The sequence below is a fragment of the Bufo bufo genome, chromosome 5 (genome assembly GCF_905171765.1).
Source record: "Bufo bufo chromosome 5, aBufBuf1.1, whole genome shotgun sequence".
Classification (NCBI taxonomy): Eukaryota; Metazoa; Chordata; class Amphibia; order Anura; family Bufonidae; genus Bufo; species Bufo bufo.
The window spans coordinates 421,141,037-421,213,125 of NC_053393.1; positions in this window are offsets into that span (position 1 = coordinate 421,141,037).

Genomic DNA, 72,089 nt, shown 5'->3' on the forward strand with positions numbered 1-72,089 from the left:
ATATGACTTTGATTACTGTGATGTTGCTGATTGCAGATGTTATGATTTGATGACCATACAGGAGTATAAACTGTTCCAATACTATATCTGTGCTACTGAAGCAGGTAACTCTTACTGTTCCTCCTGGTCTAATGTCATCACTAACACAGGGGAAGATTGGGGATATAGGCCCCAAAAGGCTTTAAAAAGTAAGGATAAACAGGGAAAGAACCTGATACATAGAATGCGTTTATTTGACAGAAATGTGGGGAAAACTCGGCCCAGTGGTTGTCAGCTATATCCAAATACTATAACTTGCAAGGGTCCCTAAAAATGTTACCCCCTGACCCTAACATTGCAGAACCCACAAAGGACAGATCTGGGCATGTACGTACTCAGAAGATACCCGTCAAATTATAGAAACTATGCACCTTGGGGGCAGTTCTACCTAAAGGATTTGGCAAGTAGGTTCATTGGCCCCACTCCAACCCCTGGAAACCCCTTACTGCCCCTTGCTTGCAGTCAGGAGGAAAGGAAACCCTACACAGTGAAAGAAACCTTAGTCACAGAAACTGGCTTTGCAGATCGTAATGTGTGGCTTGATTGGGTGAGATATACTACAGCCCAGGCCAATAGGAGTGCGTGTATAACTTGTGCTGCAGCCCGGCCCCACCTAGGTACCGTTCCTCTGCATCTCCCTCGAGTTCATTTCACCTGTTTCCTTGGCCTATACACCAACTCCACATCTAAAGAGATAGCCTGTGAACGATGGAAAAACCAGTACCCTCTTCTTAATGAAGGCCCCAAGATAGTTGGTATTACTATATACAAGGGCAACTACACTTGTTTTGAGATAGAGGGCAAGGAAGGAAAGGAGATGGGAAAATTCCCAGAAGGATATAGTGGTGAGATCGTAAATACCACTGGACAGGAGTATAAAATCCATTTGGTGAATCAAACCCAGGCTCTAGGAGATATAGTATGGATATGTGCAGACATGAAATTGAGAACAAAAATCGAAGTACAATGGCATGGTCAGTGTGCATTAGTCATGGTATTGATGCCCTTCCATATTTTCGATATCCCTGATTGGAAGAAGGTTGTAAGTCAGATACAGCAGTCTCCAAGATCCCAGGGGCACATAGGGACAAGGGAAAAACGGGAGACTATTCCAGGTGGTAGTTTGGATGCCCATGTATATATAGATGCTATTGGAGTCCCAAGGGGGGTCCCTGATGAATTTAAGGCACAGAATCAAGTTGCAGCAGGATTTGAATCTATATTCCCAATAATTGTGGTAAACAAAAATGTGGATTGGATAAATTATATCTACTATAACCAGCAACGCTTTGTGAATTATACTCGGGATGCCCTAAAAGGTATAATAGAACAATTGGGTCCCACCAGTACTATGTCATTCCAGAACAGAATGGCTTTGGACATGTTGCTGGCAGAGAAAGGAGGAGTTTGCAAAATGATAGGAGAAACCTGCTGTACTGTCATACCCGATAATCTAGGGCCCAATGGACAGGTCATGAGTGCTTTAAAAGGATTGACCTCACTATCAGAAGAATTAAAAAGGAATTCAGGAATAGACAATTCATGGGCAGAAGGGCTAGAGAATTGGTTCAAAAATTGGAAGCAGATGTTGTTGCAAATTGGTATCATCATCATCGTTGTTTTGATTTTGCTTGTTCTAATTATCTGCTGTATTATTCCCTGTGTAAAGAAATTGCTCAACAAGGCAGTTGATGAGGCCGCACCAGAGATGATGATGGGAGAATTGTATGAAGACTTCGATCCAAAAAATCAAGAGCACTGAGGACCTCCAGTCCCCCCATATAATGTCAACGCCTGTTAGGGAAAGATCATCTGACTTCCCCGTGCTCAAATCCAGTGTCACGGGAGGTTGTTCGCTAGGAATGACTTGTCGTGGAAGCTGGTGAAGAGGAGGCGGAGCATTGGGACAGATTGTTAGGTTTAGGGAGAGAATGAAATTCAAGGGGGGACTGTTAAAGATGTGTGAATTTTATTCTATATTTTTTGTATATCTAGGACTGTAATGAGTTAAACTTTTTCTACTCCAAGTGCCTCCCCCCATCCCTCTCTTTGTTTCAAGGCTAGAGAGGAGAGAGAGGGGGGCAAAGTGCTGGGCTGTAAGAAGTGTCTGATTTCTCATCTTCTTGCAGGTGTCCCATAGAGTGTGGTAGAGATGCGTAAGCCAATCATATGGCTTGATGATATATATATTATTCACTGCCTATAGAGAAGCACCTCTTTGAAGTGTCACATATGACGTATGCAGTATTATTGTTACATTGTCCGCCATTACAAAATGGCGGACACCTAGTTGTTTACATTAGTTCACATTCCAAAAAAGGTACTTACTGCGCAGATGTTGAGTGTTATCTATGTTTCTCTTATCACTTTTTCCTTTTTGACCAATGAAACAATGTTTAAGCCTCAGAGAGGACTGCCCTCTTCTGAAGATGTATAATACGCTTACCCCATGTATTAAAAATTAGAGATTGCTTTGACCAACTTCTGTGTCAGTGTCCAGTCTCTCAACCACGCGTGGATATTAACCCCCTGAGGGTACATTGATTAGGAACACCAGAGTGTATCTTAAATGCCCTAATTTAGGGCGTCTTTATCAAAAGTACATCTTCTATGTACTTTATCATTTGGCAATAATAACCTGCCTACATTTAGTGCGCTGCTTGTGCTGTACACAGTGCGCCCTGCGCTGATGAATGGCGGGTAAAGTCTAAGGCATATTGGTTTGCCTTAGACTTTTTCCAGGGTGCGGGTGCTCACAGACAGGGCTCTGAGTGACGCCTCTGGCACCAGTGCCATAGGTTCGCCACCACTGATCTAAGGTGATCATTAAAGCCTACTAGGCCAACAATGGGCCCACACTGCAGAATTATTGTTTTCTGGGTCACTTAACTGTCACTGAACTACCTCAGCACGACCATAGGCTTTGAAAATCCGCCATCGCCTGCAATCTCCCGAACGTGCGCACGAGCACAGTCATCACTACAACAAGATTGACGCATAGAGGAATAAAATTTATGTCATGAGTGTGTCAACTATTGACGACAACTCTTTGCGGTTGTTTGCGGTGCATTAAACGGGGAGATTGGTCTGTCAGAGTTTGGTCTGTCACTGTGAAGCGGGCGTAACCCTTACACTACCTGATCGATACAACATCATACCTGATCGTATACACACACTGGATGTTTTAAAGCACGTTATTCCAAACAATTTAGTAATTTTAGGTGATTTATGCCCTTTATGGATTAAAATACGACTCTGCGTCAACTACGTAATTTTCCATGGGAGTTTTGCCATGGATCCCCCTCCGGCATGCCACAGTCCAGGTGTTAGTCCCCTTGAAACAACTTTTCCATCACTATTATGGCCAGATAGAGTCCCTGTGGGTTTTCAAACGCGCTTACCTATTACCAGGGTAAGAGGGAGCCCAGTTGGGATCACCCCCTCTTCTTCTGAGGTTGAAAACTTGGTCAGGACTCTACCTTTTAAATTAGCAAATGAGGCAGTGGAAAAAATGGCCCAAAAGTCATTGAAAGGGGTTTATGCAGAAACCCTTCTGTTCTGTGGGAGGGTGGGGGGCTGGTTTGATCCTTGCTATAGGGCCCATTACTTCTCTATGTATGCCACTGCCACCGACGTGAACTGAGAATATATTCTTTTTGTACTAAAATAGGCCAGTAAATGCTTTCAGCAGAAAAAAATGCACCAGTGACGTGCGTATATATTTTTCTTTCTGTACTGAAATAGGCAACTAAACCCTTTTGCCACAAATAACTGCACCAGTGAAGTGCGTATATATTTTTATTTCTATAATGAAATATGCCACTGAACACTTTTACCACAAATAAGTGCACTAGTGAAGTGCGTATATTTTTTTCTTTCTTTAATGAAAAAGGCCACTGAACGCTTTTGCCACAAATAAGTGCACCAGTGACGTGCGTATATATTTTTATTATAGTACTGAAATACGCCCCTATACACTTTCACCAGAAATAACTGCAACAGTGCAGTGCCTATATATATATATTTTTTTTACTGTAATACGCCCCTATATGCTTTCAACAGAAATAACTGCAGAAGTGAACTGGGAATATATTTTTCTTGTTGGACTGAAATAGGCCACTATACGCTTTCAACAGAATTAACTGCAGAAATGCACCGAGAATACATTTTTCTTGTTGTACTGGAATACAAACCTATATGCTTTGACCAGAAAAAACTTAGAGTGAAGTGCGTATATATTTTTCTTGTAGTACTGAAATACTCCCCTATACGCTTTCACCAGAAATAACTGCAACACTGCAGTGCGTATGTTTTTTTTTTTTTTTATGAAATATGTCCCTATATGTATTCACTAGAAATAACTGCAGAAGTGAAATGCGTATATATTTTACTTATAGTACTGATATAAGATATTAAAGATACTAAGATATAAGCCACTAAAGGCTTTTTAACATAGCACTTGCAGCCCAATAATAAATAGCTGGAATGACAGAGCTGTCTAATGGCTATTTGGATTCCCAAACAATCTTTCCCTGCTATTGTAACTAGCTTTCCTATCAATGCCCCTAGCGCCTTCTGACGTCTCTCCCTGCACTAAGATGCTGTGAAATGATTCCTCCCTATCGCTGCACTTATAAATAGTTTTTTCTGACTTTTTTTTCCCACAATGAGGTTTTTCCAATTTCTGTCCATAGCGCCTTCACATGTCTGTCCCTGCACTCTGAACGCTGGAAAATAGCAGAATCTAAAATGGCTGCCGTATTTATAGGGCTGTGACATCACAGGGCTGGCTGTCTGCTGATTGGCTGCATGCAGGCATGTCAATCTAGTTGATTCCGCCTTCCCAGAGTTCCTTGCCCCATGTCCTCACTCCTAACACGTGTAGCCGCCATTTTAGAAAAAATGTGATTCGTTACCATGAAGCACGAGGAAATTCACATTTGTTGCAAATCAAATTTTTCCTGAAATTCTAAACGAACTCCACTTCGTCAGCTTCAATTCGCTCATCTCTAGTGGTAATAAATCAAATTTTTTCCTAAAATAGCTGCTGCACGTGTTAGGACATGGAGCAAGGAACTCTTGGAATGAGAGATCATCCACAATGCCATGCATGCAGCCAATCAGCAGCCAGCCCTGTGATGTCACAACCCTATAAATAGCCTCAGCCATCTTGGATCCAGCCATTTTCCAGTGTACTTACTGCAGGGAGAGACGTTAGCAGGCGCTAGGGACAGTGGTAGAAAATAATTTCAAACTTTTATTTTGCTGTATAGAAGTTCAGGGAAAGTATAGGGAGGAATCATTCCACAGTATTGAAGTAGAACAGGGTTCAGTAGGGGAGTTTACAGCCTGGGTAATAGGAACAATCTTATTACACCTTGCTGCACTGACTGAGGATCCAAATTGCCATTCTACAGCTCTGTAATTCCAGCAAACCGTTCTTGTTATTGGGGTGCAAGTGCTGTTTGATACAGCCTTTAACAGGGTTTATTACAAGGAAATATTCCAATGCTTTATTTGCCCTTGTGCTGTGCAGTTATATGTTCTAAAGAATTTTTTGGCTTGTATTAGTGGGAAAAAAGGGTTTATTAGCCGTTGTGTGGTGACGTGAGAAAATTACAGCCATTTTTGTCATGTATTAGTGGCAACAAAATATATATTTGCCGTTCAGTGGTGCAAATTATATGTTCTTAAGTAGAGTTGAGAGGACACCTGGATGTCCGGGTTCGACAGGTTTGACCAAACTTCGGAAAAATTTTTGAGTTCGGGACCCGAACTTCACCCGAACTTGACCCCGAACCCGAACCCCATTAAAGTCAAAGGGGACCCAAACCTTTGAGAACTAAAATGGCTGTAAAAATGTCATGGAAAGGGCTAGAGGGCTGCAAATGTTGTCAAAATGTGGTTAAGAGCATGGCAAGTGCTCTGAAAATAAATGTGGATAGGGAAATGACTTAAAATAACATAAAATACGTAAAAATAAAAAATAATAATCTTGATCTAGGAGGACCAGGTCCATATGGAGTAGGAGGTTGAGGAGGCGGTGTAGGTGGAAGTGGCGGTGGAAGATGAGGTAGCCTACACTGCTTTTTGGTTTAAAAATTATTTTTATTTTTTAAAATTAGGGTATACCCTAAACCATTGGGAAATATAACCCTCCAGTCATGCTAAACACACATTCAGACAATACACTGGCTGCATTGAATCAATACATAGTTTAAGCATTGAATCAAAGGAGGTGGCACGCATCAATTAACCTCTTCAGGACACAGGGCGTACAGATACGCCCATATGTCCTGGTACTTAAGGACACAGGGTGTACCTGTACGCCCTGTGTATTTCCGATCACCGCCGCACGGTGGGCGGTGACAGGGAAGCCGGTGACAGGGAAGCCGGTGCCTGCTCAAATAATTGAGCAGGCACCTCGGCTAAATGCGCGGGTGGGTCCCGTGACACCCCCATGTCGGCGATCGCCGCAAACCGCAGGTCAATTCAGACCTGCGTTTTGTGGCTTTTACCTTATGCGGCGGTGGTGATCGGTGGTGCCATCGGGATCCCGTGGGGCTGTGGGGGGACCCGATGGCATGGAAGGCAGCGCAATGACTTCCTGAGGCATCGGCGCTGCCTTCCTGTGACGAGCCTGTGAGATCCAGCCCCCTGGATCTCACAGGCCGGAAGCTGTATGAGTAATACACACAGTATTACTTATACAGCCAATGCATTCCAATACAGAAGTATTGGAATGCATTGTAAAGGATCGGACCCCCAAAAGTTCAAGTCCAAAAGTGGGACAAAAAATAAAGTGAAAAAAAAAAGTTGAAAAAATTAAGTTTCCCCCCCAAAAAATTTAAAGTTTCAAGTAAAAATAAACAAAAACGTCATTTTCCCCAAATAAAGTAAGAAAAAATTGGTAAAAAATAGGTTAAAAAAATAAATAGACAAATTAGGTATCGCCGCGTGCGTATCGACCGGCTCTATAAATATATCACATGACCTAACCCCTCAGATGAACACTGTAAAAAATAAAAACTGTGCTAAATAAACCATTTTTTTGTCACCTGACATCACAAAAAGTACAACAGCAAGCGATAAAAAAGGCGTATGCCCACCAAAATAGTACCAATCTAACCGTCACCTCATCTGACAAAAAATGAGCCCCTACCTGAGACAATCGCCCAAAAACTGAAAAAACTATGGCTCTCAGAATATGGAGACACTAAAACATGATTTTTTTTGTTTCAAAAAAGATATTATTGTGTAAAACTTGCATAAATAAAAAGTATACATATTAGGTATCGCCGCGTCCGTATCGACTGGCTCTAAAAAATATCACATGACCTAACCCTTCAGATGAACACCGTAAAAAATTAAAATTGTGATAAATAAACCATTTTTTGTCACCTTACATCACAAAAAGTGTAATAACAAGTAATCAAAAAGTCATATGCACCCCAAAATAGTGCCATTCAAACCGCCATCTCATCCCGCAAAAATCAGACCCTACCCAAGATAATCGCCCAAAAACTGACAAAACGATGGATCTCAGACTACAGGGAGTGCAGAATTATTAGGCAAGTTGTATTTTTGAGGATTAATTTTATTATTGAACAACAACCATGTTCTCAATGAACCCAAAAAATATCATTAATATCAAAGCTGAATATTTTTGGAAGTAGTTTTTAGTTTGTTTTTAGTTTTAGCTATTTTAGGGGGATATCTGTGTGTGCAGGTGACTATTACTGTGCATAATTATTAGGCAAATTAACAAAAAACAAATATATACCTATTTCAATTATTTATTTTTACCAGTGAAACCAATATAACATCTCAACATTCACAAATATACATTTCTGACATTCAAAAACAAAACAAAAACAAATTAGTGACCAATATAGCCACCTTTCTTTGCAAGGACACTCAAAAGCCTGCCATCCATGGATTCTGTCAGTGTTTTGATCTGTTCACCATCAACATTGCGTGCAGCAGCAACCACAGCCTCCCAGACACTGTTCAGAGAGGTGTACTGTTTTCCCTCCTTGTAAATCTCACATTTGATGATGGACCACAGGTTCTCAATGGGGTTCAGATCAGGTGAACAAGGAGGCCATGTCATTAGATTTTCTTCTTTTATACCCTTTCTTGCCAGCCACGCTGTGGAGTACTTGGACGTGTGTGATGGAGCATTGTCCTGCATGAAAATCATGTTTTTCTTGAAGGATGCAGACTTCTTCCTGTACCACTGCTTGAAGAAGGTGTCTTCCAGAAACTGGCAGTAGGACTGGGAGTTGAGCTTGACTCCATCCTCAACCCGAAAAGGCCCCACAAGCTCATCTTTGATGATACCAGCCCAAACCAGTACTCCACCTCCACCTTGCTGGCGTCTGAGTCGGACTGGAGCTCTCTGCCCTTTACCAATCCAGCCACGGGCCCATCCATCTGGCCCATCAAGACTCACTCTCATTTCATCAGTCCATAAAACCTTAGAAAAATCAGTCTTGAGATATTTCTTGGCCCAGTCTTGACGTTTCAGCTTGTGTGTCTTGTTCAGTGGTGGTCGTCTTTCAGCCTTTCTTACCTTGGCCATGTCTCTGAGTATTGCACACCTTGTGCTTTTGGGCACTCCAGTGATGTTGCAGCCCTGAAATATGGCCAAACTGGTGGCAAGTGGCATCTTGGCAGCTGCACGCTTGACTTTTCTCAGTTCATGGGCAGTTATTTTGCGTCTTGGTTTTTCCACACGCTTCTTGCGACCCTGTTGACTATTTTGAATGAAATGCTTGATTGTTCGATGATCACGCTTCAGAAGCTTTGCAATTTTAAGAGTGCTGCATCCCTCTGCAAGATATCTCACTATTTTTGACTTTTCTGAGCCTGTCAAGTCCTTCTTTTGACCCATTTTGCCAAAGGAAAGGAAGTTGCCTAATAATTATGCACACCTAATATAGGGTGTTGATGTCATTAGACCACACCCCTTCTCATTACAGAGATGCACATCACCTAATATGCTTAATTGGTAGTAGGCTTTCGAGCCTATACAGCTTGGAGTAAGACAACATGCATAAAGAGGATGATGTGGTCAAAATACTCATTTGCCTAATAATTCTGCACTCCCTGTATGGAAACACTAAAACATGATTTTTTTTTGTTTCAAAAATGAAATCATCGTGTAAAACTTACATAAATAAAAAAGTATACATATTAGGTATCCCTGCATCTGTAATAAGTTACTCTATAAAAATATCACATGACATAACCCCTCAGGTGAACACCGTGAAAAAATAAAAATAAAAACGATGTAAAAAAAGCCATTTTTGTCATCTTACATCAGAAAAAGTGTAATAGCAAGCGATCAAAAAGTCATATGCACCCCAAAATAGTGCCAATCAAACCGTCATCTCATCCCACAAAAAATGAGACCCTACCTAAGATAATCGCCCTAAAACTGAAAAAACGATGGCTCTCAGAATATGGAGACACTAAAACATGTTTTTTTTTATTAAAAAATAAAATCATTGTGTAAAACTTACTTAAATAAAAAAAATGGTATACATATTAGGTATCGCTGCGTCCGTGACAACCTGCTCTATAAAAATACCACATCATCTAACCTGTCAGATAAATGTTGTAAATAACAAAAAAAAAAACGGTGCCAAAACAGCTATTTCTTGTCACCTTGCCTCACAAAAAGTGTAATATAGAGCAACCAAAAATCATATGTACCCTAAACTAGTACCAACAAAACTTCCACCCTATCCCGTAGTTTCTAAAATGGGGTCACTTTTTTGGAGTTTCTACTCTAGGGGTGCATCAGGGGGCTTCAAATGGAACATGGTATCAAAAAAACCAGTCCAGCAAAATCTGCCTTCCAAAAACCGTATGGCATTCCTTTCCTTCTGTGCCCTGCCGAGTGCCCGTACAGCAGTTTACGACCACATATGGGGTGTTTCTGTAAACTACAGAATCAGGGCCATAAATAATAAGTTTTGATTGGCTGTTAACCCTTGCTTTGTAACTGGAAAAAAAAATTTAAATGGAAAATCTGCCAAAAAAGTGACATTTTTAAATTGTATCTCTATTTTCCATTAATTCTTGTGGAACACCTAAAGGGTTAACGACGTTTGTAAAATCAGTTTTGAATACCTTGAGGGTGTCGTTTCTTAGATGGGGTCACTTTTATGGAGTTTTTACTCTAGGGGTGCATCAGGGGGGCTTCAAATGGGACATGGTGTCAAAAGAACCAGTCTAGCAAAATCTGCCTTCCAAAAACCGTATGGTATTCCTTTCCTTCTGCGCCCTGCCGTTTGCCCATACAGCAGTTTATGACCACATATCGGGTGTTTCTGTAAACTACAGAATCAGGGCCATAAATATTGAGTTTTGTTTGGCTGCATAAACCAACTGCTCTGTTATTCACATCACCCTAACAGCTTGTAATTACAGCGTGGGGTAACTAAATTGGTCAAGATAGGGGGCTCAAAGGCTGGAGAAGTTGCCGGACAACAGAAAGCACCCACAAGTGATGGCGAAATGGACAAATTTATCAAGAAAGCAGCCGCTGCGGCTGTTGCCAGAGAAAACAAGATGGCGCCGGACACTCCTAGCGCCCCGCACCGCAGACAGGCGGAACACCTAACACAAGACCGGGATGCCGGAGACAACATGGACGGCATGCCCATCTCCCGCTCCTACCTGAGAGAAGCCCTAGTCTCTTCATTAGCCTCGGCACTTGAACCGATCAGTACGGACCTATCGTCCATCAAACAGGACGTGAGGCAAATAGGCAGAAGGGTTGAATCCCTGGAAGAAGCCCAGACAAATGTTATTCAGCATCAACAGGCGGCGTCGCAAAGCATCTATGCGATTCAAAAGAACTTGAACGCCATGTATTCAGCCATAGAGGACCAGGAAAATAGAGGTAGGCGCAATAACTTACGTTTTTGCGGCATACCCGAGTCTGTAGCTGCAGGAGATCTCTCCAACACTGTAGTACAGATCTGCCTGTCTCTCCTAGGCCCTGATACGGCACACAAAGTTATCTTAGAGCGGGCCCACAGAGCCTTAAACCAAAACCTGCTCCCTCTTAGCCACCTAGAGACGTGATTTGCAAATTCTTGGCATTCCCTGTTAAGGAAGCGATTATGTTCAAAGCACGGTCTAGCAGCTCCATTCAATGGGATGGCAATAACATATTAGTCTTTCAAGATCTGGCTCAATCCACTCTGAAAAAACAAAGAGCTATCAAGCCACTAACCGACTGGCTCAGAGCCAATAAAATAATCTATAGATGGTCTTTCCCTTTTGGCATTTCCTTTATGTTTGAAGGCCGCAGACTGTCTATAACATCTTTCTAAGACCTTGAAACAGCATATAACCTCCTGGGATGCGGCCCTTGGACATCCAAAATTAGGACCCTATCCAGGATTTATCGGACTTACCGATCCTTCCACAAGAGGAGCCATGGGAAAGACAACGCACCCCAAAATCCCAAAGAAGCAGAAGGAACCCTCGGGGTCCGACTCCAAGGCGCCTGCCTATAGTGAAATTAAGATTCTCATGCCAATTTTCATCACATATTAATAGAAGTATTTAAGTGTCATATCTCTCTCTATATCTAAACACTTTAAATCTTTCCCCTGTCACTTACCTCCATCTACACCTTACTAATAGTATGCCTCCCTCCGATCCCTGACATCTGTATACTCAATGGTTACCAAACTTAACCTAGGGTGATACAACAAAGAACCAAGTTCTCTCTCCCCCTCTACTCACTTTTTTTACAGTTCCTTAGAAACTTAAGCCTTTCTATAAGTCTTACTTTTACAAAGTTTTAAAAGTTCACTACTTCACAATGTCCAAGATAATATTCTGGGCTATATGTTCCCTTCCTATAATGTTGTTAAGGGTACAGTTAGGTACTATGGAAAGAGTCAGATATGTGAATTCAGTGTATGGTTTCTCTTTGGGTGTCATGGACGCTCCTGGGGGCTGGGCACTTGGAACCCACATCCATATCATACTTCCTCAGCACATTTGGATCCCACAATGTATGAGTAATGACTGACCTCCGTATTTCCTTATATAATGTTAAGGGATTTAAGTCACCTTCCAAAAGTTGAGAAATTTTCTCCCAATTAAAGAAAATTGGTAGCTCAGTAACTTTTCTTCAAGAAACACATTTCAAATTTGATCATTACCCCAACCTCTCATACTCTAACTTCCCTATATGGTAACACTGTGGTTCCGACTGCTCAGCCTCCAGGGGCGTTAGTATTGGTTTCAAGAAAGGGAGCTCTTTCCAGTATTGCTCACAGTTACACTACCCGGAAGGTCGTTATTTACTGTTGAAGGGGTCCTTTGCAAATCAGATGTATACGTTCATCAACATATATGCTCCCAATTCCCGCCAGTGCCAGTAGTTTAAAACACTCCTTCCACTAATAGAAGAATTCAAAGAAGGCATAGTAGTTATGGGTGGCGACTTTAATATCTCACTTGAACCCCTATTAGACTCCTCCTCACAAAAATTCCCCCTCTCCCAAAAAACCTCAGGGCTATTCAAAAACTATTTCACAACTCCCAATTAGTTGATGCATGGAGAATCCTAAATCCATCTGGTAGGGATTACACTTTTTACTCTAACCCACACCAATCCTACCATAGAATTGATTATTTATTTATATCCAGAGAACACCTTCAGCTCTGCACTAAAGCTGAAATAGGGTCCATTCACCTTTCAGACCACGCCCCAATTCACCTATCCCTTAACTCCCCCATCCATGCCCCCAAAACATTCAAATGGAGATTGAATGAACAATTAATCACCATTCCAGATCTTAAAGCCCAAGTGCAAAACCTTCTGGATTAATATTTCCTTCTGAATGCCATTCCCGAAACATCTCCCCATGTGGTGTGGGATGCCAACAAAGCATTTATCAGAGGCCAGTTTATTAAACTAGGTACACACTTAAAAAAGAAAAGAATGGCTAAGATGGAAATGCTCCTTTCAGAAATTCAAAGGGTTGAGGGCCTTCACAAAAAAATCCTTATTAGAATAAGAGCTTTCCCAACTTAATGATCTCAGATCTGAACTAAAAAATCTTCTCAACCTCAAAACGGCCAAATACTTTCTACACTCCCAATTCAAATACTTCGCTCATGGCAATAAAGCCTCCAAACTGATGATGAGTTTTATAAAAAAGAGGAAGGCCCAAAAATACATTACTAGAATACATAAACAAGAAGGTGGTTCCGCCATAACATCCACGGAGATTGCTACCCAATTTCAAAAATATTACCAGACACTATACAACATCCGTATCAAGGTTTGGTGGCTCACTCACTGATTACAAATGGAATAGGTGCACTGCCACACAGCACTCCCTGTTGCTGATAGAATGCAAAATTTGAAATAAAGTTGGGCGTCACTTAATATCGGGCATCAAACAGACAGAGATAGAAAATGGTGTCTGAAAATATTATTTATATCACACTTACAACATGTATAAAATTTGCAAATAAAATAGCATAAAATACTCTAAAAACACACATATAACCTCCTAGAAATCACTATACTGAACCCTTATATTAAGTCTCCAGAGTCCATATTATTTCAATGTCCTTAGTAGTTCATATAGTGATCACCAAGGTGGAGCCAAAGAGTTCGTATTAGTTTTATGGTTCACAAAAGTACTTTAGCGTTAGTTATAAGGTACTTTACCACTCCTATAGGCCGCTTGTCCTTCGAAAATGTGACTGCTCTACTGTGAGCTGCAAGGACCTGTGGATCCGGTCTTTTCTATCGGAAGTTCCCCGTGTTACTGGATGTTGCTTTGCAATGTTCTTTATAGCTCTGACCTTCCAGGACCTGTTTGTGGCGTCCCACGTGGTTTCGCTGGATGGTCAGGTGACTTTCAATTCCAGGCGGAGTTTTCAAACTTGTACAGCGTCCGATTGTAGTTGTAAAATCTTCCTTATGTCGTCCCACACTGTCTATTAACCATACGCGTTTCGGGGTACAGCAGCCCCTTCCTCAGTGGTACCAGTGGCAATTCCCGATCCGGGCAGCACTTCGTGCTGCCCCATAGAAATGAATGGGTCCGCAATTTTGCGGAACGAAATTGCGGACGTGTGAATGGACCCTTATGCCTATCCTTGTCCGCAAACTAGAAAAAAATAGGACATGCACTATTTTTTTTGCGGAGAAACGGAATGTACATACTGATGCGGTGTAGATGGAAGCGGCGGTGGAGGAGGACGAGGTAGCCAACACAGGTTTTTGGTTTTAATACTTTTTTTTTTAAATTAGGGTACACTCTAAAAGAGTGTGAAATATTCAAAATACAAGAATGAGCAATTGCGCTGCAGTATAACAATGGCTGGTTAATGCCGGTATACATGTCTATTCTGCACAAGGTACGGACAAGTCCTGAGGGATCCATGCCTGGTTCATTTTAATGAACGCAAGCTTGTCCACATTGGCTGTGGACAGGCGGATGCGCTTGTCTTTGATGACGCCCCCTGCCATGCTAAACACACATTCAGATAATACACTGGCTGCAGGGCAGGCCAGCACCTCCAAGGCGTAAAGGGCAAGATCAGGCCATGTGCCCAATTTGGAGACCCAGAAGATGAAGGGGGCAGACCCGTCATTCAGTACGTGTAGGCGTGTGCCCACATACTGCTCCACCATGTTGGTGAAATGCTGCCTCCTGCTCAAACGTTCCATATCAGCTTGGTGGTGCTGGTTTTTGTGGCGTGCTGACAAAGCTTTTCCACATTTTGGCCATGCTAACCTTGCCTTCTGAGGTGCTGGCGGTGCCCCAGCTGCGTTGGCGACCTCTTCCTCTGCCTTGTGCTTCCACTGTGCCCCCGCTGTCAGGTGGGAATGCCACCAGCAACGCTTCTACCAGCGTGCGCTTGTACTCGCGCATCTTACGATCACGCTCCAGTGAGGGAATTAAGGACGGTACGTTGTCATTGTAACGGGGATCCAGCAGCGTTGCCACCCAGTAATCAGCACAAGTTAGAATGTGGGCAACTCGACGGTCGTTGCGGAGACAGTGCAGCATGTAATCGCTCATGTGTGCCAGGCTGCCCAGAGGCAACGAAAAGCTGTCATCTGTGGGAGGTGTATCGTCTGTGTCCTCAGCCACGCACCAGTGATGGCCATGAGCTGGTCTGGGTGCCACCCTGCTGTGAACATGGTTCCTCCTCCTCCATCTCCTCCTCCTCATCCTCCACCTCTTCATCCTCCAGAACTGTGCCCTGGCTGGACAATTGTGTATCTGGCGTTTGTGGGTGCAGGAACCCACCCTCGGAGCCACTTGGGAATGAATGGCCGGAAACCCTATGAAATGATCCCTCTTCCTCCTCCTCCTCCTGTGCCACATCCTCTTCCAACATCGCCAGGAGCGTTTTTTCAAGGAGGCATAGAAGTGGGTTAGTAATGCTGAGAACGGCGTTATCGGCACTGGCCATGTTGGTTGAGTACTCGAAACAACGCAACAAGGAACACAGGTCTCGCATGGAGGCCTAGTCATTGGTGGTGAAGTGGTGCTGTTCCGCCGAGCGACTCACCCGTGCGTGCTGCAGCTGAATCTCCACTATCGCCTGCTGCTGCTCGCACAGTCTGGCCAGCATGTGCAAGGTGGAGTTCCACCTTGTGGGCACGTCGCATATGAGGCGGTGAGCGAAGAGGCCAAAGTTACGCTGCAGCACTGACAGGCGAGCAGCAGCAGGGTGAGAACGCCGAAAGCGCGCACAGACGGCCCGCACTTTATGCAGCAGCTCTAACATATTGGGGTAATTTTTAAGGAATCTCTGCACCACCAAATTCAGCTCATGCACCAGGCAATGGATGTGCTTCAAACCGTTAGTCCCAGAGCTCCTACGAGATTTTGCCCATTATCGCACACCACCAGGCCGGGCTTGAGGCTGACTGGCACAAACCACTCATCGGTCTGTTGTTCAAGGCTCGTCCACAGCTCCTGCGCGGCGTGTGGTTTGTCCCCCAAACAGATACGTTTTAAAACAGCCTGCTGTCGTTTACCCCTGGCTGTGCTGAAGCTGGTGGTGAAGGTGTTACGCTGACTGGATAAGGAGCCGGTAGAGGATGAGGAAGCAGAGTAGGAGGAGGAAGCAACAGGAGGCAAACTGAAGTGCCCTGCATTTCTCGGTGGTGGAAGGACATGCGCCAAACTGCTATCTGCCTCAGGCCCAGTTGCCACTGCATTTACCCAGTGTGTTGTTATGGAGATATAACGTCCCTAACCGTGCTTACTGGTCCACATATCAGTAGTGAGGTGCACCTTGCCACAGATGGCGTTGCACAGTGCACACCTGATTTTGTCCCCCACTTGGTTGTGCAGGGAAGGCATGGCGTGCCTGGAAAAGTAGTGGCGGCTGGGCACGACATACTGTGGGACAGCCACCGCCATACGGAATGACCAGACGGAATGACAGCATTTCAAAGGCCAGACGGAATGACAGCATTTCATTCCACCAGACGGAATGACAGCATTTCAAAGGCCAGTAATTTTGAAATGCTGGCATTCAGGGCTAGTGATCGCAGGTGGGTAGGGGGTACTTCCTCTTCCTCTCCAGGGTTTTGGAGATGGAGAGCTGAACGCTTGCATGGGACATTGTGGAGATGCTTGGTGACCCAGGTGGTGGTGTTGCTGGAAGATCCTCTGTTTGCGGGGTGGCAGGTGGCACTGTCACTCCAGAGGTGGATGAATAGGCCGAGACTGCAGCAGAAGAGGAAGCAGGATGAGCCAGAGACCTTTCTTGGTTTTTGAGGTGTCTACTCCACTACAGCTCGTGCTTAGCACTTAAATGCCTGGTCATGGAGGTTGTGCTCAGGTTGAGAACGTTTATGCCTCTCTTCAGGCTCTGATTGCACTCGTGTCTTGTCGTCAGCACATTGTCTGAAGAACTGCCACGCCAGGGAACTCCTTGGAGCTGGCTTTGGTGTGCTCGGTCCCTTGCTCCCTCTTCTGCGCTTTTGCACCCTGCTCCATCTTCTGCTGTGCTGGTGGATCTGTGTGACCACCGCCTCTTCCTCCAAACTACATAGGTCACTTGCATGACCTTGATTCCATGTGGGGTCGAGGACCTCATCGTCCTTCACATCATCTTCCACCCAGTCTTCAGCCCCAGCAGTTGGCACCTGTGTTTCGTCATCATCCGAGAGGTGCTGTGATGGTCCTCCCATGTACTCATCTTGAAAGATAAGTGGTTGGGCATCGGTGCACTCAATCTCTTCCACTTCTGGGGCAGGGCTCGGTGGATGGTCCTAGAAAAACCCTGCTAACAAAGTCATCAAAAGGCAGAAGAGACTGCTGCATGACTTGGGGCTCAGACTGTTTGGCTGATTTGCAAGGGGGTGAGGTGAAAGACTGATGGATATCAGCTGCAGGTGCCAACTGTGGTCTTTCAGCAGGAGACTGGTTGGGAGACAATGTGAAGGAACTGGATCCACTGTCAGCAACCCAATCTACTATCGCCTGTACTTGTTCAGGCCTCACCATTCGTAGAGCTGCATTAGGCCCGACCAAATACTGCTACAGGTTCTGTCGCCTACTCGCACCTGAGGAAGGGTTTTCACTTGTGTGTGTAGCTGGCACAGATCGACCACATCCTCTCCTTGCAACAGGAGCTCCACCAGCAGCACCACGACCTGGGCCACGTCCCTTATTTGACACTCTCCTCATATTTCTCGAATTTAGGATCTTGCCCTAAATGGGTGTTTAATTAATAGTAGTATAGAATGACAGTATGTACAGGCCTGAACCAGACTAGGCCTCAATTAAATTTGTTTGCCCAAAATGGTTGTAATTCAAATACCTGAATAGAAGCCCTGTATTTAAAGGGTGTATCTGTCACGGAGGACAGGATACAAGATACACAGAATACCACCAAACAAGTGTCTAGGCAAGAAGCTGGGGATAAAGGTCACCTCCTGACAAATCGCTACCAGCTCTCCCTAGACTTCTATGCCCATGTTCAGACCCTGAAGGTAGAAATAAACGTGTCCCCGTGCCTAGGCTGAAGATTCCTTAAAATCCCTAAGATGGTGAAAGGGGGAAAGAGGCAGCCTGCTCCCTCAGGACCTGGAGGGGGCAGGCGTCTCTCTAACAGCCTAGACAGACAACCACAAGAAAACAAAACCAACTTTTCTTGTTACTGAGCAGGAACAGCAAATCCTTCCTTCCTTCCTCTGCGCAAGACAGAAGCTATAACCTGCACAGGACACTGGGAGTGGGAGTAATTTAAACTCAAACCAACGACCCCACCCAGTGCACCTGAAGGGAGGCGGATACAGCTTAACTCCAAAACAAAAACAAAAGGTAACACACGTGCTGCTAACCTGGCAGACCTCCTCACATAACCTGAGCAGGGCATGACAGTACCCCCCTTCTACGGGTGACCTCCGGACACCCCGGCCCAACTTTATCCGGGTGAAAAGCCCTCACCAGTCAGCTGGCACTAACATCCACAGCCGGAACCCGCATCCTCTCCTCAGGGCCGTATCCCCTCAAGTGTACCAGGTACTGAAGGGAACCCTGAAGAACTCTTGAGTCGAGAACCCGAGAGATCTCGAGCTCTAAATTTCCATCAACTAGAACAGGGGGAGGAGGCAATGGTGATGGTTTCACCGGTTTTACATATTTCTTTAGTAAAGACCTGTGGAACACATCATGGATCCTCCAAGTCTGCGGAAGATCCAGACGAAACGCTACTGGATTGACCAACGCAGATATTTTGTAAGGTCCAATAAATCTTGGACCCAGTTTCCAAGATGGTACTCTAAGTTTAATATTGTTAGTAGATAACCACACCAGATCACCCACACACAGGTCCCGACCAGTCATACGTCTCTTATCAGCCATTCGCTTATACCTCTCACCCATCTTCTCCAAATTCACTTGGATCCTCCGCCAGATAGAAGACAAGGCAGAAGAAAATCTCTCCTCCTCTGGCATCCCAGAGGATCTAGTCCCAGAAAAGGTACCAAACTGAGGATGAAAACCGTATGCGCCAAAAAATGGCGACTTACCCGTGGACTCCTGCCTACGGTTATTCAAAGCAAACTCTGCTAGGGATAAGAATGAGGACCATTCCTCCTGATTCTCAGCCACAAAGCACCTCAAGTAGGTCTCCAGGTTTTGATTAGTACGCTCTGTCTGTCCATTCGACTGCGGATGAAAAGCCGAAGAGAACGAAAATTTAATGCCAAGCCGAGAGCAGAACGCCCTCCAAAACCTGGAGACAAACTGTGTGCCCCTATCAGAAACCACATCCGAGGAAATGCCATGTAATTTCACGATATTATCAACAAAAATCTGAGCAAGAATCTTGGCATTGGGCAGACTAGCTAACGATACAAAGTGAGCCATTTTACTAAAACGGTCAACAACTACCAAAATTACTGTTTTCCCGGAGGAACTTGGCGGATCCCTAATAAAGTCCATAGACAAGTGCGTCCAAGGACGAGACGGAATAGACAAAGGAAGACGTGAACCAGAAGGTCGAGTGTGAGCAACCTTTGACCGTGCACAGGTTTCACAAGCTGCTAAGTAATCCTCAACACTCTTACATAACCCGGGCCACCAGAACCTCCGGGACACAAGATCAAAGGTGGACTTACCACCATGATGTCCAGCAAGGACAGTATCGTGATGTTCCTTGAATACCTTGTATCGCAGTCCATCAGGAACAAACAACCTCCCTGGGGGACAAGAACCAGGAGCCCCCTCCTGGGCTCCCAACACCTCCATCTCCAATTCGGGGTACAGAGCGGAGACCACCAGCCCATCAGCCAAAATCGGAGCAGGATCCTCTGAATCACATCCCCCAGGAAAACTGCGAGACAATGTATCTGCCTTGACGTTTTTAACCCCCGGGCGAAAAGTAACCACAAAATTGAACCTGGTAAAGAACAATGACCATCTAGCCTGTCTAGGATTCAGACGCTTGGCAGATTGCAGGTAAGCCAAATTCTTATGATCAGTATATACCGTAACGGGATGAGACGACCCCTCCAACCAGTGACTCCATTCCTTAAAGGCCAATTTGATGGGCAGCAATTCCCTATCTCCTACATCATAGTTCCTCTCGGCGACCGAGAGCTTTTTGGAAAAAAAAGCACACAGAACCCATTTGCCAGGAGATGAACCCTGCGACAGCACTGCTCCAACCCCCACTTCTGATGCATCAACCTCCACCACGAATGGCTGAGACACATCGGGCTGCACCAGAATGGGAGCAGACGCAAAACATTCCTTAATAGCCGAAAAGGCCTGCAATGCCTCATCCGACCAGACAGAGACGTCAACGCCCTTATTAGTCATATCGGTCAGAGGTTTTACAATGGTAGAATAGTTCAAGATAAATTTTCTATAATAATTTGTAAACCCCAAAAACCGCATCAAAGCTTTCTGATTCTCCGGTCGGTCCCATTCCAGAACCGCCCGGACCTTTTCGGGGTCCATACGAAAACCAGAGTCAGAAAGCAGATATCCCAGAAACGGAAGTTCCTGCACAGAAAACACACATTTCTCCAATTTGGCATATAATTTATTCTCCCGAAGGATCGACAAAACCTGTCTCACGTGATCCTGATGGGTCTTCAGATCAGTAGAGTAAATTAGAATGTCATCCAAGTAAACTACCACGAACCTCCCCACAAAATGATGGAAAATGTCATTGACGAATCACTGAAATACCGCTGGCGCGTTAGTTAACCCAAAAGGCATAACCAGATTCTCGAAATGACCCTTGTGCGTGTTGAAGGCCGTTTTCCACTCATCCCCTTCCTTGATTCTGATGAGATTGTAGGCCCCTCTTAAATCCAACTTGGAGAACACCTTGGCTCCAACAATTTGATCAAAAAGATCGGAGATCAAAGGAAGGGGATAAGGATCACGGTCTGTAATACGGTTCAATTCCCGGAAATCCAAACAAGGTCTCTAAATCTGAGAGATACTGAGGTAAAGCCGTAGTAGACACACCAGAGATAGATGTGCCAAGACAATTGTCCGAACAAAATTCACTCAAACCAATGATCTGTCTTGCTTGCCAATCTATAATTGGGTTATGTTTTGTCAACCACGGTAAACCTAAGACTATAGGAGCGGGCAAGTCCTTCATGACAAAACAAGACATGATCTCAACATGTGAATCACCCACCCTTAACTGAATACCATGAGCAATATGAGTGAGACTCCTTTGAGAAAGAGGGGAAGAATCAATTGCGAAAACCGGAATCTCTCTTTCTAAAGTGCAAGTACTTAGACCCAGATTTTGAAAAAAAAGAAAATCAATATGCTTTACCCCAGCACCACAGTCAATGAATACTTCAACAATAAATTTTCTTTAGTCTAGCGCCACCATAGCTGGAAGGAGAAAACGAGTATTACAGGGAGCTTGCATAACTGTGCTTGCTCCACCACCCCATTCACACTACCAAGAGTCAGGGATGTTTTTTTTTTTCTTTAAGTAAACCTCTTTGTGATTCTTTCTCATCAACATGCCGTTTAACAAAAGGACAAGCAAAAATAAAATGACCACTTTTTCCACAGTAATAACATGTTTATGCAATCTCCTAAGGTTCCTACTACCAGAACGGATAGACACCTGACCTAGCTGCATGGGTTCCTCCCCTACCCCAGAGTTACATGTCATATCACCCTGGGGAGCAGGTGAGACGAAACCACTCACAGAAGGGATCCCTTGCGCGGAGGGAACCTTACACCTCTCTCTAATACGTCTATCTAACCATACTGCCAAAGACATAGCATTCTCCAATGTATCCGGGTACTCATGAAAAGCAAGGGCATCTTTCAATCTCTCAGATAACCCCTGACAAAACTGACTACTTAACGCGGGGTCATTCCACTCTGACTCAGTAGCCCATCTCCTAAACTCAACGCAGTAAGCCTCTGCAGTATGTTCACCTTGTAATAAATTACGCAATTTAGATTCCGCCATCGAGACCCGATCTGGATCATCATAAATTAATCCCAAGGCTTTAAAAAATTCTTCCACCGACCAGAGGGCCAGAGAACCGGAGGGCAGAGAAAAGGCCCAGGATTGCGCGTCCCCTATAAGCAGGGATATGATTATCCCTACCCTCTGACTCTCATCACCAGACGAAGATGGACGCATCCGAAAATAAAGCTTGCATGACTCTTTAAAGCGGATAAAGTCATCCACACCCCCTGCAAATCTATCAGGGAGAGCGACTTTAGGCTCCCCATAAATTTGACTTTCTCCTATTGCACCTGATGCCAGAGCATTCTAAAACCGTGTGACCGAATTACGCAGATCAGCAACCTCTAGGGATAATGCGATCAACTAGCGCATCAATTGACTTCATCTCAAAACAGCTGAGAAATGGCAGTCAAAGTATTGGCGGGTTATAATGTCACGGAGGACAGGATACAAGATACACAGAATACCACCAAACAAGTGTCTAGGCAAGAAGCTGGGGATAAAGGACACCTCCTGACAAATACCTACCAGCTCTCTCTAGACCTCTATGCCCACGTTCAGACCCTGAAGGTAGGAATAAACATGTCCCCGTGCCTAGGCTGAAGATTCCCTAAAATCCCTTAGATGGTGAAAGGGGGAAAGAGGCAGCCTGCTCCTTCAGGACCTGGAGGGGGCAGGCGTCTCTCTAACAGCCTAGACAGACAACCACAGGAAAACAAAACCAATTTATCTTGTTACTGAGCAGGAACAGCAAATCCTTCCTTCCATCCTTCCTCTGAGCAAGACAGAAGCTATAACCCGCACAGGACACTGGGAGTGGGCATAATTTAAACTCAAACCAATGACCCCACCCAGTGCACCAGAAGGGAGGCGGATACAGCTCAACTCCAAAACAAAAACAAAAGGCTACACATGTGCTGCTAACCTGGCAGACCTCCGTACATACCCTGAGCAGGGCATGACAGTATCTCACACGGCCTGAACCAAACTAGGTCGCAATTAAATTTGTTTGCCCAAAATGGCTGTATTTCAAATACCTGAATCAAACCCCTGTATTTAAAGTGCGTATCTCACACGGCCTGAACCAGACTAGGCCTCAATTAAAGATTTGTGCACTAAATGGCAGTATTTCAAATATCTGAATATATCCCAAATATATAAAGGGTGTATCTCACAATGACATATGCAGCAAAGGCTTCCTAAATAAACTTTTTTTGCCCAAACAGGTGTTAGTTTAATAACTGAATATAGCAGCAGTATATAACCCTGGAATTTCAAACATCTTGATGTTGCAAGGCCTGAAAAATTGTGTATTTTTCCCCAAAAAGGGTGTTTTATTAATAGAAGGATATAAGCACTGTATATACAGGGTGTATCTCACACGGGCTGACCTACACTAGGCCTCAATAAAAAAAAATTGCCCAAAATGCCTGTTCAAATAGCTGAATAGAAGCCCTGTATTTAAAGGGTGTATCTCACACGCCCTGAACCAGACTAGGCCTCAATTAAAGATTTGTGCACCAAATGGCGGTATTTCAAATATCTAAATATAACCAAAATATATAAAGGGTGTATCTCACAATGACATATGCAGCAAAGGCTTCCTAAATAAACTTTTTTTGCCCAAACAGGTGTTTGTTTAATAACTGAATATGGCAGCAGTATATATAATAACCCTGGAATTTCAAACGTCAAGATGTTGCAAGGCCTGAAAAATTGTGTATTTTGCCCCCAAAAGAATATAAGCCCTGAACCAGAATAGGCCTTCTTTTAATTTTGTTTGCCCAAAAAGGCTGTATTTCAAATACCTGAATAGAACCCCTGTGTATACAGGTTTATCTCACACGCCCTGATCCACACTAGGACGCTATCAAAGAATTGTGCCCAAAATGGCTTTATTTCAAATAACTGAATAGAAAGACAATATGTAAAGGCTATATCTCACAAAGACATCTGCAGCAAAGGCTGCCAACAAATTTATTTTTTATTAAGTTTGTTTAATAACTGAATTTGACAGCAGTATATAACTCTGGAATTACACACGTGCTGATGCTGCAAGGCCAGAAAAATTGTGTATTTTGCACCAAAAAGGGTGTTTTTTGTTTTTTTTTATAAACAATTTTATAGATTTTTTGTCTATAAATCAATAGTTATAGGATACAAATACAGTTCAGAGAGTATCTATTGTTTCCTGACGCAGTAGGGTATATGACATTTTAGATAGGCGACAGAATATGCATAAAAGCAATACAAGCATCAAATGCAAATAGTATATAACAAAACATTATTTCAATATCTAATTAATATCAAAAGTGACATAGATCACCTGAGGAGTGGGGAGGTCGGTTATTTTCTAATTAAGAAAGCAGGTTGGAAGAAGGGAGGTTTTAGGGTATACCTAAAGTCAGGAGAAGTTTCTATATTTCTTCCAGGCAGACCAGGTAGAAAGAAATCTCTTTCTGGTTCCCAATTCCCAATTAGATATCTCCTCAAGACGGAAGATTTGGTCTACTCTGTTTCTCCATTGTTCAATGGAGGGAGTTTCAGAAGAGCGCCACTTAGTGGGAATCAAAAGACGAGCTGCTGATAACAGATAGGGTAGTAATCCATTTTGTTTGTCAAACTTTGATATACCTAGAGATAAAAGGGCAATTTTGGGCATGCAGGGGGAGTTTGAGTTACAAATGTCATTGCTTATTTGAAAGATCTGTCTCCACCAAAGCGACAGAGGAAGGCAGCTCCACCAAACGTGAATAAAAGTGCCCTTCTCTGAACCACATCTCCAGCACGTTTCAGGAACATCGGGGTACAGGAGAGCTATTTTATCAGGGGTTTTGTACACTCCTAGACAAAATTTTATATCCGTTCTCCTGCACCCGGACGCACCTAGAGAGTTTATGCGGAATAATTAGCAGTGAATTAATTTCTTTGTCCGAAAATTGTTTATTTAAATCTTTCTCCCAATGACCTATGAAGGCGGGTTTAACCCTTGTGGTGGGCTGGTTTAGCTTTTTGTAGAGAAAGGAGATCAATTTGGGGGGATAGCAGGTAGTGGACAATAGGTTCTCAAACCAACTAGGGGAGTGGTTCTTAGGAGCAGACCTAGTATGTATGAGTAACTCATCTCTAAGAAATTTAAGAGTGAGAAAACTAGAGGGATGGATGTTGAAAGAGGAGGCTAGCTCAAGCTCAGAAGGAATACATCTCTATCTAGAAGCTCCGTTATAGGGGTGGATGAAGTTTTGAGTTGTGGAGGGGTTGAAGATCTAACCTCTATAGGGGCTAGGGAGTATAGATCTCTAATTTGAAGGAGGGGAGATAGAGGGAAAAGATCTTTATGGTTGGAAGAAAACCAATTCCATACTTTAATGGTAGAGCGTATCAAGGGGTTGGACATTAGAGGAAGGGGTGTAACGGGTTTGCCTGATAACAAAAGAGGTTTAAGGGGGGAATTGAAGTTAGCATTTTCAATATGAAGCCAAATTTTATGGGGGGGGGAGCGGATCCAATCGATTGCTCTACAAAGGTGGATGGCCTTCATGTATAACTCAGGGTCAGGTAGACCAATGCCCCCTAAACGTTTAGGTTTGATAAGGGTGGAGAGTGAAATCCTAGACTTTTTCCCCTCCCACAAGAACTGACGTATGAGTGTGTTTAGCTTTCTGAAAAAAGAGCGGGGAATTGTGATACTTAGAACCTGGAGGAGGTAAGTAAGCCTAGGGATAACTAAGGACATCACAATATTTTTCCTGCCAAACCAGGAGAGGTAATGTCCTTCCAATGAGTCCAATTGAGCGGTGATAGATTGTAAAAGGGGAATATAATATAATTGGAAGAGTTCTGGTAGGTGAGCGTTAATTTTAATTCCCAAATATGCTATAAGTTGGGCAGTACAATTAAATGGGGAGTTTGATTGGAGTTTTTTGATGGACGAAGGGGATAGTCCAGTGTGTAGAATTTGTGATTTGTGCGGGTTAATTTTAAAGTTAGATAGTGAGCTAAAGGTGTTTAATAGTAGGAGTATCTTGGGCATGGAGTTGATGGGGTTGGTCTTAAGAATTAGGAGGTCATCAGCAAAGGCGGCCAATTTACATTCTTGGGACTCAATTTTTTATCCTTGGATGGAGTTTTCCTGTCAGAGGGTTTGCATAAGGGTTTCCATGATTAAGACAAAGATGAGGGGGGAAAGGGGACAACCTTGTCGTGTTCCGTTCTCAATCTGAAAGTTGGAGGATATATGGTTGTTCACTAGAACCGAGGCGGAAGCATTGTTGTACATTGCAAAAATAGCATGAATATATGTGGCAGGGAAGTAAAATTTAAGTAGGGTGAGTTTGATGTAGGACCAATCAATACGGTCAAAAGCAATTTCCGCATCGGTGCCTAGGAGAACCAGGCAATTTTTTGTTTGAGGCATAGTAAAGGGCATCCAAGATTTTGGTAGTATTATCTTTTCCCTCCCGCCCTTTAACAAACCCCACCTGGTCAGGATGGATCAGGTCAGGGAGAATGGATTGTATTTTGGTTGCGAGCATTTTTGCTAAGAGTTTTAAATCAATATTCAGAAGGGAGATGGGCCGATAGTTGGCACATATAGTGGGATCTTTTGCCTCTTTGGGAATAATCGTAATCACTGCCCTCGTCATGTCTGAGGAAAGGGGGCAATTTTGTAGGGCTTGGTTACAAACACGAAGTAGATAAGGAGCCAACGTGGTTTGGAAGGTTGAGTAATAGATGGTTGGGAGTCCGTCAGGGCCGGGACATTTACTTTTTGGAGAGCATTTAAGGGCTGTGGTAAGTTCCGCAATGGTGAAAGGTTTTGAGAGGTCTTCTCCTTGGGAAGGGGTTAAGGATGGTAACTTTAGGGTGTCTAAAAAAGATTTGCGGTGTAGGTGTGCCTCCATGTTAGATTGGGGAGCAGTGTGGGGGGGTAAATTGTAAAGGTCTTTGTAGAAGAGATGGAATTGTTCAGCAATGGACTCAGGAGAATACACTGCGTGCAGAATTATTAGGCAAATGAGTATTTTGACCACATCATCCTCTTTATGCATGTTGTCTTACTCCAAGCTGTATAGGCTCGAAAGTCTACTACCAATTAAGCTTTTTAGGTGATGTGCATCTCTGTAATGAGAAGGGGTGTGGTCTAATGACATCAACACCCTATATTAGGTGTGCATAATTATTAGGCAACTTCCTTTCCTTTGGCAAAATGGGTCAAAAGAAGGACTTGACGGGCAAAAAGTCAAAAATAGTGAGATATCTTGCAGAGGGATGCAGCACTCTTAAAATTGCAAAGCTTCTGAAGCGTGATCATCGAACAATCAAGCGTTTCATTCAAAATAGTCAACAGGGTCGCAAGAAGCGTGTGGAAAAACCAAGGCGCAAAATAACTGCCCATGAACTGAGAAAAATCAAGCGTGCAGCTGCCAAGATGCCACTTGCCACCAATTTGGCCATATTTCAGAGCTGCAACATCACTGGAGTGCCCAAAAGCACAAGGTGTGCAATACTCAGAGACATGGCCAAGGTAAGAAAGGCTGAAAGACGACCACCACTGAACAAGACACACAAGCTGAAACGTCAAGACTGGGCCAAGAAATATCTCAAGACTGATTTTTCTAAGGTTTTATGGACTGATGAAATGAGAGTGAGTCTTGATGGGCCAGATGGATGGGCCCGTGGCTGGATTGGTAAAGGGCAGAGAGCTCCAGTCCGACTCAGACGCCAGCAAGGTGGAGGTGGAGTACTGGTTTGGGCTGGTATCATCAAAGATGAGCTTGTGGGGCCTTTTCGGGTTGAGGATGGAGTCAAGCTCAACTCCCAGTCCTACTGCCAGTTTCTGGAAGACACCTTCTTCAAGCAGTGGTACAGGAAGAAGTCTGCATCCTTCAAGAAAAACATGATTTTCATGCAGGACAATGCTCCATCACACACGTCCAAGTACTCCACAGCGTGGCTGGCAAGAAAGGGTATAAAAGAAGAAAATCTAATGACATGGCCTTCTTGTTCACCTGATCTGAACCCCATTGAGAACCTGTGGTCCATCATCAAATGTGAGATTTACAAGGAGGGAAAACAGTACACCTCTCTGAACAGTGTCTGGGAGGCTGTGGTTGCTGCTGCACGCAATGTTGATGGTGAACAGATCAAAACACTGACAGAATCCATGGATGGCAGGCTTTTGAGTGTCCTTGCAAAGAAAGGTGGCTATATTGGTCACTGATTTGTTTTTGTTTTGTTTTTGAATGTCAGAAATGTATATTTGTGAATGTTGAGATGTTATATTGGTTTCACTGGTAAAAATAAATAATTGAAATGGGTATATATTAGTTTTTTGTTAAGTTGCCTAATAATTATGCACAGTAATAGTCACCTGCACACACAGATATCCCCCTAAAATAGCTAAAACTAAAAACAAACTAAAAACTACTTCCAAAAATATTCAGCTTTGATATTAATGAGTTTTTTGGGTTCATTGAGAACATGGTTGTTGTTCAATAATAAAATTAATCCTCAAAAATACAACTTGCCTAATAATTCTGCACTCCCTGTAGAGTTGATGACCTTGGACTGATTTGATTGAGGTTACATATCTGGCGTTTTTTCTTCTTTTAATACGGTTCATCATAAATCTCGAGGCTTTATTGCCATGTGCGTAAAATTTATGTTCGGAAGAGAAGTAGTACTTGGCAGTTTTTCTGTTTAGTAAGTTTTTAAGCTCGGATCTAAGAGCCGAGAGATCAGATAACTGTTGAGGGTCAAGGGAATGTTTATGTAACCTTTCCAGGGTGTGTATGTGGTCTAATAAGGAGGAAAATTGTTTGTCAGCTAGTTTCTTTAAGTGGGAGCATTTGCTTATAAAATGGCCTCGGATAAATGCTTTATGGGCATCCCATAGTATTTGCGGGGAGACGTCAGGGTAGTCATTAGTCTTGAAGTACTGTTCTAGGAGGGAGGTGAAGTGGATTATATGACTATCGTCGCTCAATATGGACTCATTAAGTCTCCAACTGGAGGGCTTACCGGAACCAGGTTGTAGATGGAAGGAGCAAAAAATCGGAGAGTGGTCTGAAAGGTGATGCTTCCAATCTGCGGGTTTGAGGACTGATGTAGGAAGTCTTTGGTTATGAAGATATAGTCAATCCTACTATATGAATGACCTGGAGCAGAGTAAAAAGTGTAGTCAATAGCAGAAGGGTTTATGCATCTCCATATATCAATCATTCCCATTACATGTAATTTGTTTTTGAGTTTTTTCAGGAGTTTAACTGATACAGAAGACTTTTTAGAAGATGTGTCTGTGGTAGGGTTTAAAGCAATGTTTAGGTCTCCTGCCAGGATTAGTATACCTTCCCTGACGGATTCTACCAAAGAAAGGGTTTCTAGAAGCCATGGGACATGATCATAGTTAGGGGCATAAATATTCACCAGGGTAAACATCTTATGGCCAATAAGCCCTTTCAGGATGATGTATCTTCCCTCTGTGTCTGTAATATGGGAGGAATATTGGAATGGGACGTTTTTTTCTAAAGCCAATACTGACTCCTCTAGAGGCCGCGCCATCAGAACCGCTATGGAACCACTCAGGGAATCTAGAGTGGGAGAGGTCTGGATATTTCCCTTGTTTATAGTGGGTTTCCTGGAGGAAAATTACTGCGCAGTTTTATTTCCATAGAAGAGAAAGGATTTGGGATCTTTTAGAGGGCGATCTAAGTCCCTTCACATTGAAGGATGAAAGTTTGAAGTCTGTCATGAGAGACTAAATGGGGAGTGAAGGGGGGAGTAAAAGTTGTTATGCTCGTCGCGTATATGGGAGGGTGATAATGATAGGCAGCCTCGAGGGGAGTCAGGGCCTAATATGTCACATGTTTAAAGCCATAAAAAAGGTACAGTAATACTCTTTGACCGTAAAATAACAACAAAAAACAAAAACTGAAAACAAACAATAACTTAACCAGGGTCGCGTTAAGGCAACCAACAATGATGTCATTTGTGAGGAGCTCTTAGGCATCATGTAGGAGGGGGGGAAAAGAGGGTATCAACCCATGTAGAATGACCTGCTACGGGATGATAGAAGTTATAGTGATGAGACCAACAAGAAGTTACAAGGGACAAGGGGGGTGGATGGGGTAATAGGGGGAGAGGGGGATAATAGGGGAGGTTCAGGAGGGGAAAAAGGGAAGAGAATATTTGGTCAGTGATATCACTTAGCTATAACAGACACGTGATATCTATTAGGTGTTACACGGTGGAACAGGCAATCCTCTTGGGAGTCTTCTTTTCGCCCGTTGTTGCTTTGGGGTGCCGGCTTTCTCCCAGGGTGTCATCCTCGGTAGGTCTGGTAGAGATGTTATATCACAAGCAGTGTCCCAGCAGGCGATATCCAAAGGCGGAATGTCTGTGGATGAAAATAATTATTGGCGATCTTCTTAAGAGGAGATCCTGACAAATTTCCCGGATTAGTTGAATGAGTAGTTGAATGAAAGGCCAAAGGGGAAGGTCCATCTATATGGGATCTGTTTTCCACGAAGGTGATCAGTGAGAGGTTTAGGTATTTTCCTCTTTTGGAGGGTAACCGGGGCTAAATCCTGGTATATTGAAATAGGGTTATCTCTGAAAGAGATGGTGTTTGATGATCTTGCAGAAGTAAGGATTTTTTCCTTATCTACAAAGTTCAGAAAGCGACAGATAATGTCCCTGGGCGGTTCATTACTTTTTCGGCTTTGGTCTGAGAGCTCTATGGGCTCTCTCGATTATAAGGCCTGAGGAATCTTCGCTTCCTTGGAGGGAGGATGCGATATATTTGATCGCAGGTATGATTTCTTCATTAGCCACCGATTCAGGTATACCTCTAAATCGCAGATTATTTCTTCGGCTGCGATTTTCTTGGTCTTCCATGTTCACATACAGGGTGTTAATATGTGTCTGGCAGATGGAGAGGGATTGAGCCATCGCTGCACTATGTTCCAGTGTAGCAGCCTGCGTAGTCTCCAGTGATTCAACTCTGTGACCCACTTGTTGAATTTCCTGGGTCAGGACAGATTTTTCCTGCTTCAGCGGGAGTAAGGCTTCAGCTAGTGCTTGTTTTATGAACCTTCTGGACACAGGTAAGGCTCGGGGAGATCCTATGTCGCCTGCATCACTTTCCTCCTCAGACTGACCTTCTTTTCCACCGTCAGGAGCGCGGTCGTTAAACAACGCCATTTTGGAATCTTTAGCTCCTGGTCCTGCGGCTTGTTTTTTTAGAAATGTGGCCATTCCCGAATTTGGGTTTATAGCTTTAGGAACGGCGCCCGGCTCCAGGGGTCTTTGTCCTCCAATTTTGACCATGATTCGGGTCTCTTTTGCTTGCGTATGCTAGAATCCCAGCAGGTCTGTGTGCGGAGCTCAGCAAGACGCGGCCATTCAGCTCCGGCGCTAGCTCCGCCCCTCCACCAAAAAGGGTGTTTTATTAATAGAAGAACATAAGCCCTGTATATACCGGGTGTATCTCACACGGCCTGACCCACACTAGGCCTCAACTATAGTGTGTTTTTAAAAACCCAGAAAATGATGGCTGTATTTCTAACTTAAATTGCACACTGTCTAATGTTTTTTTGGTAACATATTATGAAATCTGTATATATTAAACTTGAATTTAACACTTGCAGATCTGGAAAATAGTGATTTTTGGCAAAAAAGTGTGTTTTGAGCAAAGATTCTCTCCCTGAAATCACCAGCAGCATCCTCTCCCTACACTAAGCACAGCAGAGTGACGTGCAGTGCTACGTGACTCCAGCTTATATAGAGGCTGGGTCACATGCTACATTGGCCAATCACAGCCATGCCATAAGTAGGCATGGCTATGATGGCTTCTAAGGGCACAGAGTTAAACATTTGTTGATTGGCAGCCTTTCAAAAAGCGCAGAGAAATCACCGAACACTGAACCCGAACTTTTACTGAAATGTTCGGGTTTGGGTCCCAAAAATCCTAAAGTTCGGGTTCGCTCAACCCTAGAGAAGATATAACAGTGATTGTTAGATGACATTCATTAATCACTACTGTAAAAACAATCCAGCCTCTATGTCCCAGGATCTGACAACCAACATTGGACACTATACCATTGCTCTTTATGCATTGAGCTAGCGGCTCAGCACAACCACACTTTATTTTGATCATTGTTGCTACATGCAATCTACTCAGCATTGCTTTTTAATGAATATCCATTTTTCATTATTTATTCTATTGGTCTTACATGTCACCTATGTCTAGATATTTTTTACTAATAAAATATCCAGGTGTTTGAATTACTCAGTTGTTTGTTCTGCTATATTGTCCTACAGATGATGAGTGCTCAGCCTTAATTTATATTTTATCCTACTACTTTTTCTTTGACCGGGTGAGTCAGTAGGGCTTTGCAGCACCCACTTCATAGTTACTGACAGGATGTGCCACCATTTTCCTTCAGAAGTTATCTAGAGTCACCTATGAGGCAGCAGGCCCTCGCCCCTAAGGTTTTAGATGGTCAGATCAGCATGCCCTTGCTCCAAATGTTATTAAGGGTCACCAGCAGGCCATCGATCATAATTTTTCAAGCGTGTGTATGATGCCCTCCTTTATGTGTAACAAAGGGTGTTTTGGAGTGCCGTTTCCTTGTAATTTTTGGCGGCCCTTTTATTTAGTGCATAGGCTTTATGAGTGTAGGAGTCCCACTACCTGAACAATTGTACCACAATGTGAATGAGACCCTCCTTTATGTGATATAAAGTTTGTTTCAGAGTGCCTCTTGCTTGTACTTTTTTGCAGCACTTGCACTTTATATACAATTGTCGGCAGATAAGAACCACTTGGCCCATCTAGTCTGCCCAATAGAATGTTTCCGAACAATTTTTTATGTAAAATTGTTCGTTTTTTGGGGGGGAAGGGTTGTTCGTATTTTTGTCAGTCTGTAAAAGTGGTGTACAACTCGGACAACATGGTTCCCAGCAGCGACCTGGGAGTCAAAGATGCATCCAGACATCATCCCCATGGTGTTCCCGATTCATTTCGTTAGTAATTCTGTCACTTTCTGTCCTTTTCCAATGGACCATGCACCCTCCCCTCTTCAGAGCAGGGGGTGCCTGATTGTCTACCATTGACTTCTATTATACTCGGGTGCTCGTCCGAGCACACGAAGATAGCAATGTGTTTGGGTCGAACACCAGAATACTTTGGTGCTCGATCATCACTACAAAGGATACACACTTAGAAGATTGTCCATGGAACACGTTTAAATGGGAATGAACCTTAATAGAGGAAAAAAACTCAAAACAAATAAGAATTTAAATTTAAGATCATTAATGTAATTGGGAAACTTGCTAGAATCAAGCAAACAATGCACAAAGAAAATATATCAAACCTATGAGAGATGAGCAAATCGATTCTGCACAAGTCTAAATTTGGTTAATCCAATACTTTAGAGATTTGTCCCACACAAATGGCTCAAAATGTCCCCCACCATGTTACAGATTAAAAGACAATATATTGCTGTCACTTACTTTGATGTTATTAAAGCTGTCTTGGCATTAAAGTACTTGAAAAGGCTTGGAAACAATCCTAGGGGATCTGAAAGTATCATACTTGACTTTTCAGGGTGATAGGGACACTTGATTTGAGACAAATTTATTTGATCAGAATATAGAATCTGACTAGATTCTTTTGACTGAACTGAACCCGAAACAAATTTTTAGAAATTTGTTTATCTCTAATGTAAAACTAAAATGGACCTCATTGTTATTCATTGAACAAACAACAAACGATCTTAAAATCGCACATGTGTTTCTGTCCATTTACCCTAAAAAAGAACTACAAAATAAATTACAGCAGCTCCAGTTTTAAATAATAACAGATCTTTATATCTACCAAAAAATATTACAAAAAGAAACAGGATAGACTGAGGCCAAGAAAGGGTTACATTTCAAAAATAAAAATGAAATTAACAATTTGCCTTTATTATATTTTAAGTTTCTTGGGTTTACATAATGTCATTACAAGAAATCAGTTACCCATTAAAAAAAAAAGAAAAAAAAAGTACTAACACAAATGTTAAAAAAAAATAGCTAAAGGATAGAAATGTTATAATTTTGCTTTTATGTATCATAAAACATTTCATTTTCTGTTTTGAGTCTATTGCAATGTGTATATTCATATTTATATATGTAGTTTTTGTTTTTAGGTCTCAAGTTGTATTATTGAGTGTCCTTCATGATATTTTCAATGTTAACATTCCTTTTTTGGCACATTACAGCATGTATTTCCATATTGCTATTTATCCATTGTGACAAGAATACTGTTATACCCTGATCTCTGCTTTAGCAGATTCGCACACTATAGCTGCCTGTCTTTTGTTTGGCTTGTATGACATTTCTCTGACATATTTATTGGATCATTTTTGCCACAGAACAGTTCTGTGTCAACATAATATAAGATTATGACTGGACAATGACAGTTGCACCAGAGAGGATCCTGAAATGCCAGCATTTACTTCTTGTGTCTTCAGGTGATCAGTCTCTATAAAACAAGCAGTGATAAATAATGTCTTGTTTGGCATAGAAGAAATAGAAGCAGAGTTTACTTTCAGCTGATCTTTTTAGGATATGAAGGTTAAACACATTGTTAATATGACATTTCGCCTCCATTCATCCTATTTTCGAATGTCTTTGATCTGATAAAATAATGGCTTTTTCAGAATGTGTTTGATCTGATAAAATAATGTACTGCATAATTCACAGACACAGTAACATTTGGCCCTATTGCTGTTGTCAGTATGTGGCCCTAGTATTAATGCCAGTATGCTTTTTTGTCAATCATCCTGCATATAGTATATTACAACACGCCAATAGAGCCCCCTTTTATAGATGGTGGGACCCTCTGATTTTTATCTTTTTAAAATGTTATCTTCATAGTTGTACGTATCCCTGCTTCCCATTGGCTGTAGGGCATGAAAACAGAATTCATTTTCTTTATAAAAAAAATCTTAAAACCTAACCTTAGCCAAAAATGAACCCATTGCTGTTCTTCTGACTTCTTATGTACAGCAGTGGTCTGCAGTTTTTCTATTGTAAATGCAACTATTTGCGTTTCAGATTTCTATTGCTTGCAGATTTTGGTACAATCTCTACCTCCTGATCAAACCATTATTTATCGATGGTCAGGAGGTAGAAATCATGGAGACCTACAAAATACCTGTGCTTGTAGGTTACAAAAAACAAAATGGCTGCATACCATTATATATACAAACAATAGAGCTAAGAAATGGGGGTTATTCTAGATAAAAGTGGTACAATACCGACTGTAAATGAATAATGGAAGCTCTTAGCGCACAGGTTGTGCTTGTAGGTTGACATTAAGCTAAAAGAGCTAAACAGGCTATACATCCTTAGGCGACTGAGATCCTTCAACATATGTGGCACAAATCTAAAGATTTTCTACCAGGTGGGTCATGATGAGTCTCCTGTTCTCCACAGTGGTTACGTGTGGGACCAGCATAAAACTGCAATGAGAAAAATGCTCCAGATGCTGCAGAAGGCAGAGAGTGTGGTGGGTCATGGCCTAGAGAACTTGGATAGTGTTTTGAAGAAAGGAATGCTGAAAAAGCTTTGTGCTATAGCAGGAAATGTAAACCACTTTACCAACTTGTGATGAAACAACATAGTTTCTTTAATAACAGGTTTATTCAACTCTGATGCAGCACAGAGCGATACAGGAGATCATTCCTTACCAGGGCATTTTCTATTTACAACAAGTAACTAAAAGTAGATAAAGTAGATAGCATAAAAAGAATGGCTGAAGGGTGAGTGTTACTTTTGCTCTTCTAATGGATCATTTGTACAATGTTCTGTAATTACATTATACTGTAGTTATGTAACTGTGTGATTATGTGTTACATTGGTGTGTGATAAGAGAAAATCTGCAGCACTCATCCACTTTAAGTAAGGTTTTTTTTTTTCACCAAGTAGCAAACATAGCAATGTTTCGACTTAACCAAGTCTTTTTCAAGCAATGTGAGAGTGTACATAGTATTCTTTAAATAAGCAAGTGTGTATCCCAAAAATGGTGACTCCCACCTCATTGGAATAATCATATACAAATGTGAGCATAACATTTCTGACAAAGCTTTTGTTTGACTTTTGCCAGGCACCAATCAATGAGAGAGAGAGAAAGAGAGAGACAGAGACATCACCTGGATTACAATACTGCGCGCACGTATTCAGCTATTTGGCATAGTAGGGAAATTGTCTGGTATACAATACTGCCTACACGTTCGGCATACCATGGGTTCATCCTTACAGTAATTGAGCTGTTAGTATTTACTTTGCATAACTACTTGACATGACCAACTGTTGTACGCAATGGCTCTCCAGATCATCACACCAGCAATTGGGACAGTTTGTCACTCCACAGCAAAGGACCCTGACCATTGTCATTTGCCAAATATAATCTGTTTTTCATTGATAAAGATAATATGGTTCCAATACATAGCAGTCCACATTTCTCATTTACAATACCACTGCAAACTAAGGCAATGGTGGCTGGATATCAATAGCAGGGAAAGTACGTAATGGGTACCATGACACCAATTTTCCTTTTGCTAATGGGTTACAGCAATGGTAAACTGAAAGTGTGGCCAGAGAGATAGGAAGAAAACCAAGAGAAAAAAGTGTTCTTAAGGCCAACAGAGTGGAGCATGGTGAGGAGGAGTTTGTGGTCTACCATATTAAATGTTGCAGAGAAATCCAGAAGAAAAATTTGAAAATAGTTGCCATTCCTTTTTATTGTCAGGAGATCATAAGAGACTTTTGTAGATAGTAGAGGCCAAAGCCGGATCATAAGGAGTTGAGAGGAAAGTTAGCAGAAAGGTAGCTTATAGGTAGGCAAGTGTAGATCAGACACTCCAGGAATTTAGAGATGAAGGGGAGGTTAGAGATAAGTCGATAGTCCACAGCACAAGTAAGGTCAAGACAGGTCTTTTTAGTAGTGAGGTTATAACATAATGTTTAGAAAGAGATAAGGGATAGGATCACTACTATAGGTCATTGATCAAGAATAAGATATGAGTCTGGAGCCTTCTTCTTCTGTAATAGGGTCAAATGAGAAAAAGAGATGAAGAGAAAGTGTGGAAGGGAGGGGGATCAAAGCTGGTTGGAGACTAGGAGATTATTTCCTGTCAGATGTTATAAATACTATCTTTGAAGTAAGTGGGTCTTCAGAACATAGTTCACTGATGGGCATGTGTACTTTAGAGCTTAGAAGGGAGTGAAAAGTGTAAAAGAGCAAATTTGAGTTATTTGAGAGTGAGGAGATGAGAGAAGTGAAATAGTTTTGTTTAGCAAAGTGGAGGGCAGAGTTGTAGGTTATCTTGATAAACATTCTGCACAAGAGTACAGCTGGAGAAAATGTGTTTCTGGCATTTTGGCAGGGTTGACACGGTCTGTGTCGGGAAAGTTGGAGTGTAATGGAACCTGCTCATCCAGGGAGATTTTGAGGGTAAAGTTGTGGTTAGTGTTGAGCGAATCAAGCTTCGGATCATAGATCATAGATCTGGTCGATTAGTTCAAACACTTTGTTTTATTACTAAATGTATTGCCTCCGTGGATGCAAAATTCATTTCAGCCGTAGTCACGTGAGACTTTGCTGAATGAATTTGGTAATCACTTCTAGGTCATTAAAAACATTTTAAAATGGCAATCCTAAGTTTGGTTTGGTAACGAGTAGGGTTGAGCGAACCCGAACTGTAAAGTTCGGGTTCGTACCGAACTCTAGGATTTTTGGACCCCGGACCCGAACCCGAACATTTCAGTAAAAGTTCAGGTTCGGGGTTCGGCGCTTTTTTTGGCACTTTTTGAAAGGCTGCAGAGCAGCCAATCAACAAGCGGTTAACTGTCTGACCTTAGAAGCCATCACAGCCATGCCTACTAATGGCATGGCTGTGATTGGCCAGTGTAGCATGTGACCCAGCCTCTATATAAGCTGGAGTCACGTAGCGCTGCACGTGACTCTGTTGTTACAAGTGTAGGGAGAGGATGCTGCTAGTGATTTCAGGGAGAGAATAGGAGAGAATCTTTGCTCAAAATCAGAATCTAACTCAGCGATCTACATACATTGTATTTTGTATCCTGCCCTGAGCCCAGTGACCGAAAAAAAATAACTTTAATAAGTCAGTTAGGTGGGCGGCGGCGGCCAGTTTATGCAAGCTCAGTGCACCAGCACTGCATCTGAGCTTTTGGGACATTGAAAATCAGAATTTTTTTGGCAATATACAACATCTGGAGTAGTTGGTGTGCAATTTAAGCTAGAAATATAGCCGTCATTTTCTGGGGTTTTAAAAACACACTTTTTTGACAATAAACAGTATTTTCCTGATCTGCAAGTGTTAAATTCAAGTTTAATATATACAGCTTTCATATTCTGTTACCAAAAAAACCCACTATTTTGGCAATATACAACATGTGGATTAGTCAGTGTGCAATTTAAGCTAGAAATATAGCCATCATTCTCTGGGGTTTTAAAAACACACTTTTTTTTTGCCAAAAAACACTATTTTCCTGATCTGCAAGTGTTAAATTCAAGTTTAATATATACAGCTTTCATATTCTGTTACCAAATAAACATTTTTTTTGTCAATATACAACATCTGGATTAGTCAGTGTGCAATTTAAGCTAGAAATACACCCATCATTTTCTGGGGTTTTAAAAACACACTTTTTTGCCAAAAAACTGTATTTTCAGGCCTTGCAGCATCAGCACGTGTGAAATAACAGGCTTATATACTGCTGTCAAATTCAGTTGTTAAACAGTTGTTAAACAAAAAAAATTAATTGGCAGCCTTTGATACAGATGTCATTGTGAGATACACCCTTAATACATTTGGGTTAGATTCGAAGATTTGAAATACCGCCATTTGGTGCACCAATATTTAATTCAGGCCTTCAGTGGTTCAGGCCGTGTGAGATACACCCTTTACATACAGGGGTTTGATTCAGGCATTTGAAATACAGCCATTTTTTATTTTATTTTTTTAATTCTTTATTTTTTTTATATAGTCAAGTAACAGAATCGTATGACCATGACATATAAATGCAAATCAGTGCGGCATTAATATCCAAAATCATACAATAGTAAACATTGTAAGATAACCGTGTACAAACATGGATTATTATCACTTGTCATTGCTTTTCAACTCCTTTTAAAATCTAAGGAAGTGAAGAAGAGTGGGAGCTTTCTTTTCTAGGAATCTTCCTCAAGGCTCCATATTTGAGCCATGTAGGAGGTGCAAGATAATAAATAAAGGAAATAAAGGAAAAGAAAAGAAGAACAAGAAATTGAGAGTAAAAGTAGAGAGGAAAAGAATAATTGAGGGGAGGAAAAAGGGGGGGAGGGGGGCGAGCGCACAGATACCAAAGTCCCAGGTCTATAAATTGTTGTATCTGCTTAGTCAGGGTTCACAAACGCCAGAGACTTCAAGGACTCCATAACCTCGTGAATTTATCATGTGTCCTTTCGATCCAGCTAGTCATTTCTTCAAATCGGCATATTTGAGTTACCTTAGCTTTCCATTCTTGTATGGAAGGAGGATTAACATCTAGCCAATGTAAGGGGATTAACGTTTTAGCCGCAGTTATGATGTGTGAGGTCAGATTCTTTTTTGAAGGAGAGTATTGAGGGGTTGGATGAGCGAGGGCCACTATTTCTAATGTAAGTCTAAAGTCTGGAGTTGTAAGTTTCTAAATTAGTGTTTCTACTTTTCTCCAATAGGACTTAATCTGAGGACAATTCCACTAGATATGTGATAGGGAACCCACACCTACTCCGCATCTCCAACACTCCCTCGTAGACGCTAGACCTCTCCTGTACAGAAAATCAGGGGTTTTATGAAATACAGCCATTTTGGGCAAAGAAATCTTTAATTTAGGCCTACACTGGTACAGGCCGTGTGAGATACACCCTTTTACATACAGGGTTTGATTTAGGCATTTGAAATACAGCCATTTTGGGTAAAGAAATTAATTGAGGCCTAGTCTGGTTCAGGCCGTGTGAGATAAACCCTTTACATACTGTCGTTCTATTCTACTATTAATTAAACACCCATTTAGGGCAAGATCGTAAATTCAAAAAATATCAGGAGAGCGTCAAATAAGGGACGTGGCCTAGGTCGTGGTGCTGCTGGTGGAGCTCCTGTTGCAGGGAGAGGACGTGGTCAATCTGTGCCAGCTACACGCACAAGTGAAAACCCTTCCTCAGGTGCGAGTAAGCGACAGAACCTGCAGCGGTATTTAGTCGGGCCTAATGCTGCTCTACGAATGGTGAGGCCTGAACAAGTACAGGCGATAATAGATTGGGTTGCTGACAGTGGATCCAGTTCCTTCACATTGTCTCCCACCCAGTCTCCTGCTGAAAGACCACAGTTGGCACCTGCAGCCGATGTCCATCAGTCTTTCACCTCACCCCCTTGCAAATCAGCCAAACAGTCTGAGCCCCAAGTCATGCAGCAGTCTCTTCTGCTTTTTAATGACTCTGTTAGCAGGGTTTCCCAGGGCCATCCACCTAGCCCTGCCCCAGTAGTGGAAGAGATTGAGTTCACCGATGCCCAACCACTAATCTTTAAAGATGAGTACATGGGAGGACCATCGCAGCACCTCTCGGATGATGACGAAACACAGGTGCCAAGTGCTGGGGCTATTGAATGTGTGCAGACCAACAAGGAAGGCAGAAGTGAAGACTGGGTGGAAGATGATGTGGAGGACGATGAGGTCCTCGACCCCACATGGAATCAAGGTCATGCGAGTGAACTATGTTCGGAGAAAGAGGCGGTGGTCGCACAGAGCCACCAACACAGCAGAAGAGGGAGCAGAATGCAAAAGCGCAGTGGCCATCCTCTAGACAGTACGCCTGCTACTGCCCACCGCAGCAATGGACCGAGCACACCAAAGCCAGCTCCAAGGAGTTCCCTGGCGTGGCAGTTCTTCAGACAATGTGCTGATGACAAGACACGAGTGGTTTGCACGCTGTACAATCAGAGCCTGAAGAGAGGCATAAACGTTCTCAACCTGAGCACAACCTGCATGACCAGGCATTTAAGTGCAAAGCACGAGCTGCAGTGGAGTAGACACCTCAAAAACCAAGAAAGGTCTCTGGCTCCTCCTGCTTCCTCTTCTGCTGTAGTCTCGGCCTCTTCATCCACCTCTGGAGTGACAGTGCCACCTGCCACCCCGCAAACAGAGGATCTGCCAGCATCACCAACACCTGGGTCACCAAGCATCTCCACAAGGGCCCATAGAAGCATTCAGCTCTCCATCTCCCAAATGCTGGAGAGGAAGAGGAAGTACCCCCCTACCCACCCGCGATCCCTAGCCCTGAATGCCAGCATTTCTAAATTACTGGCCTTTGAAATGCTGTAATTCCGTCTGGTGGAGACGGATAGTTTTAAAGGCCTTATGGCCAAGGAGATCTCTATAAGACGGGTCCTAACACTAAACTCACCTGTTGGGTGCCATAACAGCGACCATAAAATTCAGGAAGTGTAGGTCCCACATGCATGCTGGGCCCCATTTTCAGCCATAGCGACGTGCACCTGCGCATTGGGATGTGCTGCCCTCCCCCCTCTTTGTTTTGTAGTTTATATGGGAGACGTAGCTGACTCCTATTTGGTCGTGCACTCCTGTGGCCTGTTTTGCGTCATGGTCTGATTTTAATTAGCATGAGTACATAGTTTGCTCAGCATGCATGCTGGTATTTGAAGTCCCTGGTATTCATTGGAGGCCATTTTGGCACCATAGAGATATAAACCAAAAGGGGCCCAGCATGCATGTGAGACCTACACTTCCTGAATTTCATGGTCGCTGTTATGGCACCCAACAGGTGAGTTTAGTGTTAGGACCCGTCTTATAGAGATCGCCTTGGCGTGCGGCAGACGGGCTCGAATAATTTTGTACAAAATGTATTTGCTAAGCATCTCTAATTTATTAGCATAGCATTGGCAATACAATATACCTTTGTACTTTATTTGGTTTGGAGATTGCTGTTGCATTATGTGTTGTTCGATATGTATTTTCAGCCATAGCGACGTGCACCTGCGCATTGGGATGTGCTGACCTCCCCCTCTTTGTTTTGGAGCAGTATGTGTGCACACGCCTCCACGTACTTAATGACGGGTCTGCCCCCTTCAACTTCTGGGTCTCCAAATTGGGCACATCGCCTGAGCTTGCCCTTTACGCCTTGGAGGTGCTGGCCTGCCATGCAGCCAGTGTATTATCTGAACATGTGTTTAGCATGGCAGGGGGCGTCATCACAGACAAGCTCAGCCGCCTGTCCACAGCCAATGTGGACAAGCTCATGTTCATTAAAATGAACAAGGCATGGATCCCTCAAGACTTGTCCGTATCTTGTGCAGAATAGACATGTATACCGGCACTAACCAGCATTGTTATACTGCAGCGCAATTGCTCATTCTTGTATTTTGGATATTTCACACTCTTTTAAAGTGTACCCTAATAAAAAAGAAAAAAAAAATCTAAAACCAAAAACTTGTGTTGGCTACCTCGTCCTCCTCCACCGCCGCTTCCACCTACACTGCTACGTCCAACGCCTCCTCAAACTCCAACTCCATATGGAACTCCACCTCATAAATCAATTTTTTTATTTTTTATTTGTACGTATTTTATTTTATATCAATTCACTACTTTGTCAGTTACATTTTCTGGTGAAATTCAGCAATTTTTGGGTGTATAGTACCACTGCTATACCTAGTAGACAGGTTTAAAAAATAAAAAAATAATTGTCATTTACATTTTCGGGTGAAATTCACCAATTTTTGGATGTATAGTACCACTGGTATACCTAGTAGGCCGGTTAAAAAATAAATAAATTGACATTTACATTTTCGGGTGAAATTCACCAATTTTTGGGTGTATAGTACCACTTGTATACCTAGTAGGCCGGTTAAAAAAAAAAAATTGTCATTTACATTTTCGTGTGAAATTCACCAGATTTTGGGTGTATAGTACTACTGCTATACATACCTAGTAGGCCGGTTAAAAAATAAATAAAAATGTCATTTACATTTTCGGGTAAAATTTACCAATTTTTGGGTGTATAGTACCACTGCTATACCTAGTGGACCGTTAAAAAAAAAATAAAAAAATTGTCAGTTATATATTCTAGTGAAATTCCACAATTTTTGGGTGTGATGTACTACTGCTATACCTAGTAGACAGGTAAAAAATAAAATAAAATAGTCAGTTACATTTTCCGGTGAAATTCACCAATTATCTTGTGTGATGTACCACTGCTATACCTAGTAGACAGGTTTAAAAAAAAAAAAAATTGTCAGTTACATTTTTGGGTGAAATTCACCAATTTTTGGGTGTATATACCACTCCTCTACCTAGGTTACAGCCTAATAAACTTTAATAATTTTTCTATTACATTCTTGGGTTGACATTATACAATTTTAGATGTGAATAAACACCTGCTATGCATAGGTGACATGGAATAAAATTTAATAAATTATTCAGTAATTAATGCGCGCCACATCCTTTCATTCAATGCTTAAAGGGAGTCTGTCACCACATTTCAGCATATTAGACCGATCAAATAGGGTTATATGATCCACCCAGAACTTAAAAACAGTACCTTTGTTGTAGAAAACTGACTTTTCTTTTAGCCGAAAATGAACTTATAAGGTTATGTTAATGAGCCCTCTCAAGTGCCCAGGGCGGTCTCTCAATCCTCGGAGCCCCAGGCAGCACCTCCTCAACGGCTCATAACCCCGCCCTCCGTGCGCCTCTGCCCGCCCGTTTACTCCCCTCCCCTGTCCTTTTCCAATGAGGCTGTGCGGTCCAAATCGTAGCGGGCGCATGCGCAATGCGATGCCCGCTCCTGGCAGGGCATCGCGATACCTACTGCGCATGCGCCCGCTACGATTTGGACCGCACAGCCTCATTGGAAAAGGACAGGGGAGGGGAGTAAACGGGCGGGCAGAGGCGCACGGAGGGCGGGGTTATGAGCCGTTGAGGAGGTGCTGCCTGGGGCTCCGAGGATTGAGAGACCGCCCTGGGCACTTGAGAGGGCTCATTAACATAACCTTCTAAGTTCATTTTCGGCTAAAAGAAAAGTCAGTTTTCTACAACAAAGGTACTGTTTTTAAGTTCTGGGTGGATCATATAACCCTATTTGATCGGTCTAATATGCTGAAATGTGGTGACAGACTCCCTTTAAACTTTGAAAAGTTGTCACACTTTTATGGTTTAATAATTTTTCCCATATTTCAACTCTATAATTTTAAATTTGAAAAAAAATTATCCTCCCTTGGATGTGGTCTCTTTTTCTCACGCTCCCTCTCTGGCCTGGAACCCTAATTCCTCGCCACCCGTGATCACCATGTAGGCGCATAAAAGAACATCGAAAGTTGATAGAGCAGATATCAAATTGGATCGTGAACATCACAGGGATGTGCGACATGGTGGGGCAGTAAGTGTGCACACACCTACATGAACTGACTGACAGGGGTCAGCCCCTGCAACTTCTGGGTTTCCAAATTGGGCACATGGCCTGAGCTTGCCCTTTACCCCTTGGAGGTGCTGGCCTGCCCTGCAGCCAGTGTATTGTCTGAGCGTGTGTTTAGCATGACTGGAGGGGGTTATCACAGGTTATATTTTCCAAGGTTTTGGGGTGTATCCTAATTTTAAAAATAAAATTTAAAACCAAAAAGCAGTGTAGGCTACCTCCTCCTCCACCGCCGCTTCCACCTACACCGCCACATCCACCGCCTCTTCAACCTCCTACTCCATAGGGACCTCGTCTTCCTAGATCAAGATTATTATTTTTTATTTTTACGTATTTTATGTTATTTAAAGTAATTTCCCTATCCACATTTGTTTGCAGAGCACTTGCCATGCTCTTAACCACATTTTAATGCCATTGCAGCCCTCTAGCCCTTTCCATGACATTTTTGAAGCCATTTTAGTGCTCAAAAGTTTGGGTCCCCATTGAATTCAATGGAGTTCGGGGTCAAGTTTGGGTGAAGTTTGAGTCCCGAACTCGAACTTTTTTCTCAAGTTCGGCCGAACCCGTCGAACCCGAACATCCAGGTGTCCGCTCAACTCTAGTAACGAGGTATCAGCCGGATTCCGATTTTAAATGTTTTTAAAGAAGCAAAATTAATATTGAATTAATTCATCGAAATCTCGTCGATAGTGATGGACGAACATCGGCCAGGACCTTTTGCGAATGGTCGTTCGCGATCAAATGTTCGCGAACCGCGCTTTCGCGGTGGGCCCCATTCACTTTAATGGCAGGCGAACCTGAAAAACCATCAGGTCATATTTGCAGCCACTACATACTTACTAGAAGTGCACAAATAGTCCCACAACATGGACAGTGACATACAAGAGGGGGATTAATGGCAAAAATTCCCACAAAAAATATATATTTTAAGGGGCCATTTTTATGCGTCTTAAAGGGAAGCTCTCAAAAATGTGCCCTGCTGGAGCCTAGAAAATGTTTATTTTAGGCCACGGAAGTACGAGCCCCAAAATTAGGCATTCACTTAAAAGAAAAGAACTTGTGATTATGTGGCTCGCGGTACATTAGGTGGTCACTGGATACAAATTTTACAGTAGACCACTGGAGTAGAGGCACCAAACAATAGGCATTCACCTGACAGAAAAGACTTGTGATTATGTGGCTGCAGGTACATTAGCCGGTTACTGGATAAAAATCAGAAAATAACTTGTGATTATGTGGCTGGAGGTACATTAGGCGGTCACTGGATAAACTTTTGACTTTAGGCCAGTACATGCTCCAAACATTAGGCATTCACTTGACAGAAAAGAACTTGTGATTTTGTGGCTGGAGGTACATTAGGCGGTCACTGGATAAAAATTTTACTGTAGGCCTCTGAAGTAGAGGCCCAAAAAACTAGGCATTCACCTGACAGAAAAGAACTTGTGATTATGTGGCTGGAGGTACATTAGGCGATCACTGGATAAAAATTTTACTGTAGGCCTCTGAAGTAGAGGCCCAAAAAACTAGGCATTCACCTGACAGAAAAGAACAAGTGATTATGTGGCTGGAGGTACATTAGGCGGTCACTGGATAAAAATATAACTGTAGGCCACTGGAGTACAGGCCCCAAACAATAGGAATTCACCTGACAGAAAAGAATTTGTGATTATGTGGCTGGAGGTGCATTAGGTGGTCACTGGATAAATATTTTATTGTAGGCCACTGGAGTAGAGGCCCCAAACATTAGGTATTCACCTGACAGAAAACAACAAGTGATTATGTGGCTGGAGGTACATTAGGCAGTCACTGGACAAACTTTTTACTGTAGGCCACTGGTGTACAGGCCCCAAACATTAGGCATTCACCTGACAGAAAAGAACTTGTGATTATGTGGCTGGAGGTACATTAGGCAGTCACTGGATACAAATTTTACTGTAGGCCAGAATAGGACCCAAAAAATAGACATTAACCACTTCCCATCTGGGCCATTTGCCCCCTTCCTGACCAGGCCAAATTTTGCAAAACTGACATATCTCACTTTATGTGGTAATAACTTTGGAACACCTTTATTTATCCAAGTCATTCAGAGATTGTTTTCTTGTGACACATTGTACTTCATGATAATCATAAATTTGAGTCAAAATATTTCACCTTTATTTATGAAAAAATCCCAAATTTACCCAAAAATTTGAAAAATTCGCAATTTTCTAAATTTCAATTTCTCTGCTTTTAAAACAGAAAGTGATACCTCATAAAATATTTATTATTTAACATTCCCCATATGTCTACTTTATGTTGGCATCATTTTGGAAATGTCATTTTATTTTTTTAGGACGTTAGAAGGCTTAGAAGTTTAGAAGCAATTCTTCAAATTTATAAGAAAATTGCCAAAACCCACTTTATAAGGACCAGTTCAGGTCTGAAGTCACTTTGTGGGGCCTACATAGTAAATACCCCCATAAATGACCCCATTGTAGAAACTACACCCCTCAAGGTATTCAAAACCGATTTTACAAACTTTGTTAACCCTTTAGGCGTTCCACAAGAATTAAAGGAAAATGGAGATCAAATTTTTAAATTTCATTTTTTTGGCAGATTTTCCATTTTAATCAATTTTTTTCTTTAACACATCGATGGTTAACAGCCAAACAAAACTCAATATTTATTACCCAGATTCTGCGGTTTACAGAAATACCCCACATGTGGTCATAAACTGCTGTATGGGCACACGGCAGGGCGCAGAAGAAAAGGAACTCCACATGGTTTTTAGATGCCATGTCCCATTTGAAGCCCCCTGATGCACCCTTACAGTAGAAACTCCCAAGAAGTGACCCCATTTTGGAAACTAGGGGATAAGGTGCCAGTTTTATTAGTACTATTTTTGGGTACATATGATTTTTTGATCATTCATTATAACACTTTAAGGGGCAAGGAGACCAAAAAATTGTTTTTTTTTATCACAGTTTCTATTTATTTATTTTTACAGCATTCACCTGAGGGGTTCAGTCAAGTGACATTTTTATAGAGCAGATCGTTACGGACGTGGCGATACCTAATATGTATACTTTTTCTCATTTATTAAAGTTTTACACAATAATAGCATTTTTGAAACAAAAAAATGATGTTTTAATGTGTCCATGTTCTGAGAGCTATAGTTTTTTTATTTTTTGAGAGATTTTCTTATGTAGGGGCTCATTTTTTGCGGGATGAGGTGACGATTTTATTGGTACTATTTTGTGGGACATACGCGTTTTTGATCACTTGGTGTTGCACCTTTTGTGATGCAAGGTGACAAAAATTGCTTGTTTTGACACAGTTTTTTTTTTTTTTTTTTACGGTGTTCACCCGAGGGGTTAGGTCATGTGATATATTTATAGAGCTGGTTTTTACGGACGCGGCAATACCTAATATGTATACTTTTTTTTATTTGTTTCACTTTAACACAATAATAGCATTTTTGAAACCAAAAAAATGATGTTTTAGTGTCTCCATGTTCTAAGAGCTATAGTTTTTTTATTTTTTGATAGATTTTCTTATGTAGGGGCTCATTTTTTTGCGGGATGAGGTGACGGTTTTATTGGTACTATTTTGTGGGACATACGCGTTTTTGATCACTTGGTGTTGCACTTTTTGTGATGCAAGGTGACAAAAATTGCTTGTTTTGACACAGTTTTTTTTTTTTTTTTTACGGTGTTCATCCGAGGGGTTAGGTCATGTGATATTTTTATAAAGCTGGTTTTTACGGACGCGGCAATACCTAATATGTATACTTTTTTTTATATTTTCTATTTTTAATTATTTTTTTTCATTCCTTTTTTTTCATTCCCTATTTACATGTGAAACTTTTTTTTATTTTTTTATTTTCAACCTTTTATTTATTTATTTTTTATTTTACACTTTTCGTCCCCCATAAGGTCATACAAGACCTCTGGGGGACATTTACTTCACTTTTTTTTTTTTTCACAGTTGATTTCTCCTGTAACTGGGGCTGACATAGTAGCCCCAGTTACAGGACAAATACACCCCTATAGAGGCTGTACAGCAGCAATCCTGCGCTGTACAGCCTCACAGCAGGGCTGATCGAGGTCTCTGAGAGACCTCACACAGCTCCTGCACACTCCGGTCACGGCGGTCACATGACCGCCGGGCAGGAACAGGAAGCGCACAGCGCTTCCTTCTCTGCAGACACAGCGCTCGGTGAGCGCTGTGTCTGCAGCGATCTAGAAGGCAGGGACACCTGGCCACTGTCCCTGCCTTGTCTTAGGGTTGCCCTGCTGTCACTGACAGCGGGCAACCCGATCAGCAGCTGCACGATTAGCGTGCAGCTGCTATTTCTGAAAGGACGTTTTAGAACGTGCTTTCAGAAATAGACGTCCACCCATAGGACGTTTATATCCTATGGGCGGACGTGAAGAGGTTAACCTGACAAAAAACAATTATGTGGCTGGAGGTACCATAGGAGGTCACTGGATAAAAATTTTACTGGAGGCCAGTACAGGCCCCAAAAATTAGGCATTCACTGGACAGAAAAGGCCTTTTATGCTGCTGTTTATACATAAGACAAGAACCATTCTTTGTTCTCTTGGTAGCGCATATGTGTGGGCTGACATGAGGAAATTCAATTACACGTGGTTGTCACAGGTGTTGAATTCCTCCGAGATCCATGCCTCATTCATTTTTAGAAATGTGAGGTAGTCCACACTGTTGTGAGCTAGGCGAGTGCGCTTATTGGTCACGATCCCCTCTGCTTCACTCAACGTCCTGTCGGACAGGACACTTGACGAGGGGCAAGCCAAGAGTTCTATGGCAAATTGTGCCAGCTCTGGACACATGTCAAGCCTGCACACCCAGTAGTCAAGGGGTTCCTCGCTTCTTAGAGCGTCCACATCGGCCGTTAACCCGATGTAGTCGGAGACCTGTCGGTTCCCTGAGGCTGGATCCGGAGGGCGGCTGTCGATGGATTGTCTACAAGAGTGATCTCATATCCGAAGTGACCAACACATCCTCAAGCTGCCCTCTTCTTGCAGGCGCAGTAGGATTGGTACCCGCAACTGTTTTGCTGTGGGTGGAAATTCCTCTGCCAGCGCTCGCAACAGCAGAATGCAGCATCTCTCGCAGCAAGGCCTGGAAATGCTGCATTTTGATAGCCCTCTGTGATGCCAGTAACATGTCTGCCATTTTGTTTTGTACCGGGGGTCTAAGTACGTTGCCATGGAGTACTGGTCCTTGCCCTTTATGCTTTTTATACAGGGGTCCCTCTTCAAACACTGGAGCATGAAGGCCCCCATTTGCACTAAATTGGAAGCGGTGGAGCGCCCTGGCCCCTGCTCATCGCACAGGATACTGTCGTCCTCGGTCTCCTCCCCCAGCCACGGATAACACCAGGGATCCCTGAAAAGTTTAAAGTCCCCCGAAAAGCCTGCTCTTCTTGCTCCTCCCCCTTCTTCCCTTCAGCCACCATCCTCCTCTAACTCCTCTTCAGACTCCTGATGACTTGTCTCAGTTGGAGTAGTCCCCCCCCCTTTGAATTAATTCAGCATTGCGACTTCCTCATCTTTCAGCTCCTGCTCCTGGACGGCTTGATCAATAACATGACGCAATGCACGCTCCAGACAGAAGGCATAAGGTACGATGTCACTGATTGCGCCCTGGCTGTGACTGATCAGTTTGGTGATCTCATCAAATGGCCGCAGAAGTCTGCATGCGTCGCGCATGAGCAGCCACTGAAAAGTAACCAAGCTCCCAGAACCTGTCCTGCTGCAGAGTTTGTACAGTTAGTCATTAATGGCGCGCTGCTGCTGGAGCAGCCTATCAAGCATCTACAAGGTGGAGTTCCAGCACGTCGGGCTATCACAAATCAGACGTCTGACGGGTAGGTGGTGTCACCGCTGAACGTCAGCAAGGCGAGCCATGGCCAGAGATTTTCCTGGCCTGCCGCAAGACGTCCTGGACACCGGAGTATTTGGTAACGAATTGCTTCACTACTAAGTTCAGGACGTGTGCCATGCACAGCACGTGTGTAATTTTTCCCTGTTTCAGCGCACTCAGCAGATTGGCGCCGTTGTCGCACACCACTTTACCAACTGTCAAATTGTGCGGGGTTAGCCACTGATCGGCCTGTGACTGCAGATCTGAAAACAATGCAGGACCCGTGTGGCTCTTGGCTTCCAGGCACAACAGCCGCAGCACAGCATTGCAACGTCTTACCTGGCACGTCAAATAGGTTCTGGGGAGCTTGGGGGTGTAGCGGAAGAGGCAGTAGCAGTGGAAAAGGAGGAGTCAGTCGAGGAGGAGAGGGAGGATGGAGTAGAAGGAGGAGAAGAAGAATCAGGACTACATGCAATCCGTGGCGGTAACACCAAAACTACACGGGTGCCACAGGTTACATGCTTCAACAAGTTTCAACCAGTGGGCAGTAAGAGTTATGTATCTTCCCATCCCGTGTTTGCTAGACCAGGTGTCTGTGGTCAGATGTACACTCACCTAAAGAATTATTAGGAACACCATACTAATACGGTGTTGGACCCCCTTTTGCCTTCAGAACTGCCTTAATTCTACGTGGCATTGATTCAACAAGGTGCTGATAGCATTCTATAGAAATGTTGGCCCATATTGATAGGATAGCATCTTGCAGTTGATGGAGATTTGAGGGATGCACATCCAGGGCACGAAGCTCCCGTTCCACCACATCCCAAAGATGCTCTATTGGGTTGAGATCTGGTGAATGTGGGGGCCATTTTAGTACAGTGAATTCATTGTCATGTTCAAGAAACCAATTTGAAATGATTCGAGCTTTGTGACATGGTGCATTATCCTGCTGGAAGTAGCCATTAGAGGATGGATACATGTTCTCATTCTGTTTACGCCAAATTCGGACTCTACCATTTGAATGTCTTAACAGAAATCGAGACTCATCAGACCAGGCAACATTTTTCCAGTCTTCAACAGTCCAATTTTGGTGAGCTCGTGCAAATTGTAGCCTCTTTTTCCTATTTGTAGTGGAGATGAGTGGTACCCGGTGGGGTCTTCTGCTGTTGTAGCCCATCCGCCTCAAGGTTGTGCGTGTTGTGGCTTCACAAATGCTTTGCTGTATACCTCGGTTGTAACGAGTGGTTATTTCAGTCAACGTTGCTCTTCTATCAGCTTGAATCAGTCGGCCCATTCTCCTCTGACCTCTAGCATCCACAAGGCATTTTTGCCCACAGGACTGCCTCATACTGGATGTTTTTCCCTTTTCACACCATTCTTTGTAAACCCTAGAAATGGTTGTGCGTGAAAATCCCAGTAACTGAGCAGATTGTGAAATACTCAGACCGGTCCGTCTGGCACCAACAACCATGCCACGCTCAAATTGCTTAAATCACCTTTCTTTCCCATTCTGACATTCAGTTTGGAGTTCAGGAGATTGTCTTGACCAGGACCACACCCCTAAATGCATTGAAGTAACTGCCATGTGATTGGTTGACTAGATAATTGCATTAATGAGAAATAGAACAGGTGTTCCTAATAATTCTTTAGGTGAGTGTATATTGACACCGACACTGTGTGCTAGAGATATATTCGCTTGCCGCTGAACGTTGCTATATAGCTCTGGGATGCCCTTCTGGGAGAAATATTTCCTACCGGGGACCTTCCATTGCGGTGTGCCAATGGCCACAAATTCTCTAAAGGCCTCCGAGTCCACCAGTTTATGTGGCAGTAGTTGGCAGTTCCGACAAGTCAGCGGTCAGCCAATGGGCAAGAGAGTTATCAGGTGTCATCAACTTTTTACGGTCAAACATTTGGGCCACAGAAGCCTGCCTTCTGCCAGATGAACTCGACGACTGCACGGTGGAAAGTGGAGTGGATGACAAATGGGAGGAGAGAGGAGAAGGATAAGAGATAGGATGTGTAGTGCTGGGAGTGTGGCTTTGTGGGTCCTGACAGTGTTGCTCCCACTGGGCTCGCTGATGGAAGGCCAGGTGCCTTCTTAAGGGGGTCGTCCCTAGGTGAGTGTTTTGCTTACCGCAACTTATGTGATCACAGCATAGGATGCAGATAGCAAGACTATTGTCAGCAGCTGACACGTTAAAAAAGCCTACACTGCAGAGTCACGTGCCGGCGTCCTGGGAGCACAAGATATGACCCTGCATGGTGGATGGCTCACTCCAGATAGATTTGCAGTCTGATTTTTGCCTCCTGTGCACTGCGAGTTTTGCCTGCTTCTCCTCCTTCTCCTCACTATCTGCTGATCCGTCTCTCCCTCTGAACTCCCCTCCTCTTCCTCTCTTGTGGGCACCCACGTGACGTCCATCAACACGTCATAATTGTCACCTTCACCAGAACTGACATTAGAGAACTCGGAGTAGGCAGCAATAGCGGCGACCACCCTCCTTGGGCTGAACTGCGTACTGTCGTCAGACCACTGCATGGCGGCCGTTGCTACCTCCTCTTCCTCATACGATGCCAAGAATGCCTGGGCATCGGTAAGGTCTGAGAGTGGATGGGAAAAAATTATTTTGACTCGAGTGGAGATGGTGGTGGTGTCTTTGGGGGTGCACACAGCAGAAACTAATGAGAGTGTAGATACAGTGGATAAGGAGTTTGCAGAAGCAGAAGGCTGAGTGAGCCACTCAACAAACTCTGGTGGGTCCTTTCACATAATCGCACTCTCCTTCTCCAACTTCCCACTTAGGCTCCAGCCTGGTGTACCTGCTCGACACCTACCACCCCTACGGAATGGCATGCCTCTTCCTCTGCCTGTCATTTTAAAAATAAACCTCTGCCAAAGTCCCCAGAGAAGAGAAGTATTTGTGGAAGCAGGTATATTGCAGGCCTCAATCAATATTTGTCGGAAGCAGGTATATCAATCCCCTTAATCAGTATTTTGTGGAAGCAGGTTTATCAAACTCCTTAATGAGTATTTTGTGGAAGTATGCATATCAAACCCATTAATCAGCATTTTGTGGAAGCAGGTATATTTCTAATGAATTATTTGGTAAATTCCTCAGTAAAAATAAGTATTTGGTCACCTACAAATAACACAACTCCTATAAATGCACAGCACGCCAGCGGTGATGTTCATACAAAAATATTTTATTAAACATATATGCAGAAAATACAATACAATAAATACAAAATTTAAAATGCAGAAGGGAAATACAGACAAGTGTGGATGAAAATACCCCCTATGGCCGGTATATATATCAATGCATAATTGTAACAAATTGCCACTGCCCGTGTGGTGCACCGGAGACCGTAACAAGCATGCTGCAGATTGCAAACAATCCAATCAAAAAAATATATAAAAATAAAAATAAATGATAAATATATCAATAAATATGTCAGTAAACATATCAAAAATGTCAAGGAACTCCTAATTGGATCACCTCAGTGGAGACATCATCTTATCCCAGGTAAGGAATATCAATCTGAGAGGCTGAGGAGACCCTGGAGCATAGATAATATGCAGCAGAGTTAGGGCACCGGCGGCCACACAAGCAGGATTAGAGACATATAAAGTTTGGGCAACTTTGTTAATCGTCATGATTTTCCTGTATAAATCGTTGGTTGTTACGATAAAAAATGTCAGTTAAATATATCATATAGGAGACACAACAGTGATATTTGAGAAGTGAAATTAAGTCTATTGGATTTACAGAAAGTGTGCTATAATTGTTTAAATAAAATTAGGCAGGTGCATAAATTTGGGCACCACAAAAAAGAAATGAAATCAATATTTAGTAGATCCTCCTTTTGCAGAAATTACAGGCTCTAAACGCTTCCTGTAGGTTAGAATGAGAGTCTGGATTCTGGTTGAAGGTATTTTGGACCATTCCTCTTTACAAAACATCTTTAGTTCATTCAGGTTTGATGGCTTCCGAGCATGGACAGCATGGGCCCCCCCCTCCCGGATCTCCACACACCTCTCGGACCTCGCCGCCACATCCGCAGCTCCTCATGCACTTGCGACGGTTACGCGTAGGACTGAGTACAGACACTTGGTCACTGGCAACGCATTTGTGCCAGTGTAGGAAATGTATGAATCTAAATGTCTGTGTATTAAAGAAGATTGTTAAATTGTACAGAGGTCTGTAACTCAAGGAGGTGAAAGTACATATCGTGGGGTGTGTATGCGCATTAGACAGAAGGTAGGGATATGTATCTTGTGTAGTTTGGGTATTAGGGAGAGTAAGGGGTATATATCTAGTGCTGATACACGTGTAGGTGAAGAGCCGCTCTGACATAATTTGTCTCTTTCATATTATAAGCTCCCCTTATATATAATTTACTTACAGTTCTGAAGACTCAGGGGTGCTGGCAGTCTTGGTCTCAGGGGTGCTGGCAGGCTTGGTCTCAGGGGTGCTGGCAGTCTTGGTCTCAGGGGTGCTGGCAGGCTTGGTCTCAGGGGTGAAGGCAGGCTTGGTCTCAGGGGTGCTGGCAGGCTTGGTCTCAGGGGTGCTGGGTGGCTTAGCCTCAGGGGTGCTGACAGGCTTAGTCTCAGGGGTGCTGGCAGGCTTGGCTGGGCAGAAGGAGTGTGGGAGACTGTGAGTCCTTTTTTCTCCAAGCTGCTCCGGAAAAAAAAAAATTCATTATACCTCAGGTCAGACCACCAATCAGACCCCCAATCAGACCCCAATGTTAATCAGACCTCAGCCAACAGCCCCAATAAGATCCCCAATGGTAATAAGACCCCAATAAGACCTCAGATCACACCTCAGCTCAGATCCCAATATGAATGACCCCCCAATCAGACCTCAGATAAGAGCCCTCAGTAGCCTCATAGCAGACCCAAGTAGCCTCATAGCAGCCCCCAGTAGCCTCTCCATCAGCCCCCAGTAGCCTCTCCATCAGCCCCCAGTAGCCTCTCCATCAGCCCCCAGTAGCCTCTCCATCAGCCCCCCAGTAGCCTCTCCATCAGCCCCCCAGTAGCCTCTCCATCAGCCCCCCAGTAGCCTCTCCATCAGCCCCCAGTAGCCTCTCCATCAGCCCCCAGTGCCTCTCACCAGCCCCCAGTACCCTCTCCATCAGCCCCCAGTACCCTCTCCATCAGCCCCCATTACCCTCTCACCAGCCCCCAGTACCATCTCCATCAGCCCCCAGTGCGCCCTCCCCGGTATTAAAATCATTGGTGGGCAGTGTGCCCTCCCTCCCTTGTATTAAAATCATTCATTGTTGGGCAGTGTGCCCCCCTGCCCCCCCGTATTAAAATCATTGGTGAGCAGTGTGTCCCCTGCCCTCCCCTGTATTAAAATCATTCATTGGTGGGCAGTGTGCCCCCCTGCCCCCCCTGGTATTAAAATCATTGGTGGGCAGTGTGTCCCTCCCCTGCCCTCCCCTGTATTAAAATTATTCATTGGTGGGCAGTGTGCCCCCCTCCCCTGTATTAAATCATTTATTGGTGGGCAGTGTGCCCCCCCTCCCATATATTGAAATCATTAATTGGTGGGCAGTTTCCCCCCCCTTCCGGTATAAAAATCATTGGTGGGCAGTGTGCCCTCCAGCCCCCCCATCAGTGGTGTCAGCGGCAGCCCAGGTCACTACCCATGACAAGGTGGGGGGGGGGCGTCCCCGGATTACCCCTCACCTACCACCAGTGACATGTACAGGACACAGCACACAGACAGAAGCGCACAGTCAGAACAGGGACGTACAGCAGGCTCTGCAGGACTCACAGCTACAATGGTCAGCGTAGCGCAGCGCAGCATACTTACATCATTACATGTGCTGTGGCCGCCTGGCGCTCTTTCTTCTTGTAACGCGTCACAGGTCTGTGCGGCGCATTGCTTATGCTTATAGCTTATGCTTATAATTCAGTAGCGTCCTGGCTGCCATGGTAACCGATCGGAGCCCCAGCATTACACAGCTGGGACTCCGATCGGTACTGCCGCTGCCACCAATGAAGAGAGGGGGGGGCCCCGATCGCACCGCCACTTGAATTATATTTTTTTAATCCTCAGCCGGCATCCCGGGCCCCCAGTGGCGTAGGGCCCCATAGCCATTGCTATGGCTGCTATGGCGATCCCTACGCCACTGATGGACAGCTCTCTTTAAGTCACACCACAGATTTTCAATTATATTCAGGTCTGGGAACTGAGATGGCCATTCCAGAACGTTGTACTTGTACATAAATGCCTTAGTGGATTTTGAGCAGTGTTTAGGGTCGTTGTCTTGTTGAAAGATCCAGCAGCTTCAGCTTTGTCACTGATTCCTGGACATTGGTCTCCAGAATCTGCTGATACTGAGTGGAATCCATGCATCCCTCAACTTTGACCAGATTCCCAGTCCCTGCACTGCCCACACAGCCCCACAGCATGATGGAACCACCACCATATTTTACTGTAGGTAGCAGGTGTTTTTCTTGGAATGCTGTGTTCTTTTTCCTCCATGCATAACGCCCCTTGTTATGGCCAAATAACTAAATTTTAGTTTCATCAGTCCACAGCACCTTATTCCAAAATTAAGCTGGCTTGTCCAAATGTGCTTTAGCCCACCTCAAGCGGCACTTTTTGTGCTGTGGGCGGAGAAAAGGCTTCATCTGCATCGCTCTCGCATACAGCATCTCCTTGTGTAAAGTGTTCCGAATGGTTGAACGATGCACAGTGACTCCATCTGCAGCAAGATGATGTAGGTCTTTGGTGCTGGTCTGTGGGTTGACTCTGACTGTTCTCACCATTCGTCGCTTCTGTCTATCAGAGATTTTTCTTGGTCTGCCACTTCGAGCCTTAACTTGAACTGAGCCTGTGGTCTTCCATTTCCTAAATATGTTCCTAACTGTGGAAACAGACAGCTGAAATCTCTGAGACAGCTTTCTGTATCCTTCCCCTAAACCATGATGGTGAACAATCTTTGTCTTCAGGTCATTTGAGAGTTGTTTTGAGACCCCCATGTTGCTACTCTTCAGAGAAAATTAAAAGAGGAGGGAAACTTACAATTGACCCCCTTAAATACTCTTTCTCATAGTTGGATTCACCTGTGTATGTAGGTCAGGGGTCACTGAGCTTACCAAGCCAATTTGAGTTCCAATAATTAGTTCTAAAGGTTTTGGAATCAATAAAATGACAACAGTGCCCAAATTTATGCACCTGCCTAATATTGTTTAAACAATTATAGCACACTTTCTGTAAATCCAATAAACTTCATTTCACTTCTCAAATATCACTGTGTGTGTCTCCTATATGATATATTTAACTGACATTTTTTATCGTAACAACCAGCGATTTATACAGGAAAATCATGACGATTAACAAGGTTGCCCAAACTTTCGCATCCCAGGCCTCTCTCATCTTTTTAAGTGGGAGAACTTGCACAAATGGTGGCTGACTAAATACTTTTTTGCCCCACTGTATATGCGAGTGCATGGTGTTCAGCTGACGCTCTAAAACATTATATGCAAGTGCCTGCATGTGAGGTGACGCTCTAAAACATTATATGCGAGTGCATGCTGTTGAAATGTCGCTCTAAAACATTATATGCTAGTGCATGCTGTACAGCTGATACACTAAAACATTATTTTCAAGTGCATGTTCTTCAGCTGACGCTCTAAAACATTATTTGTGAGTGCATGCTGTTCAAATGAAGCTGTAAAACATAATATGCAAGTGTATGCTGTTCAGCTGACGCTCTAAAACATTATCTGCGAGTACATGCTGTTCAAATGATGCTTTAAAACATTATATGCGAGTGCATGCTGTACGGCTGGCGCTCTAAAACATTATATGCGAGTGCATGCTGTTCAGCTGACCCTATAAAAAAAAAATGTAGTTAAGGGCCTGCAGTTGAGCTGACGATATAAGAAATTTGAGTTGAGGGCCTGCAGTTGAGCTGACCCTATTAAAAAAATGAGAGTGGAGGGAATATACACAATCTGGATGAGGAGGAGGAGGAGCAAACCAGATTTAACCATATACTCTTTTTTGTGGTGGAAAAGGTGCATGGGAATACACTACAGTAGATTGAGTACATTATAAATAATAGATTGAAATTGACTTTATGTTCATCATCAGCTCAGCTCTCCTCTGGTGGAGTTGAGAAGTCAGGGGCAATCCAGGCCTTGTTCATTTTTATCTGAGTCAACCTGTCAGCATTGCCAGTGGACAAGCGGATACGCTTATCTGTTATAATGCCACCAGCAGCACTAAATACACGCTCAGACAAAACGCTGGTGGCAGGGCAGGCCAGCACCTCCAAGGTGTAGAGCGCAAGTTTGTGTCATGTGTCCAGCTTGGACACCCAGTAGTTGTAAGGCACTGAGGGATCATTTAGGACACTGACACGGTCTGCTATGTATTCCTTCACCATCTTTCAAAACGTTTCCCTCCTTGTACCACTAGGGCGCGCTTCAAGGTGATGTTGATTGCGGGGTGACATGAAAGTGTCCCATGCCTTGAAGAGTGTTGCCCTGCCTTTGTTGGAACTGCTGTGTGTTCCCCTTGTCTCCCTTCCTCGGTTGCTAAGGAAGTAGGGACTCTGCCAGCCGCGTTGTCAGATGGAAAATTTTGGAGCAATCTCTCAACAAGTACCTTCTGGTATTGCACCGTTTTACTCGTCCTCTCCACCACAGGAATGAGAGATGAGAAGTTCTCTTTGGGGTCAAGAAGGGTGAACACCCAGTAATCCGTGTTATCTAAAATACATATAACGTGAAGGTCGCGGGAAAGGCAGCCTAACATGAAGTCAGCCATGTGTGCGAGAGTACACAGGTAAGACATCGATGTAGACATCAGGATGACTCTCCATCTCCTCATCCTCCTCCTCTTCTGCCCATCCACGCTGAACAGATGGAATTAAAGTTCCATGGGAAATACCCTCTGTAGCAGAGGCAACTGTCTCCAGCTCCTCCTCCTTCTCTTCATGGTCCAATTCGCACTGAGAAGATGAACTGTGGGTGGTGTGGCTATCACCCTGTGTAATGTCCTCCCCCATTTCCTTGTCTGACACATTCAGAGCATTGCCTTTAATTGTGAGCAGCGATCGTTTGAGTAGACACAGCAGTGGGATGGTTACGCTGATAATAGCGTTATCGCCACTAACCATCTGTGTGGATTCATCAAAGATTTTTAAAACCTCACAGAGGTCTGACATCAATGCCCACTCCTCGCTTGTGAATAGTGGCAGTTGACTCAAAAGGCGACGACCATGTTGCAGCTGGTATTCCACAACTGCCCTCTGCTGCTCATAAAGCCTGGCCAACATGTAGAACGTAGAGTTCCAGCGCGTGCTCACGTCGCACAACAGTCGGTGAGCTGAAAGCTGCAAGCGCTGCTGCAGCATTGACAGACCGGTTGAAGCTGTGGACGACTTGCGGAAATGGGCACACACGCGGAACGCCTTCACTAGTAACTCTGGAAAATTGGGGTAGGTTTTAAATAAACCGCTGAACCACTAAGTTTAAGACGTGGGCTAGGCATGGGATATCTGTCAGGTTGCCGAGCTCCAAAGCCGCCACCAAGTTACGGCCATTGTCAGACACAACCATGCCAGCTCGGTCTGGTCCCTTATACCCTGCCACAGCTCTGCAGCAGTGTGCTGTTTGTCCCCTAAGCAGATCAGCTTCAGCACGGCCTGTTACCCACAGCAGTGCTACACTGCTTCCAGCTAGCGACTGATGGCTGAATACTGCTGGAGGTGGAAGTGGAGGAGGAGATGGCGAAGGAGGATAAGTGGGGGTTGGAGCCAGTAACAGCTGCTGGCGGAGACCCTGATGGACGTAGGGCCCGCAATCCTGGGTGTGGGTAGCACCTGTGCCATCCCAGGGTACGACTCACTCCCGGCATCCACAACATTCACCCAGTGTGCGGTCAGGGAAATGTAGCATCCCTGGCCACCAGCACTTGTCCATGTGTCCGTGGTGAAGTGGACCTTCCCAGTAAGTGCCTTGGTCAGGGCACGGGTGATGTTCTGGCACACATGCTGGTGTAAGGTGGGCACGGCACACCGTGAAAAATAGTGGCGGCTGGGGACTGCGTACCAAGGGACGCCCGCTGATATCAGGCTGTGGAAGGTCTCAGTGTCCACAAGCCTAAATGGCAACATTTCAAGGGCCAGTCATTTTGAAAGTTGCGCATTTAGTGCTATGGCCTGTGGTTGGGTGGGCGTTTACGCTTGCGTTCAAATGACTGTGTTATGGACATTTGGGTGCTGCACTGGGACAGGGTAGTGGATGTTGTTGTTGATAGTTCATGCGAATGTCCAGGTGCAGGGCGAGGGGCATCCGGGCCTGCGCCTTCAACAGGGGATTGACCAGCAGTGCGTAAAACAGGGGAAGAGGAGGCAGTGGTGTGACCTGCAGACCCAGATTGTGGACCCAGGCGTTCAGCCCACTTATTAGGGTGCTTAGATGCCATGTGGCAAATCATGCTGGTGGTGTTGAGGTTGCTAGTGTTCAAGCCCCGGTTCACTTTGGTATGGCACAGGTTGCAAACTACAACTTTTTTGTCATCTGCACTTTCCTCAAAAAAGTGCCTGTCACGGCTGTGTGTGAGCAACTAGAGCATACACAGAAAATAGAGCCACTGACCGGACCCAAACTAGGGAGGATAAAGGGTGACCCCTGTCAGACCCTCAAAGCTTTCCCTACGCTGCTAAGCACATACCCGGATCCTAAAGGTGGAACGAGGCATGCCCGCGTACCTAAGACTAATGACCACTGTAACCCCTACAATAGTGGAAGGGGCACGGCCACCGGTGCCCTGCTCAGTATATGGAGGGAACCGTGGTCGCCTCGGATCCGGTCAGAAAACAAACAGATACACTACAATGTCTGCACACTTAGCTGAAGGGGTTGCAGCAGCAGAGAAGACGGATCCAAAGACAGGTGGCAATATCCGGAGTACTTGCAGCAGCAGAACACAGGTCCAGTGAAATGATAGCATACAAGTGAAGATACTCAAGCAAGAGCTACAACTCAAATGAGAAATATAATCCACACTCTACAAAAGGAGGAGGGGTGATTTAAAGGCAGAGAAATCAAACATAGGAGAAACAGCTGAGAGGAAGGAAACAGAAAGTAATGACCTCATCCCAGGGGCGGAGAAACAGAGCAGTGAGAACTCCTCCAAGCTCAGGTAGTGACATCATCACAGGGGTGGAGAAACAGAGCTGTGAGAACGTCTCAGAGCTCTGGTAGTGACAGTACCCCCCCCCTCTACGGGTGGACTCCGGACACCCAGGACCCACCTTCTCAGGATGAGCCCTATGAAATGCCCTGATGAGGCGAGTGGCTTTAATGTCCGACACCGGAACCCACATCCTCTCCTCAGGACCATAACCCTTCCAATGAACGAGGTACTGAAGAGAACCGCGGACAATGCGAGAGTCCACAATTCTGGAAACCTCAAACTCCAGATTGCCATCAACCAAAATCGGAGGAGGAGGCAAAGAGGAGGGTACCGTGGGCTGGACATATGGTTTTAAGAGAGATCTGTGAAATACATTATGTATCTTCCAAACCCGTGGAAGATCAAGACGGAAGGCAACAGGATTGATGACTGACAAGATTTTATAAGGCCCAATAAACTTATGACCCAATTTCCAGGAGGGAACCTTCAGTTTAATATTTCTTGTAGACAACCACACCATATCACCCACATTCAGGTCCGGACCAGGCACACGTCTCTTATCAGCCACACGCTTATACTTCTCACTCATCTTTCTAAGATTACTCTGAATCTTTTGCCAAATGGTAGACAAAGACGAGGAAAATCTCTCCTCCTCAGGTAAACCAGAAGGAGCCCCTCCCGAGAATGTCCCAAACTGCGGATGGAACCCATATGCACCAAAGAATGGTGACTTATCAGAAGATTCCTGACGACGGTTGTTCAGAGCAAACTCAGCAAGAGGGAGAAATGAACACCAATCCTCCTGGTTCTCTGCCACAAAACAGCGTAAATATGTCTCCAGATTCTGATTGAGGCGCTCAGTCTGACCATTCGACTGCGGGTGAAAAGCAGAAGAGAAGGACAGCCGAACCCCCAGGCGAGAACAGAAAGCCTTCCAGAATCTGGACACAAACTGCGTGCCTCTATCGGAAACAATATCAGAGGGAATGCCATGCAATTTAACAATATGGTCGACAAAAGCTTGCGCCAACGTTTTAGCATTGGGTAAACCAGGGAAAGGTACGAAATGAGCCATCTTGCTAAAACGGTCCACCACCACCAGGATCACCGACTTCCCTGAGGAACGAGGAAGATCCGTGATAAAGTCCATGGACAGGTGTGTCCAAGGACGGGAAGGTATGGGTAACGGGAGAAGGGAACCTGAAGGCCGTGAACGAGGGACCTTAGCGCGAGCGCACGTCTCACAAGCAGCCACAAAACCCTCCACCGACTTACGAAGAGCCGGCCACCAAAATCTCCGAGCAATGAGATCTACCGTGGCTCTACTCCCGGGGTGACCAGCAAGAACAGTATCATGATGCTCCTTGAAGAGTTTGTGACGTAGCTCAGGAGGCACAAACAACTTCCTAGAAGGACAACGGGCAGGTGCCTCAGTCTGGGCAGCCTGGACCTCGGCCTCCAAATCAGAATATAGAGCAGAAACAACTACCCCCTCCGCCAAAATGGGACCCGGGTCCTCGGAGTTTGCTCCTCCGGAAAACAGCGAGAGAGAGCATCAGCCTTCACATTTTTGATCCCAGGGCGGAATGTAACGACAAAATTGAATCTGGAGAAGAACAGAGACCATCTGGCCTGTCTCGGATTCATACGCCTGGCCGACTCCAAGTATGCCAGATTCTTATGGTCGGTAAAAACGGTGATAGGGTGCCTGGCCCCCTCCAACCAATGGCGCCATTCCTCGAAAGCCAACTTGATGGCCAACAACTCCCTATCTCCCACATCATAGTTTTTCTCTGCCGGGGAGAGTTTTTAAGAGAAAAAGGCACAGGGTCGCCATTTGGCAGGAGAAGGGCCCTGGGACAAAACCGCACCCACACCCACCTCGGAAGCATCCACCTCAACAATAAAAGGTAAGGAAACATCGGGATGCACCAAGACGGGAGCAGACGCAAAACTCTCTTTAATCTTAGAAAAAGCTGCAAGCGCCTCCTCCGACCAAGAGGAAAAATCCACCCCCTTTTTTGTCATGTCAGTGAGGGGTTTGACAACAGAGGAATAATTCAAAATGAACTTTCTGTAATAGTTTGCAAAACCCAGAAAGCGCATCAATGCCTTCTGATTCTCAGGAAGCTCCCACTCAAGTACAGCACGGACCTTCTCCGGATCCATGCGAAAACCAGAAGCAGAGAGGAGAAAACCCAGAAATTGAATCTCTGATACCATAAAAACACATTTCTCCAGCTTGGCGTACAATTTATTCTCCCGCAGAATCTGCAGAACCTGAAAAAGATGATCCTGATGGGTCTGAACATCAGGGGAAAAAATCAAAATATCATCAAGATACACCAATACAAATTTCCCCATTAAATGGTAGAAAATAATATTAACAAAATGCTGAAAGACGGCCGGAGCATTCATCAGGCCGAAAGGCATAACGAGATTCTCGAAATGCCCGTTAGGGGTATTAAAGGCCGTTTTCCATTCATCCCCCTCTCTGACCCTGACCAGGTTGTACGCGCCTCTCAAATCCAATTTGGAAAAAACCTTGGCCCCAACAATTTGGTTGAAGAGGTCCGGGATCAGAGGAAGGGGATAGGGATCGCGAATCGTGATACGGTTCAGCTCCCTAAAATCTAGGCAAGGTCTCAGAGAGCCATCTTTCTTTTTAACAAAAAAAAAAAACCAGCGGCAACAGGTGATTTTGAGGGACGAATATGCCCCTTATCGAGACTCTCGGAGATATAGGTTCGCATTGCGATTCTTTCCGGCTGTGAGAGATTGTAGAGGCGTGCTTTTGGCAGCTTGGCGCCGGGAATGAGGTTAATGGGACAGTCAAACTCCCGGTGAGGAGGTAGCTCCTGAACACCGCTCTCAGAAAACACGTCCGAGAAATCAGAGAGAAATGATGGCACAGTTTTAGTAGACACCTCTGCAAAAGTCGCTGTGAGACAATTCTCTCTACAAAAGTCACTCCACTCATTTATTTGCCTTCCTTGCCAATCAATAGTGGGGTTATGTCTAGTGAGCCAGGGTAACCCCAAAACTAGAGGAGAAGGCAATCCGTTAAGGACAAAACAAGATATATCCTCCACATGAGTGTCACCCACAGCCAACCGGATATTGTGAACAATGCCCTTCAGAGATCTCTGTGAGAGTGGAGCAGAGTCAATAGCAAAAACAGGTATATCCTTTTCTAATGTACAAACCTGAAAACCATGCATGGCTACAAATTGAGTGTCAATAAGATTGACGGCCGCTCCACTATCGACAAAAATCTCACAAGAAATGACTTTGCTCTCTAGCGCCACCCTGGCAGACAGGAGAAAACGGGAACTGCAGGTCAGAGGAAAAGCATCAATTCCTACATCAACTTTGCCCAAAGTAGCAGATGAAGCAGAGTTTGATGATTTACCTTTTGAGGTTTTTCTCTTATTATCGCTCTTAGTACAGTTTAAGAATCTCCTAGACGGACAAACATTTGCCAAATGACCTATGCCCCCACAACAAAAACACACCATACTCTGAGGACTAAATCCTCTTTTATCAGGGGCAAGTCGACCTAGCTGCATGGGCTCCTCCTCAGAGGGGACCGAGACAGGATGAGGCCCGTGCACACTGAATGAGTCCGCACCACTGCCCCTAGACTGACAATGGCTGGACAGAGAGGTCTCGTTTCTTTCTCTTAGACGCCTGTCAAGCGGTACCGCCAATGACATGGCAGACTCCAAGGACGTTGGTCTCTCATGGAAAGCAAACGCATCTTTCAATCTCTCTGAGAGACCATGACTGAACTGACTCCGGAGTGCAGCATCATTCCAACCTGAATTAGCTGCCCATCTCCGAAATTCAGAACAATAAAGCTCCGCAGACAGTTTGTTCTGGCATAAAAAACGTAAGTTAGATTTGGCCAGCGCAACACAATCCGGGTCATCATATATCTGCCCCAGGGCCACAAAAAATCTTTCCACGGATCGAAGGGAGGGATCCCCTGATGGCAGCGAAAAAGCCCAAGTCTGAGCATTACCCCTGAGCAGGGAGATGGCAATCCTCACCCTCTGCTCTTCATTACCAGAGGAATGGGGACACAAGCAAAAATGGAGTTTGCATGCCTCTCTGAAGCGAACAAAATTCTCACTGCCCCCGGAGAACGTTTCCGGAAGTGAGACCTTTGGCTCGCAACAGACTCCATGGGCCGGAGCAGAGCCCAATGCTTGAAGCTGAGTCATAGATTGACTGAGATCCGCTACCTCCAAAGAAATACCCTGCATGCGGTCAACCAGGCCAGAAAGCGGATCCATGTCAAAAAAGACGGTTTTGGTGGATTATAATGTCACGGCTGTTTGTGAGCAACTAGAGCATACACAGAAAATAGAGCCACTGACTGGACACAAACTAGGGAGGATAAAGGGTGACCCCTGTCAGACCCTCAAAGCTTTCCCTACGCTGCTAAGCACATACCCGGATCCTAAAGGTGGAACGAGGCATGCCCGCGTACCTAAGACTAATGACCACTGTAACCCCTACAATAGTGGAAGGGGCACGGCCACCGGTGCCCTGCTCAGTATATGGAGGGAACCGTGGTCGCCTCGGATCCAGTCAGAAAACAAACAGATGCACTACAATGTCTGCACACTTAGCTGAAGGGGTTGCAGCAGCAGAGAAGACGGATCCAAAGACAGGTGGCAATATCCGGAGTACTTGCAGCAGCAGAACACAGGTCCAGTGAAATGATAGCATACAAGTGAAGATACTCAAGCAAGAGCTACAACTCAAATGAGAAATATAATCCACACTCTACAAAAGGAGGAGGGGTGATTTAAAGGCAGAGAAACCAAACATAGGAGAAACAGCTGAGAGGAAGGAAACAGAAAGTAATGACCTCATCCCAGGGGCGGAGAAACAGAGCAGTGAGAACTCCTCCAAGCTCAGGTAGTGACATCATCACAGGGGTGGAGAAACAGAGCTGTGAGAACGTCTCAGAGCTCTGTTAGTGACAGTGCCATACTGCAGAACACCTACCCCTTGGCAAGGTAGATTTACTCATAGGGGTGCTCGGTGTAACGTTTGCGGGCCTGTTTGGTGTGGACCGACTTCTTCCTTTTGCAACCCCACTGCCTCTTCCAGCCAGTTGCGGTGCTTCGGATCCCTCCCCTTCTGTACTGCTGTCCTCGCTTGGCTTTTCACCTTCCCATGTTGGGTCAGTGACCTCATCGTCCACCACCTCCTCTTCCACTTCCTCACTCTGCTTATCTTCCTGACTTGACCTAACCAAAACCTCAGTGATTGACAACTGTGTCTCATCATCATCCACCTCGTGAACGAATGATTGCCGTTCACCACCATCATCTTCTTGAGACTGTGAAGGCTCAAGAGGTTGGGAATCAGGGCACAATATCTCAGGCCCCTCTTCAAGCATTCTGGGGGCGAGGGCCAAATGTAATAGTGGCGCTGGAAAGCGCTCCTCGGAATATCCAAGTGTGGGATCACTCGTTTGGCAAGCCTCTCCATGGTGGGAGGAAGGATGATCAGAGTGAGGATTCGGTTGACCAGACTCTTGGCTACAGAGACTGGACTTGGTGGAAGAGAGGGTGGTGCTTATCCGACTGGAAGCATTATCTTCAGCAATCCAACCGACCAACTGTTCGCACTGGTCAGACTTGGACAGTGTTGTCCTGTGCTGCCCAGCTAAGTTGGACATGAAGCTGGTTACGGAGGATGTTTTTTTTTTTTTCCTGGTGCACTGGCAGCAGGCACAGTTTCATTGCGCCCAGGGTCACGGCCTTTGTGTGCACCATCAGCATCACGCCAACTTCCCAGTCCCTTAGTGCTCGCCTTCTTCATATTAATGGTTTTGTCACTAGATATGGTGCAGATTATTTTATTGTCCGCTAAAGACACAGTTTTCGGATGCAGGACAGTATATGTCACAGAAACCCACAGAATATGGACACTATATTAAGCCCAGATTATTGAAATCTGCAATACAGACACTGTTTTCTGATGTAGTACAGTATTGGTTACAGAACACCACAGATTATGGACACTATAAAGGTCCTGATTATTGGAATTTGCAATACAGACACTGTTTTCTGATGTAGTACAGTATTGGTTATAGAACACCACAGAATATGGACACTATATTAGGTCCTTATTAATGGAATTTGCAATACAGACACGGTTTACTGATGTAGTACAGTATTGGTTACAGAACACCACAGATTATGGACATTATATAAGCCCCAGATTATTGGAATTTGCAATACAGACACTGTTTTCTCTTTAAAGTAATTTTTATTGGGTTTTTAAATTCAAAACATATACGAAGTAATACTATATCATATAGTATAAGTACAGAAAATAGTGAGTACATATATGAATATCAATGTTTTATCACAAATTTACATTGTTTTAATATCAACATAATATTGTTGTCTAATGTTATCAACATTATGTTGCAAATAAACTTTATATATATATATATATATATATATATAATAAGTAAAGTGCAACGTGCACAACAAGTTATAACAGAAAGAAAACTGACATAAATGTCTCCTTTTATTAACTCTAATCTAACCAATTCTCGTTTGACCAATACACCACAGAATATGTACACTATATTAGGCCCAGATTATTGTAATTTGCAATACAGACACTGTTTTCTGATGTAGTACAGTATTGGTTACAGAACACCACAGATTATGGACACTATATTAGGCCCAGATTACTGGAATTTGCAATACAGACACTGTTTTCTGATGTAATACAGTATTAGTTACAGAACACCACAGATTATGGACACTATATTAGGCCCAGATTATTGGAATTTGCAATACAGACACTGTTTTCTGATGTAGTACAGTATTGGTTACATAACACCACAGAGTATGGACACTATATTAGGCCCAGATTATTGGAATCTGCAATACAGACACTGTTTTCTGAAGTAGTACAGTATTAGTTACAGAACACCACAGATTATGGACACTATATAAGGCTCAGATTATTGGAATCTGCAATACAGACAATGTTTTCTGATGTAGTACAGTATTGGCTACAGAACACCACACACTATAGACACTATATTAAGCCTAGATTATTGGAATCTGCAATACAAACTCAGTTTTCGGATGCAGGACAGTATATGTCACAGAACACCACAGATTATGGACACTATATTAGGCCCAGATTATTGGAATCTGCAATACAGACAATGTTTTCTGATGTAGTACAGTATTGGTTACAGAACACCACACACTATGGACACTATATTAGGCCCAGATTATTGGAATTTGCAATACAGACACTGTTTTCTGATGTAGTACAGTATTGGTTACAGAACACCACAGAGTATGGACACTATATTAGGCCAGATTATTGGAATCTGCAATACAGACACTGTTTTCTGATGTAGTACAGTATTAGTTACTATTAGTTACAGAACACCACAGATTATGGACACTATATTAGGCTCAGATTATTAGAATCTGCAATACAGACAATGTTTTCAGATGTAGTACGGTATTGGATACAGAACACCACAGATTATGGACACTATATTAGGCCCAGATTATTGGAATTTGCAATACAAATTCAGTTTTCGGATGCAGGACAGTGTATGTCACAGAACACCACAGATTATGGACACTATATTAGGCCTAGATTATTGGAATTTGCAATACAGACACTGTTTTCTGATGTAGTACAGTATTGGTTACATAACACCACAGAGTATGGACACTATATTAGGCCCAGATTATTGGAATCTGCAATACAGACACTGTTTTCTGATGCAGGACAGTATATGTCACAGAACACCACAGAATATGGACACTTTATTAGGCCCAGATTATTGGAATTTGCAATACAGACACTGTTTTCTGATGTAGTACAGTATTGGATACAGAACACCACACACTATGGACACTATATTAGGCCCAGATTATTGGAATTTGTAATACAGACACTGTTTGCAGATGTAGTTCAGTATTTTTTACACAAAGGCACACACTTTGGACACTAGATGTGGCCCAGATAATTAAAGACACAGTCTGCGGATGATGTACAGTATATGTCACTAATAGCTATAAAACAAAAATATCTTGCTGCTGTCAAACACACACAGTGGTCCTTAAAAGGACTTTGGGGTTTTTGAAAAGCTTTTGATAGCAAAAACAGCAAATTTCTCTCCCTGCACCTTCCTCAGCACTGTCCCTGAGACTGCAGGTAAATATATTGCTGCTGTAAAACACACACACACACACACACACACACAGTAGTCCTTAAAAGGACTTTTGGGTCTTGGAAAAGCTTTCTCCGAATAAAAACTGTGAAATTTGCTCCCTACTCGGTTTTTCCCTTCCTACTCTCTGCTCTCCCTGTCTACGTCTGAGCCGAATATGTGTCATTGGGTGCTATATAGCACCCGATGATGCATTCAGGCCAGCTAATCACTGTAATGTCAGCAGCCAACATGGCTACTGGCATTACAGTGAGGGCAGTACTTACCTGCACCTTTATTGGCTGCTTAAAACCCGCAAAACGTGCGTGGAGGAGACTCGAGCACTGCGCTCGAGCACATGCGGTACTCGGTTGAGTACCGCCATGTGCCCAGCATAGCGATGCTCGAGCTGAACAGATATTCGGCCGAGCATGCTCGCTCATCACTATTTGCGACTACATGTGGGGTGTTTCTGTAAACCGCAGAATCAGGGTAATAAATATTGAGGTATTTTTTTGGCTGTTAACCCTCGATGTGTTAAAGAAAAAAAATTATTAAAATGGAAAATCTGCCAAAAAAGGGAAATTTAGAAATGCCATCTCCAGTTTCCTTTAATTCTGGTGGAACACCTAAAGGGTTAACAAAGTTTGTAAAATCAGTTTTGAGTAACTTGAGGGGTGTAGTTTTTACAATGGGGTCATTTATGGGGGGTTTCCACTATGTAAGCCCCACAAAGTGACTTCAGACCTAAACTGGTCCTTAAAAAGTGGGTTTTGGAAAAAAAATGACATTTACAAAATAATGCCAACATAAAGTAGACATGAGGAATGTTAAGTAATAAATATTTTATGAGGTATCACTTTCTGTTTTAAAAGCAGAGAAATAGAAATTATGAAAATTGCACATTTTTCAAAATTTTTGGTGAATTTTGGATTATTTTAAAAATAAAGGTGAAATATATTGACTCAAATTTACCACTATCATAAAGTACAATGTGTCACGAGAAAACATTCTCAGAATGGCTTGGATAAGTAAAAGCATTCCAAATTTATTATCTCATAAAGTGACACATGTCAGATTTGCAAAATGAGGCAGGAAGGGGGTAAATGGCTTGGATGTGAAGTGGTTAAAAATAAATTTAAAAAGTTTACTTTTTTTTTTTTTATCCTGTTCTGCAGTACGTTATATAAGGTGAGTATCTTACATGACAGCTTGAGGGTCTACAAGGGAGTCTTAAATGTATCTACCAGAATTTTTCTTTTCTTTTCCTCCGCTTGGCAAATCACTGTCAGTAAGCAAGTGAATTTAGTAGTGGGCATTATGTCTGTGAACTGGTTATAACATTTTCTAAAAGGAAATAGTACAAAGAACTTCAAATATCTACACATCCTTTTATATTCGTGAAATTGTCACTGTGGTGCCTTGACTGATGGCTTGTCTTGTACAAGAAAAGGCCGAAGGGATCCATTGATAGATCGCTGGTTGTCAGTCCTTGTATATGTAGTACAGTACATTACTCAGTACTTTTGGGATGGGAATATAGTTAAAAATCTCTAAGCCCAGATGACCTTTTCTTGTTTCATTTCTTTTGATCTCTTCTACATTGAATTTAGACTTAGAGCACTTTAAAACACCTTTAGGGATATGATATACAGTTGAATTATTAATGCTGCAGAGTAGCCTACCTTGTTCTTTGTTTGATCACATTTATAATCTAGTGCATGTATTGTTCTCTATAGCAGAAAACATTTGATTTTGAAAGGATTGGGGCAGAATGAAAAAATAAAAATGATCATTTACATGCTGCCAAACAAAGGAGTTTGCTTTGTGAATTAAATTTTCTATCCATACAATGCCTAAATTATGTTTATTAATTTTAAGTATCTCCAACTTCTATAAATCCATATTCACAACTATTGTTATTAGCCATTCCACCAATAAATTATTGTACATATGCATGTTTTTATTTTCTATACTTTGCTTCATAATTTTTGCATTCATTGTTTCTGGACAGAAAATTGGTGTTTAGAAAACACAATCTGCTGCTCAGAAACAATGATTTAGGCGTCCATATCAGTGATGCTTTCACCCTATGAACGAGCATTTAGACAGGACAGTTTTTCAGGAAGGAGAGTTCCTAGGAATGCTTGCTTAAGATATTTGCCCCGATCATTGGTCCATGTAATTGGCAAAGTTTATTGCCTGAGAACTGCTGATGGGAATATTTTCTCTCATACTCTGTGTTACAGGCAGTGGACCACTGCGCTAAACTAAC